Below are 72,089 nucleotides of genomic sequence, written 5' to 3'. Positions count from 1 at the left end.
CCATGGCGCGCGCGAACCGTACGAGACCGGCTCCCCGCACAACCGGCGGCGCCGCCGCGGCCGGGCTGCTGATCTTTCTCTTCTGCAACGCGGTCAGTATGACCGCGGTGGTCAGCAGGAGAGCTACGGTGGCGGCGACCCACGACATGGCGCCTCTGGCGATTGTGCTACTTGTTACATGATCCATGCTTGTTGCCAGTCCACTTGAGTGACCAGAGTTTAATTAGCCGTGTGCACAAACGAGGAGATGAATTAATTTGTGATGTAATTTAAAGGGGGAGGGTGTGCTTTGTGTTGCATAGGATGGATAAAGGATACACATTAATACACACATATATATGTGTGTTGTATATATATGTGTGTGTGTGTGAGAGAGAGAGAGAGTAACGAAATGAGCTTACCTTGAACAGGAAGGCTTTCGATCATGACCAGAGGAAGTGCGAACTCACTTAAAAATGTGATAGGAGAGATACATTTATATAGAGAATGAGATTTTGGAAGAGGCCAACAGGCTAGAAAAGTAGCAGGAGTATGTATGCACGTGTACTCAGATGCATTAATTGGAGTTTAATACTATACGATCAATCTCAAATGATAATAATAATAATCTTAGAAAAATCTGTAACTTCGACCTGGCAACAATTAAAACTCGCATATCTTCCGTCATTGTCGTGTGCCATGTTCAGATAGATGAGTTTAACTAATAAGATTTTTAGGATTAATCAGTCGAGACCCCTGCCACCTCTACACACATGGCCTTAAACACTAGCTTCATAGGAGTAGTTTTTACCATAGCTTCGTATTTTTTCTTAAAAAAAATAATCAGATCATTTTTACACTAGCCTGTATATTATAATTACACAAAAGATTCCACTAAAAATTATACTGTAATTACATTGTAGGTTCCAATATTTGTATTGTAACTTATATAACACAGAATGATATATAAGATAATTTGGATTAAAAGTAATTTTTTACTTACTGAAAAGAGTAGATAGGTAAGATATAACTATACTTATATATACGAGAGAGAGAGAGAGAGCAATCACACACACAGATATATTATGTTCATTGCTTCGCCCCACCAACTCCAGTTAGTTAGTGTCAATAGCTAAAAATAATGATGATGTGAGTGATTTCTTTGGTCTCTTCTTCTTAACATGGCAGCGGGAGCTTCTTGCAAAGAGAGACATGATACGAGAAAGTCAAGAAGAGAAACTAAAGAAAGCAATAGGCAGTGGGCAGAAAGATTTGTACTGGAACAGGACTAAACCAAGAGCAAACACTTCAAAGACCTGGAGACACTCGGTGGTGTTCCCATTATAAGACTCTTAAGAGTCTAAATAGGTTGTTTTCAATCTCATTTGTTATGGATGTGCTGAAATATGTGGAGAAGGAGGGCCCGAATATTGGCAAAAGACGTCAAGCCCGTGGGCTCATGGATTATCTTCAAGATTTTGATTTTGTGTTTCATTTGCACTTGATGTTGATGATCCTGGGGTATGCAAATGCTCTGTCACTTTGTTTACAAAGGAAAGATGGAGGTATATTGGAGGCCATGCTAGAGGTGAAATCAACTAAGGAAAAATTTCAGGCGATTAGAGATGATGGCTGGGAATCTTTATTGGAGAAAATGTATTCATTTTATGATGAGCATGGAATTCTTAGGCTAGATAGGAAGAGGAGTATATTGACCGTCATAAACCGAGGAAAAAGATAAATCACACTAATTACCAACAGTATAGATGGGACTGTTTGAACCCTGTTGTGGACTTGCTACTTATTGAGTTTAATGATCGCTTTACTGAAACAAATTCTAATTTGCTTACTTATATGGCTGCTTTCAATCCTAAGGATTCTTTTGCTGATTTCAAAATGAATAGCCTCATGCATGGAACTTGCAAAGCTTTATCCTGATGATTTTAGTTCAGTTCAATTGAAGGATCTTGCCCATGAACTTCAGTTATACATTGACAATGTACAATCCGATGAAAGATTTTCGAACTTGAAGACCATTACTGAACTTGCAAAATTGATTTTTTTTAGAAGTGTATTTTTTACCCTGCCTCTATATCCAACCAGATATATGCAGCCTTTTCAAATTAGGAACTTAACCTATCAAACATGGAATTTAGTCCTCAAATAACCCAATCTAAATTTCGCTCCTATGAAGATTTATACTCAGGACCTCGGGGGGCTACTCAGGTCACTGCAATCACTAGGCTACATGCCCTTTCACTTGCAAAATTGATGGTGGACAGAAAGAAACATCTTGCTTTTCCTTTGGTATATCATCTTTTGAAGCTTGTACTTGTTTTGCCTGTTGCCACCGCATCAGTTGAGAGATGCTTTTTAGCATTGAAAATTGTGAAGACGATACTACGTAATTGTATTGGCAATGAGATCATGAATGAATGCATCATTTGCTTTGTTGACCCAGACTTTCTAGCCACAATCCCAAATTATATTGTCATGCACCCTTCAGAATATGGAAGATCATAAACGTAAAATGCTTCTATGAGAGGTAACAAACAGTGCCAAAATTATTTTTACTTCTTCTTAGTACTAATATTAAATATAGTTTAATTATCATGACATATTGTATTTATCTTGTTGAATAGTCCCACATTGGTTGTGGAAGGGCAAAGGACCTAAAATATAAGTGGGGGAGCCCCTTACCTCAATGGCTAGCTTTTGGGGTGGGAAAGACCATTTACGATCCTACAATTGATATCAGAGCCAGGCTAGGTTAACATCTCTGGTCCGATGGACACGTGTGAAGGCCTGATGGACCGTGGGTGCCTGCGGGGCCCGTATACCTGATGGACCGTGGGCCGGTGGGGGCCCGGATACGGTGAAGGGGCGGTGAAGGACTGAGGGACATCAATGTGTGAAGGGGGAGATTGTTGAATAGTCCCACATTGGTTGTGGAAGGGCAAAGGACCTAAGATATAAGTGGGGGAGCCCATCACCTTAATGGCTAGCTTTTGGGGTGGGAAAGGTTACTCCATGTCTCCATGTTGAAGGATTGAAGCCATGTTCGAGTTTTTGTGTCAACTTTACAGCTTTTGAATCACAGTACTTTGATTATCCCTATTATGCTTAATTAATGATTGGATGTTTGGATTAACAAGCGAGTTATTGGTTCGCCTTCTTAACTTTGTTGATTATCCTTTCTTTATACGCTTTTCATATATATTAGTAGTTTAGTACAAGTCACTTCTTGGTAAGAGCTGGCTTTGCTGTGACACCATCAATCAAAAATCCTAGCTCCGCCCCGACCAAGAAGGTCACCTTGAACAGCCCCAACGGGGCGCTCGCCATGAACACGCTCCCCAGCTTCGCCAGCTGCTCGCGGATCACCTCTAGTGGCCCGTCCCTTGCCATGGCGCGCAAGAACCGTACAAGAGCGGTTCCCTGCACAATCGGCGGCGGCGCCACCGCGGCTGGGCAGGCTTCGCCACGCTTTCTCTTCTGCAGCGCTGTCCATATGACGACGGTGGTCAGCAGGAGAGCTACGGTGGTGAGCCACATGGTGTCACTGATGGTTGCTACTTGTTAGATGATCCATGCTTGCCAATCGACTTGAGTGACGAGAGTTAATTAGCTGTGTGGACACATGACAGGAGATAAATCAGGTACAGGTTGAGGTAATTTTAGGGGACATTTTCTAATCAGATAAGTAATCGGATTGTAGATAGATAAGTAATTACGGAGAAAATTTTACAACAAGAAAAACAAAAAGACTTGCATGATATAGTCAAAGAGATACTTAATTAGCTTGCATACTTGTAGTTAATTAGGGGTGCTTCTCTATTTAGATTGAATAGTACGTATGCACTATTTAGATCGGCGTTGCTAAAATTATGTCAACATATTTCTGGGCCAAATACAGTCAGTTTGTCTGCCATCTGATTTTCTTCACGATTCGTGCAAAGTGCATCTGATAATGATCGAATAACTTGCTCCTAAGTTGGCGACTCTTATTTTGCTTTGCATGACACGTGCTGGTCATCAACGAATGTAATTACTCTATTTGCACAGTAATTACACATGTGTAATTTAGGGACTTACATATGTAATTTTGGAATTTACATTGTAAATACACTAAAATTACATATATAATTTAGATACTTAGATATGTAATTTTGAAACTTACATTGTAAATACACTAAAATTACATACGTAATTTAGGAACTTGCAATGTAAATACAACGACTATTTTTTGGTGAAAAATATGGCGCCATAAATATAGCTACTCCTATTTAGATTTTGTCAATTAAAACTGTGTATGTCAATATGCATGTATTTCGCTTCCAAGCTTAGATGTGGATAATGTGTATGATCAACTTCATTTTCACTCTCGACCTGCGTTAATGCTCAGTGAACGTGAATATGACTCCGAATTTCTTTTCAAAAAGTATGACTCTGAATTTTGTGAACGTGTGCAATGCTGATAAGCATAGGAGCTGGATTTTTTCCATAATCCAACAACCCAGGTGGTTTTCACGACATAAGTCATAACCACCTGCCAAAATGGTTTTCATGGGCGGTTTCCTCTACAAATCCGCCTATAAAACATATTTGGCATGCATAAACTTAAAATATCCGTCTATGTAAATGTATTTTTACGGATAATATTATCGTGCGACTGTACAATTATTTCTACAAGCCTTCAGCTAGAGCCGAGGTGGGTCAAGAAACGCCTGTTAAAATGGTATATTAGCCACCTGAGAAAATATTGTCTGGCAATGTGGGGTGAAATAACATTTTCTTTAATTTTCAAATGATTATTCAAACATTTGTATATGGGTTTAGTACAAAGGATCAGAGTTTGATGTACACGGATCAAACAAGCATGCTATACATTGGCAAGGAATGTTTTGCAAAAGTTGTTGCGGAGCAGAAAGAGTTAAAAGCAGTTCCGTAACACAATACCAATCCGTGGTTACTTAATTTTAAGGGATTTCATGTGTTGAACCGGTAGTGATACTAACAACCAACAGTGATACAGTAGAGTATCATTCTTGGCAGCACCAGTGATAGCTCTAAATGTGATAGTGATGCTGGAAATGAACCAACTGGAATGCTTACTTCTGTAGTGGTGAGACATCCAACAGATGATGAGTACAACAAGGCCATTGCTTTATCATAATATAGTAATTTCAATTTGATTTCATTATTCCTGGACAGATTCAGAAAATTATGGAATTTTAGAATTAAAATGAACTAGCTAAATGCCCGTGCTTTGCTTCGGATAAAAGTTACCCTGTTTTCGCTATAGGGAATATTCATATTAATCTAATTTTCATGTGGCTATCCATTTAGATTTGACATTTTTTTAGTATTAAGAAGTTCAAGAGTAACTTGTAAAATTTATGAAAGGAGTAGGTGGGGTGGCAGATTCCTGCCACCATCATCACCTTCTTTTTAAGGACTATAGATTATGAATGATTGAAAAATTAAACTGGGATATAAAAATTACTTGACTTTTCCAATTAACTAGCTAGCACAACTATTTCCTATAAAAAGTTCATTTTATAAGTCTGAATTGGTACCACTACTATACGTTGGGCGATCTAACAAAATTGCAATGACATGTTTTTGAACGAAAATGATTCAAAGTTGTATGCAGATCATCTAGAGGGAAACATATGGGATTCATACTGGTCGTTGCTACAAAATGAGGACGATGAAGAAAAATTCTTAGCTCATGCAATTACCAATTAGCTTGGTTAGCGATGTCGATCACCCTGGTTGTGACAGATCAAAGTAGATAGGGTTTTCTTTTCATTGATATCGTCACGATAAAGGTAATTGTGGATTGGATACGGAGAATCAAGCCTGAATAGTAGACAATGAATTAATTATTTCTGCTTTTGATATCCTCACAGTACTATGAGAAGAAAGAAATACACTTGTACATTGCATTAATTGTATAGTCTGGAACATAACACCCTTATTGCAGTTGCTATCTTTAGTACTGTGTATAAATGATTGAGAGTACACTGTGTAGATGGCTGGCCTTTAATTTGCTTCTACTATTGGCTCTGTTACGGTTCATTTCTATAAAATAAAAATGATAGATTAAGTAGCAATCAAAATGGCAGTTGTACTGTTGTGATGACGATCATGGAAATATTTTCTACACATGAATGGAGATTTTGTATTATGATTTTGTGCTAGTTGCATTGATATCTCATAGATTTGTATTACAATGTTTATTATTTCATTCTATTTTTGCTCATCATTTCACAAATTAAGTTACAATTTTGTAATAATTTGAACAACTCAATAGCTTCTAAAGTGCGATAGCCGTCTTTACTATCCACTCCATGTGTGCCACAGTACTGCATGTAGTTACATGTTCTTCTAGTGCAAGCATCATATGCCAGAAAATGATGCAGTTGGTATAATAGAAGGTGACCAACATCAGATTTGTAAAACAATATTTACCAAATTACGCCCAACATCAAAGCACTAGTTCTATACATAAGTAAATTCATTTGAGAAAAAGATGATGGACAATCTCTTATTGTTAAACAAACAACACAGTTTGCTGCTTTTCTATTTCCGTTTTGCAAGGTTATCTTTTGTTGGTAGAGAAAAGTTAATTTTACTCTCCGAACTAATTCAATAGATCACTTAACCCCTGGATTATTTTTTAACTCATTTTACCCCTTAAACTCCTTATTTTTTAACTCATTTTGAGAAAAAGAGAAATAGTGTTTAGGCCGGGAGTGAACTGAATCATTTTCAATAGCTCAGGATGTAAATTTAGCTAAAAAATTGTTTAGGGGTTTAAGTGATCAGGTGGAATTGTTTCGGGGGATGAGGGCAAGCAAAATGGTGTTTTTTTCTTGTTATAATATGACTCTCTTTTTAAGAAATTACATGAAGACCTCCAAGTGGGGTCTTATATTTCCAAATCCTCTTATTAAGGGAATGACATACTCCATAATTCAAAAGAGAATCATACATGGAGTGAACAAAGAAGATAATATTACCTTGAAAGCCCTATATATCTAAAAGAGTGGTCATTGTCCATTGATATTTGATAGATACACGTTTGATAGGCTAGCCACCAATTCAACCCATAAATCTGTTTTCATATATGCCCATCATTTTCTAATTGAATTGAATTTAATACATAAATGTAATGAAAACAAATATGTATTGTCAAACCGAATTGCAATTCAAACCTGTTTTTTCAACCTGTTGCAATACCAAAGATGCAACCATCTAACTTAACTCCAAATTTATCAATCACCTTTGAAGCTACGAATACTGAAAAAAAAAATCGATCGAATTGGCGTATCAGAGAACATCTCATGTTCTACAGCTTCTGCTCATTGGTTGAGGGTTACGACTAACAGGCGAAGAAGGAAGCAAGCTGGTTCATCAAGCCTACCGTACCATTGCGCCCTAATAACTAACAGTAAGCTATCTTACCAATATACAAGCATTGCTGGCTACGAATTAGATAATTATTTTTGGAGATATATATATATATAACTAGAAATATTTATATTTTGAGACAAAGGGAGTAGCTTCTTTCCTCAGGTCAGTGCTTACAAACTGTATTGTAGGTGCTGATGCTAATCAAGATAGCTAGTTAGGCTGGTGGGGTACCTCTGGTTCAGTTTGGGGCTGCGCCTTTTCAAGCCCCTGGCAAATTACACAAGGGCAGGGTCGGAAGGTCATATCTAGTGATGATAACAAATAGAATGAGATGAATTCAAGCATAAAGGACAGCGCTTTGCGAAGTACTCCCTCCATCCTTAAATATAGGAGATTACGTTATTTTAGGAAGAATTAAGAAAGTGGAAGCGGGTCAAATCATAGTAAAAAATGGTGATTGAGTAAATAAATAAGTAAAAAAAAGTAAAGGTTGGAGAAATAAACTATAGTACATAAGTTGTTATATGGATTTAAACTAGTACATGAGTTGATGGATGAAAGATAAAATATTGTCTAGGGATCCAAAATCCCTTATATATATATATATATATATATATATATATATATTTGGATAAAGAATTATGACAATGTCACTTATATATTTGGACAGAGGGAGTATTTAGTAGTAGTTTGGCTGAGAAAGATTTTATATTGAAATACGTGTTCACTCGTCAGTGGAGACATTAATGTAGATGATCACACATAGCTCCTCATGAGATTAAGCTATACACCTTCAAATCTACCACATGCAGATGTGGTTCTCCTGATTAATGCTCTATTTGGCTGCACTTCCTTAATTGTAGATATTCAGCCTAACACCCTAGCTAGCAATGTCATCCAAGCTCACCCTGTACCTGTATATGTACATGTGTATAAATTAAGTTATCCTTTTTGTGTCATATATCTACTAGTAATATACCCGTGCTAAACGCTACGGTGTAATTCTATTTGTCTTTAATAATTTTTAAAATTTTCATGTTAGCAAAAAATATTACTATATGAACGATACATTTTAGCTTTAATTCAATTTATGTCGTGCATCAAATATATTTAACATAAAGTATAATAATATGATATGCCAATTCATGCACATATATAATGCATATATATGTTCCCCCATGTCATAATGCATATAATAATATGATATTAATAAGCATCTCCTTCTTACATTGAAGCTTAGTAGAAGTTGTACTTCCAGCTCTTGCATCTATGATTATCGAAAAACCAGCAGACAAGGTATATGAATATATGCGATGGGAGTATGTAGAGATCACAAAGAAAGTCCAAAATATATACATGTCACAACACCTGAAGAAATATTAGCTGTCTCGAAATGGGGCGCGTTCTTCAAACGCCGATCCATTTGGATCCATTCCTATCCGATAAAACATCAATCTACCTTAGTCCACAACAAACATATAATGTGATTTACAAACAAATCACATAACATTTCATCTAATCGAAAATTGCTAGTTGGATATCATGTCACATTTATTTCATTTAGGTACTTCAGCAATATTGTATTACCTAACAATAAAAATCATTTGTATAAAACAAATTTAAGAGTACAATATATCTACATAAAAAATAAATTGTGCATCACACTGATTTCGTGTAGGTAGTAACATAAATTTTAGGGCCCCGCAATGTTATATGGTTGGGAGTTAATGAAAAGTGCATATGCAAGGGAGAAATATCTATAAATGGATCAGCACTACAGAGTTGAATGGATCCCGCAATGTTATATGGTTGGGAGTTAATGAAAAGTGCATATGCAAGGGAGAAATATCTATAAATGGATCAGCACTACAGAGTTGAATGGATCAAAGAACCCACGTCATGTATGTACTGCCTAAATGAGCTATCTCATCTATTGAAATACAGAGTTCATTAAGGCATTTCACATATCTCATCTATCGAAATAGAGAGTTCATTAAGGCATTTCACATGGCTGACTATTTAGCCAGACTCTCATCTCTGTCAATTCTCAGAGTACCCGCTATCTTCACGATTGGTTTGATTCCTTATGAGTAAGCTTCCTGTTCACTGAAAGTACCTGAGCTGTAAATAGCAAATGTGAAATTCACTGAAAGCACCTTAATATTATCAACAATATACATGTTGTTACAAGCATTTCTCTTAGCAATTCAGTGTACCAACTGTAGTTCACATCCTTGTTCATTTCGTTATATCAAACAAATTAAGTAGGTGCGATAAGGATGCTGGTAACAAGTAGAAGATTTATTGATGCAACCAAAATTTAACATTGATACAGTCATGGGTAATGTCAGTAAAATTCAAATGGGGAAGCAATCTACAGGAATTACCAATGATTCAGTATACTTAATAAATGTTTGAACTTAAACTGTCTTATCAGCAGTTCAGTGTATGCATGTTTTTCTAGCTGTTCAGTCTATAGGGATACCAGCAGTTCAGCATAAACATGTTTTATTTCCAAATGATTCAACTAAATATTGTGCCTATTTACATTCTGAACTTTAAACTGAGTTATATACAAAATCTAAAATATAAATCATGTGCTGAATCTGAAATAAGTAACACCATCTTATTTTCAGTAAATATCTCCATTATTAGAAGCTTTAATTAGTTGCTATAGGATATGTAGTGGTCATTGATATATTAACAGCTTGTAAATTTGTCTGAATTTATATTGATTGCAAAGCAAGAAATCTGTGAACGAAAAAGGAAGTTAACGCTATTTTATAAATTCAGATAAATGACCGATTTGACATGTTCAGAGTAACAGTTTGCTCTAGTTTGATACACTTCATTGGAAAAAAAAAGATCCAATGATCATGAAGACAATAACCAATTTAAAATCTTACTGCTTGCACATAATTTTACAAGGAAAATAAGAGCAATTCTATATTATCAGGAAATGGATTGAATACCAATGGCATTAATATGACACATAAACTGTTGCAAGCTTCAGTTATGATGTCAGTAATAGAAGGAATGAACCTTCAGGATCAGGGCTTTCAGGATGAGCGAGGAAAAACACCGTCTAGGAAACCTTGTTCAAGCACTCCTTAATCTGCACGATCAACAAGTTGCATTTTTTTCTAAGACTTCAGTCCAATTGAGGATAAATCAAGAAGAGGAAGGAGCTCGCATTGTACCAGGGCAGAGAGGACTGCCGACGCTGATCTTGTAGGACTGACTGTGGCGCTCGGAATCATTTGTAATCCTAAGCAAATTAATAAGCTGCGTGGATGTAGTTCTTGTAATTTATTTGGAGAATCAGTTTAATTTAATCACAGACATATTGTGAAATTACACGTTTTTTGGATGCCCTATAGCAAATTTTGCTATCTAGAATAGAAACTGAATGACTGAGACGTGAATCCTAACAGCCCACACAACTCTCTTGTTACGAAGTATTCGGCACATGACATCAGCACAAAGAGAAATCTGCTTGTATGTCCAAGGTACTGTAGGTTCAAAGAAAGAAATTCTTCACTGGATGGCTACAATTTAACCCTTTGCATGGTGCAGTAGAAATGTTTATAGACCATTTAGCGAAGATTGATCCATGCAGGAGACATTTGCACTATTTGTAAGGGGTAATCATGATGGAAGGAAATTACCTTTACCAAACAGAAATTTAGTAGAATCAGCCAAAAAATCTCCTTGATTGTGCAGTAAACAATAGCAATTGGCATGGTGTCCGGTCAGCTTTGCTTCGACAATCTGAACTTTTTTTTCCTACATATTAAATAATTTGATATCAAAGGTTAAGTCAGTTTGCGAGATATAAGTTTTTTTTTTTTAAAAAAAAAAGAAGTGTATCATCACTTCAGAGACAACTGTGATAGTTAATCTACATACAAAATTAAGTTTCAGGGACACAGAACTGAGTATGAATGCTTAGCACTTCGATTAGACTCCACAACACACTATACACACTTATGTTGACAGAATTGCATCTCCTATAGGATATGCAGAAAAAACAGAGGAATGAATGTATACCACCTGCAGATTGGTGTATTCTCACATGATCCTACAGCTAAATCACAGGAGGCCTCTCATCTGCATGACAGAAGAGATAGATTGCTTTTAGTAAGTAAACTGAATAATAATTTTTTTAACACCACAAATTGCAAAATACAAGATTGGTCCAATCACTTGGATGGTCAACAAATGAGAAAACTGCATGCCAGATGGATACCTTGTTGATCTAACCACAATATAGAGCACTCAAGAAATCTAGAACGCTCAAGACGTGCTCGATGAAATGTGTATGTGCTGCCAACCAGACCTAGCAACTACTACTTACTTCTAGGTCGTCGGCGACGCGGGCGCGGGTGTTCCAGAGGTGGCACGGAGGAGATTGGTGGGGTGGCCCTCGCTGGCGACGCGGATGGGAGAGATCGGCGCGGGCGGAGCAGATTGGTGAGGGAGTACTGACGGTGGCACGGAGGAGATCGGCGAGGTGGCCGTCACTGCCGACGCGGACGGGAGAGATCGGCACGGGCGGAGCAAATCGGTGGAGAGATCGGCTCGGGCGAAGGAGATCGGAGGACGACGACCCTGGCAACTCCGGGCGATGGTGATGTAGCGGCGCGGAGGCGGGGCCCGGCGAAGATCGGGGGCGGCGCGTGGAGAGGGGTGGGGCTGCGCGATGTGTAGATGGGAGGGCGGGGTGATGTGCGGGCGTGACTGCTGGTGGTGGACTGTGGCCCGTGGGCATTACGCGGAAGAGGCCGCGGGAGGGGTGGACATAATCTGGTCCATTCAATTAGATGCGGATGATTTTGGATCGTTGGATTTGATGAATGAAGTATGAAGGATGTACGCCATAGTTGGTGAATTATAGGGTAGATTTGTCAGTATTAGAACATCTCTCTCCAACTTAATTTGGTTTTCTAGCTACTTACGGACTCTCACTCGGTTTATGATTTTCTTGTTATGACTATGTATGTTCAGAGGTAACCATCACCTTTAACTACCACATACAGTTGCGTCCGTTCCGTTCCACTAGAAGGGATACCATCATCTCAATCGGGCGGTAAACCCCATCTCAATTGGGCACGGCGTCCGTCACATATTAGAAGTCACAGATATGAAGAGTTATCTTAATCGGGCAAACGGCCGTCACGGATGAATCTATCTCAATCGGGCCCTAATTAAAGCCTGTCACCGATAGCTTTGACCCAGACGACCAGTCAAACTATAGCCCATCACAGATGACCTATCTCAATCGGGCCACAACTAGCGCCCGTCACGGATGACCCTTATATGTGACGGGCATTAACTATAGCCCATCACAGTGACTTGTCTGTGACGGGCATTAACTATGGCCCGTCACAGATGACCCTCATCTTAATCGGGCCTAAGTTAATGCCTGTCACAGATGAGTATAATAAAAAAATAAATTTTATTTTTTGGCTAGCCTCGGGCCTCTCCTAGGCCAGTCTTTTTTTGTCCTCACTCGTGTGCACCCACCCGAGAAGTTTAAACTTCCCGGTCGGTCACCCATCCTTCACAGATGAGTATAATAAAAAAAATAAATTTTATTTTTTGGCTAGCCTCAGGCCTCTCCTAGGCCAGTCTTTTTTTGTCCTCACTCGTGTGCACCCACCTGAGAAGTTTAAACTTCCCGGTCAGTCACCCATCCTAAAATTGCTCCAAGCCAAGCACGCTTAAGCTTGGCTTCCGAAAAAGTAGTTGTAACTTGTTGGTATAAATATTCTATTAATCTTATTAACCCCTAGGCCAAGATATCAAATTGGCGTTACTAAATTATTTCAAATGGAAAAGTCACCAAAACCAAAGTTGTAGAACTCATCAAGGTGCAAAATTTTTATTTTGGTCATTTCTCCATATGACTCAGTTTAAACAATTTGAAATTTGAAATTCAAAGTTTGAAAAGTTCAAATAGAATTTTAGATCAGTGAATGACTTCAACTGAAAAAGTCATCAACAACAAAGTTGTATAACTCATCAAGATCTATAACTTTTATTTTGGTCATTTTTCTATATAACATTTTTTTAACCGTTTGAATTTAAATTTGAAAATATGACAACTTCAAACAATATTTTCAAATACTAAATGATATCAACTGAAAAAGTCATCAACAACAAAGTTGAATAACTCTTCAAGATCTAAAACTTTTATTTTGGTTATTTCTTCATACGATAAAGTGATAGTAACATTATTTACAAAATTGACATATCTCTTATTTGTTTTTATAAACTTTAACATATATATGTAAAATTTGTGAATAATAGTACTAACATTTCGTCGGATGAAGAAATAACAAAAATAAAAGTTTTAGATCTTGATAAGTTATTCAACTTTGTTGTTGATGACTTTTTCAATTGAAATCATTTAGTATTTGAAAATATTGTTTGAAGTTGTCATATTTTCAAATTCAAAATCAAACTGTTAAAAAAAATGTTATATAGAAAAATGACCAAACTAAAAGTTGTAAATCTTGATAAGTTATACAACTTTGTTGTTGACATTTTTTTCATTTGAAATCATTTACTACTCGTAAAATTATTTTGACTCATAAAATGAATTATTATACTGCACTTAATTATTTTGCTATAGTTCAACTTACAAATATAAACATTTCATATTAAAAATAAAAAAATAGTCATCGGTGACGGGCTTTAGTTAATACCCGATAGAGATTAAGTATATAGCCCGTCACTGATGAGTCATCTGTGACGGGCCTAGTTGTTATCTCAAACGGGCCTCAAGTTGGTGCACGTCACTGATGATGGGCCACAACTTGAGGCCCGTTTGAGATATGGAATATTTTCTCAATCGGGCCTAAAGTTAGTGCCCGTCACAGATGATGGTCATCTGTGACGGGCCGCAATTTTAGTCCCGTTTGAGATATGGAATGTTATCTCAATCGGGTCTAAACTACGGCCCGTTACTGATAGGTGTCATCCGTGACGGGCTTAAGTTTTATGCCCATCTAACATGTCTGTGCGACCATATCTCAATCGGACACTTTTCAGCCCGATTGAGATGATTTCCTTGTGACGGCCCGTTATTTCTAGGCATATTAGAGCCTGTCACAGATAGAATGATATGTACTAGTGTTCGTACGCTCACTGATAGGAATGTGGCGGAATCATCAAATTATAAATTCATCACTCATCACAAATGCATATGATTTTAAATTGTGCCATTTTGTCTCGCAGCCATGCATGACTCTGAAATTTGGTACGCAAATATAATTTTCGGCCGCACGCCCACACGTCTGATGAGCGATCTTATCAATCAATCCGCTTTCATCACTGACTCAGAAACGGTGTCAACTCGGCCCGAAATCCTAGTGTGAACACCCAAAATTAACATCTAAACACGAAATAGAAAAACGTAGTCAAATTTGAAAAGCACAGGATTCCTTCACAGGGTTAATCTAATCGCTGCCAGTGTGCTAGTCAGACCGATATGGTGCGGTCAAACTGGTAGCATGTGACCGGTAAGACCGACTGAGTCCGATTACGAGTCGAATTTTATCGGGTCTCAAGTTTTCTTACTTGGGCTGAGGTTTTCCGTGTTCTCTCAAGTAAGACGTGGAGAAGGTCCTGTAGGAGGAAAAACCAACCTCTTTATAAGGGCTATGGCCGGTTCAATTGATCACATAATCTACTCCCAACATAATTAACTAATTGAATCGCTTTTTCAATATCACATCTACTTTTCGCCTAATTCTAGTCTAATTTATATCCATCTTGGTAGGTTCGCACTGAAAGCCGTCTGTCCTCACCGTGAGTGTGAATCCTCTTTATAGGCTTGTGGTGAAAACATTTCGATCCATTCCAACCACGAGATGAGTGTTTATCCCTATTTCATCTAAATCTAGTCGGTCTTGACTTACACGAGATTTGTCTAGATTAAGGTGGCTGGTGACTCCATATCACCGCAAAGCATTAGTGTCATCATGATTGGCCGCGTGACAAAAAAAGTTGCCAACACAATTTTTGCTTACTCCAATAGGTAACGACAACATCGATATCATGGTCAAGCACAATGTGTTATATCCCAGCAACATCATGCCCGTCACCATGGAGGATTTATCCGAGGAGCGGTGTTTCAAGAACTCCAGAAGCAAACAAATGAGTTGGGGGAGGCGGTCCTTGCAAGCTACATAAAGACATGCCAAGAGATTTCACGAAAGACCAGTCCTCTACCTCGAATCATCTCCGATGAGGTAAATACCGATAGCATACCCCTTTATATATATTTAGCAACCTGTAGCGAGTTTCCTAGATCAATCTATAATCACCGCTTTCAATAATAAGCTAGAGGCCGCTATGATTTCTTTTTTTTTATAGGAAGATAGAATCTATTATGAGTTCCAAATTCGATTCTCTCATGAATGATTTGCCGCTATAGAATTCTACCAAGTACTAGTAAAGCCCCTGTACACCAAATATATAGCAAAATCGATGCAGCCCAATTAGAGAGCAAGCCTCCGAACTTGATTTCTTGCCGGAGATCAAACTTAAGTGATGCAACCCTGCTCAAAAGAAAGAACCCATTGAAAGGTTGGCGATGCGCCGAAATATGATTGTATTGATCTATGGATGATGATTTCAAAGGACCTTGGGTGTATATATTTGTACCCTCAGGTTGGTACAAGTCTCTATTGTACACGAGATAGGATATCCTCACAAGAAAAGGAAAATAATTGATCATGCTTACTTAAGAGACATACTAAGAAAATATAAACCTATCCTACCATGGTCTTCACGATTCCACCTTGAATTCAGTCTTATCTATAGAAATTTCCATCTATCAATCGATTCGTTTCCTTAACTAAATCTACTAAAGAATCGTACCATTTTTTTTTTTAACACCAGGCACTGTGGATGGTCCATCTGTGACAGAGCCCTGTGTCCCATCATATATGCACTCACCTGTGATGGGCTATTATACGCCCCATTGAAGATATGGCCTCACGGCCGCACCCATCACCGATGACCCTGCATAATTGACGGGCAGGCAAATTTGCGGTGCAACACATGACATTTGTGAATTGTGATGGGCCACCACAAAACCTTAGTCACCGATGAGGGGTGATCAGTTACGGCTATGAGCTAACCATCCATTAAAGATGACTATAGTCAACATTGACAGGATCCTGTTCACTACCGTCACAGGTAGCTATGACTATATATACCCCAAACCTTGGGTAAAATGATTATCCCAATCCAGTGTACTATGACATTTGGGGTGGGAGGGCTAGGGAGACATAATTTTGCTCTTTACTTGAAGAAAAAAGTATAAAAATAGGCTTTATAGTTAATAATAAATATATATCACAACATAAAATTTTCTAGTATATATCACAAGAGACATTATATTTAATATTGTTCACAATTGACGATGCACCGAAGTTAGATGTATATAAGTGGTCGATTGAACCAAGAGTATAGAACTGTTGTTGCGGATTTCTTAAATATTGTGGAGGAGAAAAATAGAAGGAACAATTAATATATGGGTGTGGATGTTACGGTACCCAGTAGCCCACGGAAGACCTTTGGGCCGTGCGGCATAGAGTGGACCAAGAGCCCTAGGCCCATACAGCTATCTTGTAAGTAAAGAAAGAGAGATTCCTGAGAGAAAATGTAAATCTCTGAGATCATGCATTTCTTTTATAGATAGAATAGGGAGATCTAGTTGCAATCAACATACTTCCCTTATAACTCCACCCCTCATGCTATATAAGAGGGGGTAGGTAGAGGTCCCGAGGCAGCAATTAGCACCGAACTCCATACACATTTCCCACTTTATACCGGACACAGATCCAATCCATATTACCTCACATCGAGGGCCTGAACTAGTATAAATATCTGTGTCACCATCTCTTCTTATATTGCGCACCCTATATATTTTATTGGCGATCTTATAAATCGATAGTTGGCGCGTCAGTTAGGGGTGCGCTAGATCTTTTCCTCAAGGAGGAGATGGATCCAATCTTCGACTTCACAAGTTTGTTGTTCCAATCTATTATCATTAGATTGATTATTTTTTATGATAGATTGAATTGCACGGTTGCTTCTATGTGTTTTCGCATGTACCGACGGCAATTGATCAGGAGCCGCTCACTGGGAAGCCGATGCCCGCCTAGGAGCGAGCCTTGCGGCATCGTCAGTGCACGGCTCGTGCGAGGGCTTCTGGTCGATCGGTCTACCCTATTGTTTCGGTGCACCGATCAATCGAAGGCTTTGGAGCGCCGTCGGCATCTGTTAACTTGCACACGGGCATGCGTGGCCATCAAGCCGATTAATCACCCCATACATCGATATATATATATATATATATGTTTGCTAGCAGATTGATTTAATTTGTTCTTTTGATTGCGTATGTGCCGCTGGAGCTGTATATGCTGCCAACAACAGAGCCACGTGCTTGGACTTGGCCAGGTGCCGCGCGCGTGTACGACGGCCTGCAGCTACACAGTCCACGCATGAGAGCAATCTACATGCATGCATGTGTGCAACATGCCAAGACCACCAGGAGCAGGGAAACACTACATGCATGCTTCAATTTTTGCATCTGCGTATACACACGAGCGCAGCTCATTTGGACTCGGCTACGCCTCTTTTGGTTGTTTTCAACTCATGGAGTACCAAGCAAGCTAAGTCGCTTTTCATATGAATTTTCATTTGAGTAATTTACTTCGCTTTTGACTTCCCGTTTACTTTGTCACCTAACTAAGCAGAAAGTCAGGGGCTACACCTAAGAGTTGTTCATACTTCACGTTCGTTCGTTTCCTCCTCTTAACGGTTGCAAAAGTACCTGAGTAGCACAAACTCTGATCCGTGAAGCTCTGTTTCCTTCTAACGGCTCAAGCGGTCCCAGCCTGGCCCCACGTGGGTGGCCCAGCTTTATTGTCTTGGCCCTACAAGGGTGGCCCAACTTTCTCAGCCCGGCCCTAAAAGGGTGGCTCAATATTCACCGTATGACTAAAACAGAGTGTTTAAACGTAAGGAGTCAACTACTCAGAAAAATTCATCCAGATATGAGGAGGAATGAATGTTTGCATACATTTAAACATACTTATATTCTTCTCGAGTCGGTATTTTTCTATACAATATACTTCTCTTTTTTTTGTATGTTTTAATGCAGAGGCCTAGGTTTGGGTATCCGTACTCGGGACCTCGCGCCGTACCGCTGAAGGAGATGTGCTCTAGAGGGCCATCTTACTCGGCCACCACTTCGTCACCAGTTGGGGGCTTGCACCTCTAGGCCGGCCGCCTACGCCGCCACCAGGTGACATGCCCCCTGTGCGGGACGGCCACTTCATCACCGACTAGGGGTTAGCACCTCCAGGCTAGCCGCCTACCCCATCGCGGGGTGACATGGTCCATGTGCAGGACGGCTACTTCGTCACCGACTAGGGGCACGCACCTCCAGGCCAGCCGCCTACACCGTCACCGGGTGACATGGTCCCCGTGCAGGATAGCTACTTTGTCGCCAACTGGGGGCTCGCAACTCCAGGCCAGCCGCCTATACCATCGCGAGTGACATTGTCGTCGTGCAGGATGGCTACCTCGTCGCCGACTGGGGGCTTGCACCTCCGAGCCGAAACCTACGCCACCGCCGGGTGACATCATCCCCATGCAGGACGGCCACCTCGTCACCGACTAGGGTTTAAACCTCCAGGCTAGCCGTCTACTCCGCTGCCGGGTGACTTCGTCCCCGAGCAGGACAGCCACTTCGTCGTCGACTGGGGGCTTATAGCTCCAACTCGGCCGCCTTCGCCGCCTCCGGGTGACATCGTCCCCGTGCAGGACAGCCACTACCCCGTTGCTGACTAGAGGTTTATACCTCTAGGTTAGTCGTCTTCGCCGCTGCCGGGTGACATCGTCCCCGTGCAGGATGGCCATTTTGTCGCCAACTGGGAGCAGCTATATCTCCAAGCCAACTGCCTTCACCACCATGACGGATGCGATATTTCCTCAGCAAAACAATTGTTTGACTGATCAACCGGATAAGAACTGGGTTACATGATGTTTCCACTAGGTAATCTTAGGGCTAAGTACTTAGCTAGTCTTACCTCTTCAGGCTGACGTCATCAACCTCAGAGTCTTCATCAAGCTCAGTACTCGGGGGGGCTACTGTGGATGTTACGGTACCCAAGTAGTCCACAGAAGGCCTTTGGGCCGTGCGGCATAGGTTGGGCCAAGAGCCCTAGTCCTATGCGGCTATCCTATAAATAAAGAAAGAGAAATTCCGGGGATAAAATATAAATCTCGGGGATCATGCATATCTTTTATAGATAGAATAGGGAGATCTAGTTGCAATGAACTAGATACTTTCCTTATAACCCTCCCCGCTCATCCTATATAAGATGGGGTAGGGGTCCCGAGAACAGGAGGAGGGAAGCAATTAGAGTCGGACTCCATACACATTCTCCATTTTACACCGGACACATATCCAATCCACATACAACTGGACTAGGGTATTACCTCATATCGAGGGCCTGAACCAGTATAAACATCTGTGTCACCATATCTCCTTGATCTTGCGCACCCTATAAATTTTATTGTCGATCTTATAAATTGACAATCGGTTATGCATGCGTTGATTAAAAAATGAGAAGAGGTTTATCGAAAGAGTACAGATACACCCTCATTTGATACGTTGAGGATCTATGAAGGGTTATACATGTTGGACTAGGTATGAGGAGCAAAAGTTGCTGAATATTGTGGATGAAGTGAGCGGTAGATCGAATGACGAATAAGATGAAGATTACATGTTTTTTCTTCTCCGTTTGGTGGTGGTATGGTTGATATCTACAATGATAGTTTTAACCCAATGATGAATGGCGTTGAGGAGCTAGCTTATTACAAGAGATACTATAAGTTCACTAGGTTAGTGTTTGATTCAGAGACACCTCTATATGTTGAATGCAAGGCAAAACACACAAAGTTATTTGTTGTCTTGGATCTTGTGAAGCTTAAGGCAAGTAATGGATGGATAGACAAGAGTTTGATACAACTGATGGATTTGTTGAATGCCTTGTTTTTTGAGGAGAACTCGCTGCCCAAGACGACATATGAAGCAAAACATGATGAGGACACAACTAGCTCGAATATAACCATGACTACCTTATGTATTCATCAACCAAAGGTGCATATGTTCTATATTAGATTTACTTGTTATATATTTGAACAAATATTGCTACACAACGAGTTTCGTGTGTTCTCATTTATAGAGGTACTTACTTGGGTAAAGGAAAATAGACCGAGCGTAAGGAATGCATGGATGATCAAAGAAGTTGATTGCAGACCAAATCAAGACCTTCTAAAGTCTACTTGTACCTAACCACGCCATGTTTGGCCCATAGAAGATATGAGATAAAGTTCTACATGTTTTGGATTCGGATTCGGGCCTCCTGACAGCATTAACTTCAAACGGACCTTGTCGCTGACCTACAAGGAATTTCGGGGCCCATGAGTACTTGTTGGAAAGCTTATAGAGTCTACTTTTGGGAATCTGCAAAACAAGCCACGTACCTTATCCAATCCGAATCTGATTTGGGTCTTAGGCCTTGTAATTGTGTCATGGGCTTAGCCCAGGGGGTATGCGCGCTAGGGCAACCCTAGGAAGTCCCAAATCATATTTATTCAGTAGCTGTATTGTGTTGCAATATGTCTTGTTCTTGCTTGTGTTCTTTGATTCACATGCAGGGATTAGCCTTCTCAGTGAGGTCAACCGAGTAGTGCATGGTTGATAACCAAAGGAGACGTGGTGCTGCGATTGCAGGGTTCGGATCGTGTTGATCGGAAGCCGGATCGTGTGTGTCAAGTTTCACGTGGTGTTGCGATTGCAAGTTTCAGATCGTGTTGATCGGAAGCCGGACCATGTGTGTCAAGTTTCCACCAAATCAGGAGTTATCAATACCTATCGGAAGATCGGGATCTAGCATCCTCATCAGTTGGTGTCAGAGCACCAGATTGACCGTTAGGTAATTTATCTATCCATAACAAGAAAATTGCCACACAAAAATATTGCATCAATTACCTAGCCAATTTAAGCCGTTGCATTGTTCTATTACTTTCTGCATTGTTGAATTTTAGATTGCATCGTCGTGTCGAGTGCTGCTTTAGTTTCAGATTTAATTTTTAGTTTTGAGTATTTCAATTGTTCATCACTTTGGGTTACTTAAGTCCATCAATTTGGGTCTAGTTTTGCATCTCGTCGGTTGTTGTCGAGACGTTGAAAAATCGAATCTAATCATCGTCGGGTTTCCGTTTTTGTGATTTGGAGAAATTTGTGTCCAACGGTTTTGGAATTGCTCCATTTCTAGAGTTCCTATGTTGTGCTAGTCCGCGTGAGGGGAGAGGAGCGGATCAGATCAGATCTATGCCGTGACTGTCCCACCTCTTCGTCCGCATTTTGCTCTATCTAGTATTGTTGCACTAAAATCGTTAAGGAGCGGATTTGAGATATTTTTGTAAAAATGGAACCTACATGATATGAGCATTCCATTTTTTAGGTGATCCAGTTTTAGTCTTGAACTTTGCGTTTGAGTCCCTGGTCGAGGTCATTGATCGGTTCCTATTGAAAAAAATAATAAAAAAGAAAAGGCAGAAAGGTGCAATGAAAAGGAAAGAAAAAGCCGCACCTAAAAAAAAAGGCAGGAAGGTGCTTAAAAAAACCGCACCAAGAAAGAAAAAGAAAAACAAATCATTCATCTTTTGAGTACGTTTTGAGAGTGCAAAGTTGTGCATTGATTCATATCTAATCCTTAGTATTGTCGGGTGCTTGCTTGAGTTAGAGTTGAGTCTAGGCTAGGCCAGCACAATGACTAGTACTTTGAACTATTATTGAACTTATCATTTTCTGATTAGCACAATTGCGTTCCTTTGCTATACTATATATTATGCATCCCAAGCTCCACATACATATTTATGATCAGTATAATTTCGACCCATGCATTTGTTGGATAGCATTGCTGGTAAGACACTTGTAAGAACTTGGTAAGACGCTTCCATTTGCTAGCCTCCACTACAATACATGTTCTGTAGTTAATAGGGATAATACTATTCTCTTGTTCTCTGTTTTCTACAGACAATGGCAGGTTACATCTCTTGTGGATATGAGATAAAGTAGGATGGGAGACAAACCATAGTTGTTGTTGTCGGCTGTTAAGTGCCAAATTTGTACCGCCAACACCTGCATAATATTCAGATAACAAAACATCCAACATAGTGATAGGACTTATTTCTAATATATTCCACGAGTGTTGGTGTTTATTCGATGCAAGACATAAACCACCGAAGTTAGGAGGAAATCCAGACTAAAAGTGAAGGAGAAATCTATCCATGCAAGAATGGGCTTTTAAACTGCACAAGAAACATCCCAAAGTTACAAAAATTGGATAAGGCAGGACGAGGAGGAGGCCCATACTAGGTTTGGAGGCCATCTGGCCCAGTCGAGGTTCGGCGAACCCTGGTGATCGCCGTTGGATCCAGGTTTTGGTATGGACGCTCCGGATGTGCTCCTGATGACGGTTGAGGGGCAGTTCAGACAAGTCGCATCATTCCAACCGTCATATCTGTCCTATAAATAGACTTCACTCCTTCACTTCTTCACACACTTTCAAACTTGAGCTGAATTATAAGAGGCTCTATTGTACTATTTGTATACTAGAATTAGGAAGAGAGCAGAGTAGAAGAAGTCGGAAGAATTCCGGAGCTATCGGTAATATTCTCCTATATCTTTTATTCTGTTTATTACTCTGATATTAATAGAATTATCTTCTTGAGTAACTTAGATTTATCTTGTGAGAATTATTTCTTGGTCAGTTCCTAATCAGCGTACGGGATTATAGTTCACTATAATCAACTAAAATATAGTGATTGCTTTGATGAGTTATAAACACTAAAGTAGATATTAATTGCTTAGACGTGGTGTTTAGGTAATTATTATCCAGTAACCGATGTGTATCCCACGGTACGTTTGAGGCGGGTGTAGAGGTGGTGACAGCCCTTGATAGCACTTAAGTCATCCCTGTCTGGGTACGTAGTAGAGCGACATCTGGGAACAACGGGTTGCCAGTGCCTGAAGTATTGCGTTAGGATTAAAATTAAGCTTTCCATAGACACTGTTTCTCACCAGTAAATCCTCTCTATCCTAGCCTACCTTTGCTTGGTGTCCTTGGATGAACCGCAGGAAGAGTTAATCACACACGTTCCCTTGGATTCGATACCCTTGGAATACTCCGTAGTGAAAGTGCTACATCGGTATATCCGTGCGCTTGCGGATTCTATCTGTAATCGTAAGAAATACCAGCAGTTGCTACATCACCTTCCACATATGCATGTTATGTAAGTACTTTGGTGCAACAAGTGCTAAGTTCTCAAATGGAGAAAGCGGAGCAAAAGTAGTACCATGATTTATTTGAAACAAAGTTTGTGGTTAAGGATAGAGCATGTCGTGGCATAATCGATAGTGGGAGTTGCAGTAACATTGTGAGTTCAAATTTGGTTCAGAAGCTTCAGTTGCCAACACAACCGCATCGTAATCCATATTACATTAAAGAGTTCAACTCTTGTGGTAAGTTCAAGGTAAATAGAATTGTGAGAGTAAAATTTTCGATTGGAAGTTACTATGATACTACAAATTTTGATCTTGTGCCTATGCAAGCATGTTCTTTGTTGTTTGGTCAACCATGGTTATATGATAATGATGTTTTGCATAATGATCTTTCTAAAAAAATAAACATTTTGATATAATGGTCAAAAAATAAAATTGGTACCAATGAGTGTTGCTGAAATTTTCAAAGATAATCTTGAAAGGTTGAAGAATGGAATCAACGAGATTTTTATAGATATCTGGAATGATACTAATATTGCGATGCCTTCAACTAAATTTGAGTTATTACAAAATAAACATATTGTTGTGCCTCTTTCTTTGGATACTAATATTTTGCAGGTATCTAAGAGCAACCAAGCTAATGAGGAAGAGAAGAATGGCAGAGAGAAAATAGACCTATCCATAGCTCCATGCATACTTGACATTTTTAATTGACCAAGCACCTATAATTTCTGAAGATGAGAACAAAGAAGATAATAATGGTGCTACATCGACTCAAGGTACGCATAGTTATGATGTGTTAAATGTGTCCACTACTTGTGCTACATTAGAGCAACCCGTAGTGGAAATAATTGTTGAAATACATTTGTCACAAAAAAATTTGCTTGATATTTCTTATGATAAAGAACAGTTATGCGATGTTTCACTTATATCCATGCCACAACTAGTGAATGGACATGTTAGTTCTATGGTTGAGCCACCATATGTTGAGTTTAAACATGATATTCTCATTGCTAGTGACAATGAAGAGCTTAAATTGCTTTCTTCTTTAAATACTTGGGGATATATTCAATTTGATGATTTTTGTCCACTCATCTGTTTAGAGAAGAAATTATTTGCTGGATCTGAATTGCCACGTCCTTCTGATGTGATTTTTCATGTTATTAGCAATTATGATAGTAAAGGAGAATATAATGTGCATCGAGTATATATATTTGTTCGAATTTTATTATACCTCCTTTTCATGATGAAATCTATTGTCTAGAGGACCACATGCGTATAAGTAATTGAGTCACCATGTGTTGAGTTTAAACATGTTATTCACATTGCTAGTAAGAATAAAGAGCTTAAATTCCTATCTTCTTTAAATACTTGGGGTTATATTCAATTTGATGATATTTGTCCACTCAATTGTTTAAAAAAGAAATTATTTGCTAGATTTGAATTGCCATGACCTTTTGATGTGATTTTTCATGTTAATGGCAATTACGATAGTAAAGGAGAATATAATGTGCACCAAGTATATATTTGTTCGAATTTGGCTATACCTCTTTTTCCTGATGGGATGTATTGTCTAGAGAACCGCAAGTGTATAAGTAATTATCTATATATCTAGTTCCTCTAGTTGTTTAAATGAGTTACAGGTCGGTTTGCAAGAAGGGGAGTGTTGTGGTTTTCGACTACAAAGATTTCAAGATCCAACCATATGGCCATCAAGAAATATTACTCACCTGATGTTATGATAAATAAAAATAAGTTCAATAGGTTCAATGACAAGGTAAAACTGGGGACAGTTTCCAATCAAGAAGGGAAGGATGATGATGACACAACTAGCTCGGATATAACCATGACTACCTTATGTATTCATCAACCAAAGGTGCATAAGTTCTATATTAGATTTACTTGTTGTATATTTGAACAAACATTGCTACGGCAATGAGTTTCATGTGTTCTCATTTGCAGAGGTACTTACTTGGGTGAAGAAAAAGAGACCGAGCATAAGGAATGCATGGATGATCAAAGAAGTTGATTGGGGACCAAACCAAGACCTTCTCCAAGTCCACTACTACTTCACCACGTCACTTTGGGGCCATAGAAGACAAGAGATAAAGTTCTACATGTTTTGGATTCAGATTCGGGCCTGCTGACAGCATAAACTTCAAACGGAACTAGCCACTGATCTAGTAGGAATTTTAGCTTGTTGGAAAGCTTATGGAGCCTACTTTCAGGGGTTTTGGTCCCACGTCAAAATTCCCACCGAGCTATCGAGAATATGCAAACAAGCTAAGTACCTCATCCAGTCCGAATCTGATTTGTGTTTTTGGGCCTTGTAATTGTATCATGGGCTTGGCCCAATGGGGTGTGCGCCATTGGGCAACACTAGGACGTCCCAAATCATATTTATTCAGTAGCCGTCATAGTTTAGAGGCGGGTTTTGCTTAGATTATTTCTGCCACTGCAGTTTCGCCGCTAGATTGCTTTGTGGAACCCCAAATTCGAATGCTTAATCATTCATATGCAATTGTGTTGCAATCTATCTTGTTCTTAATTGTGTTATTCGATTCGCATGCAAGGATTAGCCTTCTCAGCGAGGTCAACTAGGTAGTGCACTGTTGCTAACCAGAGGATACGTGGTGCTGCGATTGCAGGGTTCGGATCGTGTTGATCGGAAGCCGGATGGTGTGTGTCAAGTTTCCAACAAATCGAGAGTTATCAATACCTATCGGAAGATCGAGACCTAACATCCTCATCAAAACATGTGCTATGCCAATTGGGTTTGGAGATTCCAATAATTCACGAATGTCCAAACAATTACATATTATACTATAAGGAATACGCTAACATAGATGCGTGTCATGTATGCAAGGCTTCTCAATACAAGCGAAAGAATAGTTATGATGAAGGGAAAAAAATCAAAGATGGGTGGTCCTATAAAGGCTGTGTTGTATCTCCCTAACGCCGATCGTTTCAATTGAACATTGGCAAATAACAACGAAGTTAATTTAGTTTTCTTGCATGCAATAAATCGAAATGCCAATGATAAACTAAGGCACCCTGCAGATTCGATGCTCTTGATCATAGTACTTATAGTCCAACTCAATTCACATTTTGTTTGTCAAAACGGGAAAACCGGTTACTAAACCTTTGAAAAACGAATACAAGGTGTTGGCGAGTTTGTGAAAACCCGTAATGCAAAGTGGTATCTTTGTGGTGATGCCAAGTAAGTACCTTTGTGGTGATGCTCTGTATTTGCATATAAGGACTGTTTCGAGAATTCCTTCCGAGCATCTCACAGTATGATCATATGGGTAGAATGAAACATCCCCATCCATGTAATTAGTGGACTTGAGATTAGTGAGGAAATCTTTGGACATTGAGTCGCCGAGGTGGCATTTGGGATGCACCCGCAGGATCCTAACTACGGGAAGTCTGGGACTTGCCCGATACTTGGTCTTGGACTTGTTCAGTTGTCGACCAGCTATCCTGTGAGTGCTTTGTAAAGGCCTTGTCATGAACTTTGCCCATCGATGGGTGTGGGACGCAAGCTCACGTTATTGTTAACGACCAAATTTGGTAAATTATGAACTAGGTTCAACATCAGAATCGAAGTGGATTCGGCAGAGAATCGTGTACAAAGAACAGAGTGCGCATCGGCTGCGAGGGCATCGGCTGAAGGCCGCGTCGGCTGAGATGGATTGGACAGAAGACAGCCGATGTAGCTAATTTCGTTGAGATGGTTATAGAACCGTCTCCGGGATCGATCAACGTGCTACGCAAGGATTGCCACTATGGAGATAAGCTCACGGATATGTAATTGTATCTATTAATTAGGATATTTTAAATAGTTTCTTTAGAGATATATTTCGGCAAGAGTCTGTTGTAAAGACTTGTTCATATCTTAGAGTTTGTTAGAGATAAGAGTCGTGTCCGGCAAGGACCAGTCATGAATATCGGGTATAAATATAACCCGATCCCATGTAATTTACAACGACAGTTCAATAACACTTTCAGCGCATCGCCACCCTTTTTCTACTTTCATTATTTTGATGAGTTCTTGCTTTTGGGTTGAGCTGCATCTATTTTGATCTTCAACAAGAGGTGAACTTGTCATGGCGGCTTGTTGTTGACGTTTGTTATTGATCAGTTTCGACAGTCAATATTATCAAAATAGAGGAGAACTAGTGATGTTTGCAATGCATATATCTGTTAGAATAATAATATTCCACTAGTATTAGGTATACTAACCTTTTGCAGAGAATGACAATAAAGTGGAGGAGAATCGACATCAACTCAGACGATAAATCAATCGGACGATGTCGAGAACCAGACATATGTATGAATAGGCCAAGAACTTAGAATTGACATGAGGAATTGGGCCAAAATTCACAAGTCTGTGGAGTGGAGAAGTTCAGGAGGCCACCTGCCGATTTCGGGCCAGGATGGGCCGACTCCTGGTTCGGCCGAACCTCCCCTGGCGCCGTTGGATCCAGGTTTTGGCTGGACGGCATGGATCACTCCCCAATGATGGTTGGAGGGCAATTCTGACCATTCCAACTACCACAACCGTCATTGGCAGACTATATAAGGATTTCACCTTCTCACTTCACTCACACACCTCAAGCAATAGCTCTCTCATTTCTCTCAAGTTTAGTTTAGTAGTATCTAGCTGGTGGAATAGGAATAGATTAGAAATCAGGAGTCCGGAAGCCTTCGGAAGAGTTCAGGTATGGCTCTAGTAGCTTTTCTCTTCTCTTTTGTAAGCTTTGTACTTTCATTAGAATACTCTTCTAAATACATTTATGGTATTGAAATACTTTCCGAGTATATGAGTACCTACTTTACATTATGTTCGTGTTATATTGAATATACGGCTAGCTTATCTGGGAGATGCTTTGGTGCAGGTATAATGTTTGCTTATGCAATTACTCTATGTCATGACGATGATATTAGAGTAGTATCTGGTAGTTTAGGTGTGGTGTCTAGATTACGGGATATCATTATTTGGGGTTATATATTGCGGATGAGAGGTGGGTCGCTGATGGTGATAGCTCAGTACGGGTATTCCTCTGCACCGGTATATAATCCTAAGTTAATTCCCTGGGGAGGGTATTCCTCCATATTTAGCCCTGGTTGTATGGTCATGACGGGCTGTCGTAAGGAACTCGGCAGTCAGGGGTGGCTTCTTGAAGTACCAGGAGGGCATCGGATAGAGGGTATTAGCTAGTATATCAGTTAACTAGAATGTATGTATACTATGTATATTAGAAGTATAGGAATAGATTTTCTTTCTCTTTTCTTTTCCACCTAGCTTAGATGATATATTATGAGAATGAGTAGTTAATGCTTGTGTGTCACTCTATCCTTGGATTATCTTAACCCCTGCTTAGAATATGATTATCACAAGTAATATATAAATTATTAGTTGAGTTCTCTCTACATGATCTTCCCACGGGATAAAATAAATACGATACCCTTCGAATACTCTCAGTGAAATGCTACAATGGTATATCCATGCGCTTGCGGATGAACTCTGTAACCGTAATATACCAGAACTATTTATGCGCCATTGCTGGGAATTATATTTCTAGTAATGTCGTTAAGAAATACCAACACTTGTGTTCTCGGGATTAGTGCTTCCATCATTATGATACTCTAATCTTATTTATGTAAATCGTTGAGTTATCATATATGCTTCATAATCTTAATTAATTTCACAATCTAACCTGTAGTCGGTTGATATCTATCATTGGAGAGTAGCCAATATAGTTAGATTTTGCTGTTAATTTAGATTATAGGGCATATCTACCATCTCTTAGAGGTTTTCATCATCTTGTCCAGATCTTGTATTTATTCTTATGCTTAATGCTGCATCAGTTGAGTTCGATCTATTAAGTAATATTCATAACTGCAATATCTAACTCGTTTTATGACTACCAATAGAGATAGTATCGGGGTTTCAGCCGATCTTACTTGATTTAGCTATTTTATACCTTATATGCTTGCTTGATACGCTAAATCTGCCCTTTGTATTAAGATCTTATTACATTAAAGTATATTAAGCCCTCTGTTTGATATATTTTGTCTGTTTTGATATCTTAATATAGAGTGGTATCGGAGTATTAGCCGATACATGTTAGATTTATTTGATCGGCTATGCTATAAACGTATGTATAATCGTTATCTTAAAGTACTTTTAAGCATAAGTGATTTATACTGTCTCGACTTACTGTTCGATCTATCCCAATTACTTAGTTTAAATATATTTCGAGAAAAGGATTATATATCGTTGATTTCTACAGCCGATCGTGTAGACCTAACTTCATATTGCTTTATTCTCAATCGCCGATCTAATGCCAATAACATCGGCTCAACGATTGATGATATGTCATCGGCTCCTAACCGATCAGCTATCGTTTATGGATTTAACCTCGGTTTTCTTGTCTTTCTTTCTTGTTGATTGCAGGATCAAATCAACTGGCACGCCTTTGAACCCAAGAGCAAGATTTAGGACCTGCACTGGAGTTAAGCAGATCTCCCAGGGCAGTGTGTTTTTTTCGCATCAACAGTTATGTAGGAAAAACCGTGCACCCTCTGCCCACCCTCAAGATGGTGCTCATGTTGGGGCCTATCCTAGCGCTGCCCAACTTTACCATGTTGTAAGTCATCTAGTGTGCCATGTCGGGCTCGGTCTTTGGGGCAATCCTCCATCAAGGTGTTGGGCTTGTCGTCTTCTTCAGCTGGTCAATCTCATCACGACACCAGGGGTTGGCGGCATACAAGTGCGAACTCATCGGCTTGGTGCAGGCAGTTCGGCACTAGCAGCCATACTTGTGGGAACGGATGTTCGTGGTGAAAATGGTCCACCACAACCTTAATTCCTCCTTGATTAATGCCTCGCCACAATCCCATAGCACCATTGGGTGAGTAAACTTCTCAGATTTGATTTTATAGTGAAGTACAAGCTAGGTCGCCTCTATGTCGCCGTCGTCGCCCTGTCACGCCACGCACACAACGATGACATGCCAGCCCTCCATGGCGTGTCCCCACAAAGCTTCGACCTCGTCAACGAGCTCCAAGTGGAGATGAACTCCGACCCAGTGCTTTACGCTCTCATGGATGAACTATTGGCTAGCTCTCTCGCCGCACCGTGGGCGCTAGTTGACGGCCTTGTCACATTCTGATGCTGGCTATATGTGCCATCCTCGTCGCCCCTCCTAGTGTCGATTGTGGACGGTATTCATGTAGACAGGGATGAGGGCATCAAGAAGATGTTGCACCAATTCAACCAGAACTTCCACACACCGCAAGCTCGCTGGGTGATTCAGGATGAAATCGCTGTGTGCCTCCCATATAAATGCAATAAGACAAATCAACTACACCCAGCTGGTCGACTGCTACCATTGCCAGTTCCCACTGGCTGGCCTACTACTGTTGCCATGATTTCGTTGAGGGGTTACCAAAGGTGGCGGGCAAGTCTGTGATCCTCATGTTTGTCGACAAGTTCTCCAAGTATGCCCACTTCATCCTGAAGTTGCACCTATACTATGCCAATCGAGTCTGTCACCACGTCATTCTTCAACGACATCATTCATCTACACAGCATCCCTATCTCTATCGTCTGCGACCATGACCCCGTCTCCACCTCAACATTCTAGAGGACGTTGTTCTCAGCAGCTGGCACCAAGATACGCATGAGCACAGCGTTCCATCCACAAACATGCTGCCAATCTGAGAAGGTGAACAAAGTTATCATGGTGTACCTTCACTAGACCGGCTGCGACACTGGCTTCGGTCACACCCTTTGTTAGAATACATGTACAACATCTCCTACTGGACGGCTCTTAAGGAAACGCCATTCAAGATCGTCTACTATCGTGATCCGCCGACCATCCTTTCGTATGAGGCCGTGGACACCAAGGTGGCTGTGGCGGCATACAGCAAGGCTGCACGTGATGAACTCCTGGCCGACGTCCGCAGCAGACTTGAACATGCACATATGGTGGCCAAGAAGGCATACGATCGTGGCCATCGGCCCCTGCGCCATTTTCTGTTGGTGATTGGGCATGGCCATGCCTGCGCCACCACATGCCAACATCACTCACCGAAGGCCAGAAGGGGAAACTAAAGCCCAGGTTCTATGAACCCTACAAGAAGGGGAAACTCAATAAGGTCACGGTACATCTTCATCTGCCACCTCGAGCGTGCATGCATGATGTGTTCCATGTGGGTGTCCTGAAGCCATTTGTCGGATCGTCACCAGAGTTGCCACCAATGTTGCCCTTGATACACAATGGCGCGGTCGCATCGGCGCCTAAGAAACCCTTACTCTAGTGCGGCTCTTTTTTTTTGACTGGGAATACTGCCAGGGCTTTGCCCAGCAGTGTTAATTTTATAAAACTCAAAAAATATTTACAGAGTTACAGAGAAACAATCGAATAGAAAGAATTTACAAGGTTTGTAACCAGTCATAAATATTTACCGGTGTGACTCTTGAAGGGTGCATTTCAAGTATTGATCCAGTGGAATGTTTTTCTAAGTAAGATGGTCATATTTGTAGTCTCAATGCATTCAATACTTAACAAACAAAAAGATTATATTTTCGTTTTTTAGTGCTAGATTAAATTATTGATCTGAGCAGCCATGTTAATACTTGTTGGTTTCATGCATGCATACAACTCTTTGGTTGTTGTTACATGAAGGATGAGTTAATTTCTCCTTAGTCCTGGTGACAAGTGAAATACACCTATAACTTTTGAATGGAGGGAGTATATGACAAATTTAGAGTGACGTTGATATATATTATTGAAGTAGGGTGAAAATAATATTGCATCGAAGGTGTCAATGAGCAAGAGGTATTAAGTAATAATGCATGTTCCATCCATAGCTCAAATGATCAATTTTGGATTTACATGAGCACGGTTTCTTGTATTGTCATTCTCAAATCACAAAGTAATTCACATGGTGAACGTAGATCAGTTCAATTCCCATATCCTTGCAATTTGTTTAATTAGTTGTGCCTTCTTAATTAGTTACCAAGGTTGGAAGGACCATGATGGTCTTGAGGGTCCTGGGTGTGACAAATCAAAGGCCATATATAATAGATGAAAGGTGTTCTGAAGTTTGAGGGTCATGGGAGTAAAAGAGGTGATGAGAAAAGGGGAATTATTTCATTTATTTTGTAGACCAGTACAATTAGGACCATTGTAGTTACAACTTTAGTAGTGCTGTTTATACATAATATGGAGATTACGTTATATAAATAAGCGTCGCTTGAACTATTATGAATTCTCTTTATTTACTAGTGACGGCTGCTTAAAACAATTACCTACGCTCTTATTTACTATTTAGGTGCCGTACGTCTCCTGTAGCTAACCATCACTTTTCCCTTAGGCTCTGGAATAACCGTGCTCCATTCTGTCTCAGGGAAAGGGGATACCATCTTGATCTCAATGTTGCTAAGCAAATAGCTCCATAACACCTTAATCTGCGTGTACGAAAAGGATTCACCTGCACACGCATGCCTCCCAGCACTGAAGGAGAGGAAAGAGAAGCGGCCAGCAACCTTGTCTTCCTCCCTACCAGGCGCAAACCTTTGAGGGTCAAACACATGAGGGTCCTTGTAGATGTGGGGCAAGTAGTGGTTCACCAAGATCGTGCTAACCACCATGTGCCCTCCTGGGATCATGTACTCTTTACCTTCCTTGGTCTGCACAGTGAAGTGCTTGTAAGCTTGACGCGCCTCCTTGACGCAGCAGTGCAGAGATCTCATCTCCTGCACTGTGTCGTAGTCGAGGCGATGATAGTCATCGGTTCTTCCAGGACACGAAGCCATCAACCTATCCTGCTCAGCGACGACGGCAGCGAGGTGGTTTGGGTTAGAGAGCAGGTGGACACCGGTCCAGATGCTTACACCGGAGCTCGTGTGCTTCCCCGCGAACATGAGCGCCACGACCAGACCGGCAATCTCCGCATCCGTCATGGCGCACCCGTCCTTGTATCTGGAGTTGATGAGGCATTACAACATATCATCGTTGTTCTCGTCAGTGCCAGCAGCACCACGGCTGGAGTTCCTGCGTAACCTGATCACCTCGGTTATTATCTCCCCAAGCCTCTGGCATGCCCTGTCACGACGACGGTGCGCCGGGATCGGGAGGTATGGGAGCAGACCGCTGATGAGATGCAAGCCATTGTCAAGCTCACCGAAGAGCTCGCATAGTTTGCCTGGCACGCTCTCTCGCAACTCCTTTCCCAGCAGGCACCGACTCGCGGTCAGCATCAGTTCGACCGTACCCTGATCTCCCCATCTTGAGAAGTAGTTCTACAATAATAAAGAACAGTCATTCATCCAAAGATGAAAGAGGACGAAATGATATAACCCAATCAAGAAAATAAGTTTTATTAATTTTACATCAAGAGTTACTCCAGTTTAAAAGTTGACATGCACTAACTCCCGAATGACTTATAAAACAATGTTAAGGGACACGGTGTTGACTTCGGAGTTTACCTCGAGTCACACGTTGGTTAATATGTTGAAGGTGAAAACTAATTAAAAATTAAATTACCTCGACCTCCTCAGCCATGGCACCTACACTGGCCTTGAGGCTACGTGGCTTGAGAATGTCCCAGTTGAAGCGTATCTGCTCTTTTCTGGTTTCCAGGTCCACGCCATAGAGGACCCCGGGCCGAAAGATGGGCACGGTGAACTCGTACAATCTGCCCATGCTGATCTCCGAGTCCGGCGCCACGTAGAAGTGGCTCGACAAAGTGGCTCGACACCTCCGACCCGATGAGGAAGGTCACCTTGAAGAGGCCCAACGGTGCGCTCGCCGTGAACACGCTCCCCAGCTTCGCCTGCTGTTCGCGGATCGCCTCCAGTGGCCCGTCCCTCGCCATGGCGCGCACGAACCGTATAAGACCGACTCCCTGCACAAAGGGCGGCGGCGGCGCCGCCGCCGCCGCGGCCGGGCTGCTCTTTCTCTTCTGCAACGCTCTCAGTATGACCGTGTTGATCAGCAGGAAAGCTACGGCGGTGGTGAGCCAGAACACGGTGCTACTTGTAAGCTGATCCATGCTTGCCAATGGAATTGAGCGTCGAGTTAGCTGTGTATTGCACAAATGAAGATGAATTAGGTCTAGGTTATTTGGTTTAAATTTAGTTTGGGGAGGGCGGGGGGGGGGGGGGGGGGGGGGGGTATATCTTAAAATGGGCAAATTGTTGGGAACTTGGAAATGTTGTTTCGGTTTTGGTAACTGGCTTTATGGACTTGATTTTGGAAAATGTTGCAACGATTGAAATTGTTGCTGCAACATTTTGCTTCCAATAGCAAATCATTCAGATGTTCAATACTAGTTGAAACATTTACAAAAACACAAATAGGCATGTCAGGAGGGTGCATTATGCATTATACTCATTCCTAGTTTAAAATATATGATCTGTATGTGCGGCCTCCAGAGTTTAAATTTCCGATGCTTACAAATTTGTGACAATGCACAATTCTAGTTAGTGCAGACGTAGGAGGTTGTACTTCCGATAAAAAGAAAAAAAAATGTTCTGTGTCGCACAGGATGGATAGAGCACGCACATTGATATATAATTAATTGAAGAACCCACCAACTGAGCTTACCTTGATCAGGAAGTGTCTCATGACTAGAGGAAGCGCGAACTCACTTATAACGGGATAAGAGAAATACGCATATATATAGGGGATATTGGAACAGGCCGGCCAACAAGCCTGGAAATGATTGACAGGGTAGCTGGAATATGCATGCACGTTTACCACATGAATTGGAGCTTTAATTTGTACAAATCTCAGATAGTACCTTGTTCCGCTAGCCAAACTAAACAATTATAGCATATCTTATGTCGTTGTCGTGAGCCATGCCAAGCTAGACTGGTGCGTTATTATTAAGCTTTTCAGAATGGCTAATTACTACTTTCTTCATCTCAAAATATTGCTATATGGAATAGGATTCAACTCATTTTAGGACAACGAATCTGCACAGGGCATCTGTTCAGATTCATTATGAGTCAAATCTCATTGAGGGGAAAAATGACCCAGAAACTTTCACCGTCACAACATGACTTGAACAACTAAATAGTTATGTTTAGCGTTCGATCTTTAGGAGAAGATAAGGATAAAAATTCACTCGTTTTCCTTGCTGATGCTTTCATATTATTTTCCAAATATTTCATATAGAAAAGTTAATTGAAAAAATATTATTAATCTATTTTTTTAATTTTATAATAATTAATACTCAGGGCCTCATCGGTTGGCTTTTTCCGTAATAAGCTCAAACGGCTTATTAGAGAATAAAAATGAATTTGTAGGTAAAACTTTTATATATATGTTCTCGGTGACTTAAAATTAAAGCAAATGCTGAAAAAGAAACTACGTTGAAAATATCTCAAAATCAATGTCAAAATTAAGTTTAAAAATTCAAATTTTGGCTTTTTCTTCAGCTGAATAGGCCATCCGATGGGAGCTTCAATTAATCATATGCTGGTTCACCTCGTTTTTCTTATCTTCCATAAGATGGTTACACTAAACAGAGTGCGAAAATAAAAATTATGTTTCATATTGATAGAGCAGTAAAAAATATAGGTCCACAGCCCTATAAGGCTATAGCCAAGAAAAGGAAAAAAACAGCCACCACGTATCTAAGGCCTAAACCCGCCACTGAAGATCAAAGCAGAACACGACATCGGAAAGGATCTTCTGAGTGACACCTCCACGAAAGATGCAATATCGAGAGTGCTACCGCCACTCGCCTTGAGGTGCCAGGACGTGGTTTTCCCCTGAAGAAATCCATCTAAGAGGGCAGGAAAGTTCACGTAAACAATGCCCCAAGAGGAAAGGGATGCCCACATGCGTCGTCATTGCTGGCCCAAAGGGTTGGGCTTTCGCCCGTAATCTTTTTGCCCTCCCTTGTTGAGGTTGCTTCCCAGAAACAGTGACCACGACCAAATACACACCTTCGGTGTGCGGCCACCATGCTAGTGCCACATCGCTAGGAGCTCGCAATCCGGTGCGCTCCAAATCCATCCAAGCAATTGGTTGGAGAAGGAGAGGGTGAGAGAGAAGAATGGATCGCCTCTCCCTCGTACTAGCCCACCTAACTTTACCATCTTGTGGTGGCAAAGTGAAGCCACAAGAGGACTATCATCTAAATCAGAGCCCGCTGCAGGCCTGCAATGCCCACCTCATGGCGCCATCATCATCGCCACCGACGCCAGACTGCCGCATCATCGCCGCCTCTGGCCGCCCGTCTGGATCGCCATCACTGTCGCCTCACCCCGTTGCTCCCTGACTCCATTGGAACTCCTACCAGAGCACTGTCTGAGCCATTCCATCCTCTTGCCCATGCCATGGCAACTCTTGCCTCGCGTCACTAGCTCCCGTGCCACGCCTGGCTCCCACCAGTGGACACATGTGACCTGCACTCCCGCTGCACCAACCTCTGTGTCATGTGACCTCCAGTTGCCACTGGCAGTGCCAGTCACACCGCTACCAGCCGTGCCACCCAGATTACAACCCTGGCCAGATCTGAGCCAAGGAGACCGGATCTAGTGGCTTCAGCGCCGTATCGACGACCACCCTCTACTGGGGCGTGTCGCCGCTGTTTTAGCTTAACTCATTCTGCCCCGCACTAGAGACTAAGCATCGTCGGGTTATGACCCCACCCCTGCCATTCTAGCATGTTGCCCGATTTCTGGCGGTGTGCTCCATCAGAAAAATGGGGCGGCTAGGGATTTTCCCATGTCGCCCGCGCGTGGACAACGCGGGGGGAGGGGGTGAGTACTGACTATCAACTCCATAAAATGTTTACGTGTTATCATCTCGTATTGTTTTGTTAGAATTTTGTTTAGCTAGCGACAAAAGGTACGAAAGGGCTAATGAGGGATCGGCAAGCGCTTCTGGTTTTGGGAAGCGGGCAAGTTTCGGTTCAGTTAAGTTGATGCTAAGGTTATTCCCAACCCAATGGCTAGGATAGTGTCCATAGCATTAAATAAGCTGCACCTAGGATGAAAAATGATGTGGCAAGTGAATAAATGATAAAAGAGAAAGAAACCATGTCTATCTAAGACATCATGTGAGATAAATAGCATTAAATTTAAGGATTGAATAGTGGTGTTTGTATTGGAAGAGTGGTGTCTAGTACTAGTTTCTTGATGATATGGAGTTTATGAAAACTATATCTAGTGTCTTGGGTTGAGAATGGCCTAATTATAGGAAAGAAGGGGTTGTGGCTGTGGGTTTAGGCATTGTGCGACTGTACACCTTATCGTGTCCTATTGCTTAGCGTACGTGGCTAGTTTGTTGATTGGTTTTTTGTTGGAACAGTTGGACCACTTAAAAAAAAATTGTCCATCCCTTCTTAAGTTTAGACTAGTGTCTCCTCGATTTCTAGGAAAAAGCTGTAGGCTCAATAATCTGGGGACAGCCAATATATACTCCCTGGAGGAGCTTATGTTTAAATAGCTTAATTAATTGTTTATTGTTTAAGTAGCTTTGTTGTTAAGACTAGTATTGGGCATATCCCTAAATCTAGTATATTTATGTTTCTATTATAAAAACATTTTAAGTTTTGAATAGGTTTATGTATGGATCGATATATGTATTTTATATATGTGTCCAAATTCATACGGATGTTCATAAAATCTAAATTATGCAATAAGTAGACATCCATCCGCGGGAGGGGTTCATATCCTCTACCATAATGGTACTTCCATTACAGGCACTGATGTGTGTGTAATAGGAGGGTTGGACCCATATATAAGTAACTACAAAGGTAGTGGCATTATGGTAGAGAATCTCACTCCTCACACGGACGAATGTCTATGAAGTGCATAATTTAAATTCTATAAACATCCGTATGAATTTGGACACATATAAATTACATATATTGATCCATACATAAATCTATTAAAAACTCAAAATGTCTTATAATACCAACATAAATATACTAGATTTAGGCATATGCCAATTACTAGTCTTAACAACTATGATATTTAAACAATTAATTAAGCTATTTAAACAGAAGCTCCTCCAGCGAGTATTGGCTGCCGCCTGATTGAGCCTATAGCTTTTTACTAGAAGAAATCGAGGAAACTTGCCTAAACTTAAGGGATGGAGAATAGATTTTTTTTTTTAGAACTATGGAGAATAGATTGGATCGGCAATTCAATGTGACAACTAGCCAACCCATACGTAGCTCTCTTTCTCGATCTCCCTTCCTATCCACTCACTAACTCCCCAAATATGTATGACGACGGCTGGTGGTGATGTGGTGAAGCACACAACACAAGGTATGAAAGTACATCGTGGTTTTAGATGTATGACAATGTAAAAGAAATAAAGGGAAGACACTCTCAAAACACTAAGGTATTTACTGACAAATACTGTATCCATTAAAATATTTATTTTTGTTGAACGGGACAGAGAAATCGTGTAAAATATAAAAAATATCCATGGACCCACATATCAGCTCTCCCATCTCTCTTTTCTCTATCCCCTTTGTCCAAATTGCTCTAGCATGGTGCACTATGTACCAGTTTTTAAAATAAACCGATATTTATAAGAAGATATAGTTGTCGGTTTTTAATTTTAAACAGGCACCGATGAGGATGTAGCCGAGCCAATGATCCGAGCGAGCCTCCTCTCTCGATCTTGTCTCTTCTCATTCGCCTCCTCTCTCCTTACACGTGCCGCCCCTCTCTTGCCTCACTCCATCGAGCGTCGCTGCCACTGAGGCTCTCTCCCAAGCCAGTGAGCGTCGCCGCCACCATGGCCTATCTCTTATAACATCCTAAATAATTTAAATTTAAAATCTAGAAACAAATTTTCGGAATAATCAAATCCCTTTTCTAACTTGCATCATGCTGGTATTTATTGGATTTTTAAAACATCCTATTCTCCTGTTTGTGCCAGTACCAAAAATTAAAATAAATCAAATTCAATTATGAAATTCATGCAGCCACCAACCACTTACACTCCATCAACAAGTTCCCAAAAAAATGAGTTCCCCCTTGCCGGGAACGCATTTTGATGTGCTCACTTAGCCGAGATCCTCACCGGAGATCACCGGCCCTTTCCCTCTTTCCTCTAAGGCCAAGACCCTAGTGCTCTTATTTCGGCCGCAATCATCATCCTCCTTGTCGATTGCCACCTCCCACGGGAGTGTCATCCTATGGGACGCACCCTACCGCTGCCACAATTGTCATTTGGCTGCCGGAGCATCGCCGCCTAAACCCATCACATCTTTCACTCGGTATTGAGCTGGAGCATGAAGGAGAATAGGAAGAAGGACAGTTCCCAACGGATATCCCTAGGGGGCATATTTGTACTTTCCGCGGTGTTTCTTTATTAATTTGCATGGATATAATAAAATAATGTCTCCAGTATCCAGCAACTAATTACCTACTCCCTCTGTTTCACAATGTAAGTCATTCTACCATTTCTCATATTCATATTGATGTTAATGAATCTAGATGGATATATATATATATATTCATTAACATACATATGAATGTGGTAAATGGTAGAATGACTTACATTGTGAAACGGAGGAAGTAGTTTTCATGGTGTCCAATAGTACATATTATGATGTCCTGCAAACAAAGTCCATTATTACTCCGGTATCCAGCAGCAAATTTTATTCGCCTAGGCAGGTTATCCTTTGTTGTACCAACTAGCTCCTTTCCTGGTGTATGATTTCACTAAAAAAAAGTATTATTATGTGCAGTACTATGGCACATATGGATCGGATAGGATGGTAAAGCACTATCTTGGTGCATATTGTTTAAAAAAAATATGTAAACATTATACTGATCATCAATCTCTTTTCTTTATGCATAATCCTGTAGTGTATTGATTTGATTATTTTCCCAAAATATAATTGTTGCTAAAAATCTCTAGATCTGCTTTCGGTGAATGGTAACTAGAGGTTACTTACATCTAAAACAAAGCTACTTCTATATAAAATTAACAAGTTACTCCCTCCGTCCCAAAATATAACAACTTTTAGCTCTTTGGATTTGTCCCAAATATAACAACTTCTCCACCAACATTCTCTTCCCAACCAATTATAACCCTCCACCATTTACTTTTCCCACCTACCTCTACTACTCATTCAATTACAACCCTCCACCACTCACTTCTACCTACTTTTTAATAACTATGTCAAACTCTAAAACTTTTTTAATAACTATGTCAAACTCTAAAACTTTTTTAATAACTATGTCAAACTCTAAAACTTCTTATATTCTGGGACGAAGGGAGTATAAACTTGCTTTTATTATTTATGATCAAAGTTACTTCTATTACTAATTGATACCCTACGCTTTTGCCGCGGGACATGTGGATGAATGTATGTTATACAGAAATGATATATGTACATGTTTAAATAATTGAAAAATGATGTGGAGATAATAATTTGACATAAATTGCATATTGAGTTCTAAAAATATAAAAAAAATGTAAATGATATGTCATATTTATATGATATTTAAAATTAATTGCTACTACCTCTGTCCCAAAATATAGTCAAGTGTCCAGATTCATAGCTAAAAATGCTTACTTTTTAGGACGGAGGGAGTAATAAGTGATGATGTGAGATACTTGCATGTTGAGCTTTAGAAGTTAATAGGCATCAGCTTTATAGTAAGATATGATAACATAAAGTTGTTATCTAAAACCAAAGTTACTTTTACTATGAAAACACAAAGCTGGATAACTCTAACAAAGGTAAGTAGGTAACTAGGAGTACATGATATCGAGGAATCATCCCAGAAGTTTATCTGGGAAATAAAATTAATAAAGTATAGAAGTAATTCATATAAATTTTGGAAGTACCTTTGTATAGGACAGCATCCGAGGGACGCAACAGAATCATTATTAATCTTGGTGTTCTATTTTTTCAGTAGGCATCACGAAAAAAGAGCACGAGGTGCAATGAGTTTTTAGTAATGGTGCTGCAATATGATATTATGTATTCATGTAGATCAAATCAATTCACGTGCAGCCTTTTTTTTGCTTACGTGTGATAGCAACAACGAGGTATTTGACCGAAGTGGGTATTAGGATCAGAATCATTTTTCAGATATAGTAGTAGTTGTAACCATATTGCACAATGTATAATGTATATAGAGAAATATAGGCGGAATCCACAAATTAAATATTCATCAGTCACCCTCTCGTGAGCTACTGCTCCATTCCAGAAAAAAAAAATCCTAGCCACGAACTTGGACACACATATGTTTAGGTTCATAGTAAGGATTGGATTTCTTTTTTGGAAGGAGAGGTAGATGCTTCCAAGCCTCGGTCTTTTCTCTCTCTCAATTATGAAAATAGCTTTGTTTATTTCACTATCGTCCATAGCAAGTCTATTATTATCCAATAGTATTTATTTACTAGTTTTAGAATAGTTACTATATTAGATAATAGAGGAACACTTAATGCTTACTACCTAATCGTTACATTGTGGATGCTCTCGTAGTTTAAAGCTATAGCGTGCGGCACGTTCAATCAATGTGTTTTTGTCCGGCTCGCACGAAACAGTGCTTGGATCTCACTAGACTGGCCGCGCGATTAGATTAAATAGAGCGCACGCACTGTTTGGATAACTCTAAATCATTTGAGCGTGATTAAATTAGTCAGATCTGTTTTGTGCCATACAGACTTTCGCTTCAAAGAGACAACAAATCTGTTTTGTGCCATACAGATTCTCGCCCAATGGAAGCAAGTCTGACAATGTGACAATAGAACTGTTACATCGTTTCCTTTGGGTATGGCCATGATACTGCTTGCTTGACACGGAGGTGGTCAAAGGGAAGTATAGTGACAATACAACAGTTACATAATGTAGTCTATTCTTTACTACACAGAACAACTCAAATGACCACTCCCTCCGTCAGTAAATAAACCAATCTTGTACCGAATGTGATGATATATTCTACTACAACAAATCTGAACATCATCATAATTCATCAGCAATTGTATTATTGGTCTTGCATTATTATCTAACCTCTGTACTCATGATAACTTCACGGGAAATCCGACGGAAATAACGCTTGTTCCTTTCCAAAAGGAAAAGAGGTGTTATTTCTTTTGGATCTTCTGTAACAGATCAGGTAAATACAACGTAAACAAAATATTGCTGGCCATCCCAGGACAATAGGGGAAACTGCGGTTCCAGAACACAACATTGATTTTGTGAGCACACCTATTGAGACCTTCGGTGTTTTGAGTGTAAACTTTGATACATGTGGTTTTCGTAATTCATGTACATGTGTTTCGTAAACCTATCACCGTATATTATGTCAGATGATGTAAAATATGGTCGAGAGAGCTCGTCGGCAACGTCTTTCGGGAAACAGAAATTTTCTGAAGTTGCTTACTCAAATGCGAGCCTCTGTGTACCAACAAGTGACGCATATCGGCCACCGCTAGCAACCAGTTCAGCATGAGTCCCAAGTTCTGCTATCTTGCCATCTGAGCAGACAGCGATTTGATGCGCATTTTGCACGGTGCTCAATCTGTGCGCGATCACCAGAGAAGTCCTTCCCTTCATCAAGTGATTGAGAGCTTCCTGTACAAGCCGTTCACTGGTCGTATCAAGTGCACTGGTAGCCTGTAAAACATCGCAAGTTCCTTCAATGAGTACAAAATGAACACTGACAGACCAAAAACGAGGGATAAAAAGCTAATGCATAACATGCAATTAGACCTATCCAAAAACATTGGACAAAAACAACACAATAATGCATGCCATTAGCTTCTGAATTTAAAAATATTGGGATGCACAAAAACAAAGTTCATCAATATTGGTCAGTTTGTCTCCGTCCCCACTGTTCTAGTACAACTACAAACACAGTCACATTAACCCATAGTTTCATGTCCAAAACTAAAACTAGAGGCTCGCAGGTAGCAAGGGCCTCAGCCCAAGAATAATTTTGAACTTGAAACTTGATGCCAGCTTAAATTGACCAGCAGCTTACCTGAATCTTGGCCTTAACACATGTTTTGAATGTTCTCTGAGTTTCCCTAGTCACAAACATATAACCAAACCTAAGAAATTTGCCGCAGATGAAGCATTGCAGGCATTAACTGTTCCTGTAAGTATATTTTTTTATTTTAATGCAAGGTGATATACATTTTAGCATGCGTTGTGGTCTGGGTGACTAAGTAGTCAACACCAAATTAATCATTAATCTCAAAAGGGCAGTTTTTGTTAATTTCTTTGGTATGTTTGATGCAACTTACCATTGATTTGCTTGGCTAAACAAAAATAACCAAACTTGCTGAACATCAGTTGAAGGCAAACCATTGAAGGCACTGATGGCATCCCATGATTATACTTCAATGGCCAGGGCCCAGAAATGACCTAATGGGCGACCGCTAGCCAGACTGGTCAAGGGTGTGCACCGTGTGCTACTGTTGGACCAGCGGAAGAAAGAATAGTCCATAGCCTAATGAGGATATTCCGATTAATCAGTTGTGGTTGCACTACAACCTTGCCCAACTAGACTAGTGTAACGTGAGCCGCAGCATTTTATAAGCTCAAAACATTTATTTTGTGATTTCATATAATTTTCAAGGTGTTTTTGTATGTTCTATTTTTTTAGTCCAGACAAGCAGAATTGGCTACTCCAATAGAGCATATAACAGTGGCTGTGCGAGCTGACAAAGCCCATGAACTTCATTGTACTGTGCCTTCGCCGAAGGATGACCTTGGTGGCTAGCGCGACTTGGCCCACTTAATTAAGCGCGTGAATCAGACCGTGGCCAAATGTGCTATGCCTGAGTTCCCATTTCGAAAGGCCTGTCAATGGCACTATACAAAAAAAAATTAAGGTTTGCCTCCTATTGAGATAAAATGCTCTATAATTATGTAGGGTATAAGACATCACGGTAAAAAGAATGCACTTAGGTCCTATTTGTTTCAGCTTAAGATTATTGTAATCTAGATTATTAAATCAGATTACTCTAAGCTGGATTATAATAAGCTAACATAAAATAAGTTGCGAGTTGTTTGTTTCTCTGGATTATTGAAGGCATCTGAGGGTAGTGGGTCTTTAGCCACCCAATAATCTGGAAAAAGCTCCTTCAAAGGAGATTATTAGATTATAGTAATCTGGTTTACAGATTATAATAATCTATCATAAAAATCTACTTGTTTGTTTCAGCTTACTACTAATAATTTAGATTATAATAATCCTAAGCTGAATCAAACATGGCCTTAATTAAGTGGGTTAATCAGGCCGTGCCCAAATGTGCTATGCCTGGGTTCCCATTTTGCAAGGCCTGTCAATGGTACTACACAAAAATTAAAGCTTGCCTCCTATCAAGATAAAATGTTGTATAGCTATGTAGGGTATAAGACATCACAGTAAAAAGTAGGTATGATATAAGACACGTTGAACAGTAACTAACAACAAAATTGCGAACTTTTTGTAGGACATACCTCATCAAGTATTAGAATAGGAGAGTTTTTCAGAAGAGCACGAGCAATAGCAATTCTCTGCAAAACAACAAAATAATTGTAAAGTAGTAATGATAACAAACAATGAATGTATTTTCTAAAACAAATCCAACAATACTGTTTTTGTATTGTGAGTTTATATATTTTAACATATACCCAGGGGCAATATTTTGAAACCTTGAGCATATGGACCCCGAGTGAACATATATGATCAAAGAGAGTGTTTACATGTTAAGGTATCCTCAAGTCACAAAGTGAGTGATATTTGGGACACTGACATAGTGCCCAAGAAAACTACAAACTTCCACTGTTATATATCTACATAGAGTAATAAATTTACAGTATTATAAAAGAGATTTTCAGAACAATCCACATGTATCACTTTCAACGGTCCAGTCCAAGATATTGATAGCCAAGTTTAGAAAGTACAACAGATCTTGTTCCTATACCAATGTGTCCAATTGGAGGGAGTAGCAAATTACCTGTCTCTGTCCCCCACTTAGGAGGCTGCCACGTTCACCAACAAGTGTGTCATAGCCCTAAATCCCAAACAAATTATGAGAATCAAACTACTGTCATATCTCATATCATTTGGACACCAGGAAACTACAACTAAAATGTATGACAAATATTGTTTCAACCTGTGGAAGAGAGACAATGAATTCATGAGCATTGGCAGCTTTAGCGGCTTTTATTATCTCATCCTTGGAAACAACATCATCCGGAAGACCATAAGCGATGTTTTCTCCGACAGAAACTGAGAATAGGACAGGGTCCTGAAATTGTCATACCAAAATAATATAATTAAAGAAAAGTGGAATCATCTTTCATTCCATGATAAATTTTGCATCAAAATGAATAAAAGATCAAGCACCCAAGTTCTAAATAAAAGGACTGAAACCTATATGCTAGAGATGACAGTCCCACACATCGCACTAACAGAGCTGTTCTCTATACCTAATCAGAATAATTAATGGCAAACCAAAAGACTGGGTACAATATATTGTGTTCCCCCTTCTCACATGAACTTACAACCACATAATGAATATCACCAGAACAAAATACTATTCCAAATGCTACTTTACCAGAGAAACTAAAACTTGTGTACCTCAATTAATATGTAGGACAGGAGGATGATACGTGGTGTAAAAAGACAGATAATGTACCACTATACCTGATTCACTAAGGATACAACTCGAGACCATTCTCTTTTATCAAATACACGGATGTCTTCCCCAGCCACAGTGATGTGACCATGAGTTGGCTGCGGGAAATGAATAAAAACTGAGATGTTGATCTAATTATGAAACATTGTAACATTAATGTGGATACACAGAAGTACCTCATAGTACCGTGCAAGAAGTTGCACCACTGTGCTTTTTCCAGCACCACTAGGTCCAACAAGTGCTGTAATTTTTCCACACTCAATTGTAAGATCAAGCCCATTTAAGATCTCCACATCAGATCTCAGTGGGTAAGAAAAGTGGACACCTGCCAAAATATAGATGAGCATCAGTTGCATGCCAATGGTCCAAGAATAATCTAGTTAATCATATTTTCTGTTTTTTTAGTAAATAGAGTTCATAACTACACACTTTATTATTCATTGAAGTACATCTTGGAAACATCTATATAAGTTAGAGATTTACACAAAAAGGCCAATGTTCATAAGTGTGCACTTCATTATTCATTTAAGTATCTCTTGGAAACACCTCTTATGTTAGGCTTTCACACAAAAAAGGCAAAACACAAGGAAAATGGACACAAAAAAAGTACGGATACATTCAAAGATGAAATTATATCTTAAGACATAATAATCTCCACACTGATATACATCCCTCTTTTCTATCTACACCTCACTTGTTGCCTCATCCTGTTACAGTGCATGTCTCGAGCCATCATTTGCAAAATTGCTTGGCTTCAGCAACTTTGAGCTACACCACATGAAGGTGTTGACAAATTTCTGTCTTTGATAATAAAGATGTGGACTTTTATGCTTCATACAGCTCAATTTGTTTTCGTTCTTGCTTTTCATGGAGTTTTCTTCTTACTTAGATATTAGGCACTGGAGGAGCTTGTTTCCACGCTAAACAACCTGTTGCCTGGACGTTTACAATTCAGAAATACTAGCTAGTTCTCATTGGACATAGCAAGGCTACCTACTTTGTGCCCCTTCTGCACAAACATTAGAGCTTCAGTGCGACTGCTTGATGTCCTTGCGTTATGCTCTATAGCTCAAAACTACCAGCCACCACAACCCCATACTACCCTGCCCCTGTGACATGTACATGAGTGGAGTTGTCTTGAGGCTCACAGACTAGACCTGCCTACTCTGGTTGCTCTGTCATGGCACTACGCATTTGCATGAATCAATATTCAAGGAAGATGAAAGCTTCATGAATAGAAAAATCAAACAGGGGCAACTGACACAAAAGAGTTCAGTGGCTGATTTGGCTTTTCAAGTGCAGAGCTAACTGGGTGTAGGCAGTACCAAAGTAAAGCCCCATGAGTTTTGGCTGAGATAGCTGACAGCCAGAGCTATTTTATATCATTGAGCTTTGCTGAGTTATTTGTCTACATGGATGCCACATCGACATAAACTTATCCATGTAAATGCTACATAAGCTAAAACAAATGTAGTTTAGGCAAGCAAGTGATATGACTCCAGCAACATTTGAAGAGGAGAGTGTCCCCTTTGTTGTCTTAATCTAGTAGTTTTTATGATACAAAAGGAAATTAACCTATTATGTGAGATGCAAATTGGCTCTTTTTGGCATCCCAGTTCTGAACTTCTTCATCTTGCCTAGTGGAACTAGAGACAAATTACTTAAGAAAAATTATTGTATAGAAGATTATAGTATGAAAGAAATATGCATATGCATAAAAATATTTTGAAATGGAAAAAGAACTGCATGTATAAAACAAATATGAATAGTGGCGAGCAGACCTTCTAGGTGAATGTCACCAGACCAGGCAAGATTACTACAGCTGCTTGATGATTTTAGTGCTGACATGTAATGTTTGTTAGCAGTGCCATTTTCGTGCACTGCACCATTTGAATCTTCTAGTTCTTTGGCTAAACCATATGCAAGTGAATCATCAATGTCCTCTGCTGATAGAATAGAATTTATTCTTTCTACAGAAGCAAATGTCCCACGTAGATCACCAAGAGTATTAACAGCTCCTTGAACCTAAAATGCATGTTCTGACAAGTAAGATGACCAAAATACAATAAACACATCAAGCTACAAAAAGTCATGCAATAAGTAAAATCTGATACTTACAGCGAATGTCAGTGTGAATGTGTAACCAATAAAAGATGCCATGGTTCCAACAGACAATTTTCCCTGAAATACATGTGTATCATATTTTCAGATTTCAATGACAAGACAAATGATTATTAAATATCTAAATGACCATACAGGTTAGTAAAATTGACATGGTTGCATGCATGTGGTCTTTTGATAGGCATAAAATGTGTTTCCAACAGTTAAAATTGAGGTCCTAAATAAAATGAGAACTTCTATAGATATTCAACTCGAGAGCACCGGCGCATACAAGAGAATCAAATTTTAGTATTGATACTGAAATATTTGGATGATGTATCTGATGTGAATTGGTTTACTTGTAGATACTGAATATCAATGGTACAAATTGAGGGTAATTCTTGTATAACACATGCTAGATCTAAAAGCTGAAGTGGTTTTATTATTTTCTTAAACAAAAGTTACGGGCAAAAAGGAAGAGAAGCTTTAGGCAGGTCCTTAATCCTACAGCTGTGGTTATGTTTGCTGCCAGAAGTGTTAACAATATTTTATTCAATACATATAGCACAAATTCACATGGTAAAGGGCTTCCGGGCTGCAGCTGACCTAGTGTTGCGCATAGGGAGAAACTAGAGGGCACCTAAGTTCCATGGAATTGGCCAGAACCCAGAAGCAACAAAATATCTATGCAAATTTCAGCATTGGATAGCCATTGTCCAGGGGTTCAGTGCTGTTGTATGAGTCACACTTGTACATCTAAAGAACTGTTCATGCATCTTTTAAGATTTCCATGTATGGTGGGATGGGACATCTATCAAAGTGTAGATCATTCTACATTGTACAAGGAAATACTTCAGGACACTTCACACGGCCATTATGCTTTATAGAATAGCTTTACTATTCAGAAAAACCACCAGAAATCTAGCGCAACCCCCCCCCCCGCCCCCCCCCCCCCGGTTTTGTACTTGTAAAAACTATCAGGATGTTTTACAGGATAACATGGAACTTATTCTATGGCAGAACCAAACTACATGAAATGTGTTGCAGCTTTAGAAAATGAGGTTACACGTAAATATCACACTCCAAGCAATTCAGAGGCTTACCGCATTAACCTTGCTTCCACCAAGAACATAAAGTGCCATTAGGGAAACATAGACTACCACCCGAGTCAATGACTCATTGGCAGATTTCAGCACGCCTAGTTTTGTGCCACTATTCTGGAAAGCAAGTGCCTGCCAAACAAAAACTTGAATTAACAAGATATCGAAGGCAATGTAGAAGCTACAAATATTACCTTCTTTTCCTTCAAAATATAATGCTCCCACTTTTTTACAAAACTCAAATGATTAACATAGCTTTAAGTGTTAAGAGGTGGGGTGAAAGTTTGGTTACTACTTACCACCATTTTAGAGCATGGGTTCATACAATTATATATATAAGAAAGAGCTCTCACAGGGTAAGATCACATCCACAAAGGCATGAACCTTTGTAATATAGTTGTTTTACCTTATCTTGTCTAACAGGATTTGATAGACAAGATGCATTAAATTTTTATGGCATTAAATCTAGAGTTTCAAGATCCTTTTATAGTAAGCACAAATTGGCAGCGGCACGCATTACCATGGTCAGACAACACAGCTAGCAAGCACTTAGCAACCATGCCAAGTTATGCCACATCATGCCTTACTGGATCGTGGTGCGGCACTACAGCTTGTGCATCGATTCATGGGTGTAGTAAGTGCAGGTCATGACTGATAAGTATCATCAAATTTTTATTACTTTTTGTACTTTTTTTGAATGTAATTGTCAAAACCCTCTTGAAACTTATTTCCAGACTGAACCTTATGGCCACATAAAATGCCAAGGATTAAAAAACAATGGCTTGGCAAGGATTTGGGCACAGCACTTACGTTGGTGTGGCAAGTCACTGTTGCCACACCATGGTTCATAGCATGTAAACATTTGCTAGCAAAGCTGCCAAAAGATTTATTTTTAATAAGAGGTATTTGAAGAGTTTGTTTAAAAATTTGAAGAAAATATGTTGAAAAAACATAAAAAGAAACTATTATCAAGCTTGTGGATATGTGACTATGCATGGAGAGCAAACCAAACAGGTTTAGAGAATTTAGAGCCACCCATCATAACTCTACTCAAATACATAAAGTAGTCTGATTTTGTTGTAAACTATTTGACTTTTTGGTATAGGTTAGTATTATTAGCTGAGCAAAACATGGAATTCATTATTATTAATCTAACATGAAATATGCATAGTTATAATTTGGGCTCACAACAAAAGACGATGTAAATCTTTCTCTTTTCCACCAATTGATATAAAAAAATTTAGCCCTCAAGAACAAATGTGTAACCCTTTCTTGTATTGTGTCTATAACATATATAGTAGACTAAATTGTAGGAAAGAAAATAACATAGTTAGCTACTTTACAAATGCTTTTCTATTAGTGTATGTTAGACATGTGGCCTTCATTCCAGAATCTGCCAAATCCAAATCAGATAAAGACTTGGACATTTTTCAACACATTATATGGGGATCAGTACAATACTACAATAACACATAAGTCAAATTAACGCTTCATGATGTCTGTGCAATAACTTGGATGGATATGATGTTCTCTCTCTCTCTTTTTCCAATTAATGTGGGCATATCTACCCTTTTATTTTACATAGTGGGGATTTATCATCGTTTTACCTCCTAGGATTAATGTGGAGTTTTACAAATCTCCAGTTAATATAAATAACCATTGGTAGAATGACACATTTCCTTCTACGTAATAGAGAAATGAACAATGAGAGTAATATTCTAATGGATGGCCCGAGAAGTGCATAGGTGAAAGGCCATAAGACTTACCAAATTGTCAAACATAGAAATTTGTCGTTTTTCACCCCCAAATGACCTAACCTGCAAATGTATTTTTGACTAAAATAAGGATAACCCCCAAGTATGTGGACTGGTATTTAACAGAATAAAGGAGATAAAATCTATTAATGCAAGTATTTCAAGGAAGTATACAATTCTGACAAAAAAATACTCACAGTACGAATAGCTGAAAATGTTTCTGATGCAGTGTCTGATATACGTGCTTGGACAATTCCATAAGATTTAAATGTGGGAACAGTTGACCTCTTGAAAAGAGCTGATTTAATAAAAATAGCTTGTCAGATCATAAATGCTTTTGAAAATTGACATACAACTGCCAACACTACTTCAGTAAATAATATCTTTTTAGAAGGCCACACTATGTTAATCCTTCAAGACAAAAATATATTTGGAAGACAAATCACTCAATGAAATTGTAAAATACTATAATCAAACAACATCGAACATATATAAGTTCAAGAATAACATGAAGGAAATATCCGCGGCAATGATCTAAGAAAAGAAATAAAAGCAGAGCAAAAGGTGAAACTTTACGAGCCAGTAAAAATGGTATTATTTCTTATTTGCAAAGTTCTGTATCATCTCAAATATGTCTAATCAATTACTTCAAACTAAAAAATAACATTATGGACATTTGCATCAAAAGCTCCCAAATCAATAATTCAATATCATTCCGCTCATGCAAATTCCTAAATAGGACTTCTATTTTGCATTAGCAAAATACCAGGGATGGTTCAGCATAGCACCCATATATTTCACAGAGAAATAAAAAATCAAGTATGATGATTAAATTTAGGCCCAATTCATTATCAACAGCTAACTAGAAACGTATAAGACATGAGGGACCAGCTTCCACGGTAAGGACCTGACAAAACTAATGTGTGATATTTACCACAAATCAGCTTGTTTCTAGAACATATGATGGACCTCAGGATGATGAAAGATTGAAAGTCATTCTACGCTTAAAGACATGTGATATAGAGAATAATGAATAGTAAATGGCATCAGTCATCATTTGGATAATTACCAACTAGCACGGAGACAGAGACCATTAGGAGTCCTAGTACAGGAGCTAGCTCAGTGGATAATGTGAAAAGTATACAAAGTGTACCGGTGATCTGGAGAAAAAGAAAAGAGGAAAAACTGCTTTAGAAGATGCTGAGATAATTGACCTTACAGGTAATGGCATGATTTCCAAATAATCAAGTATATGATATAAATGGACTAACTGGTCAATAATGCTTCGAGATGTCAGTATTTTTGAAAGCATTGCTAATAGCACAGAGAGAATATGTGATTCAGTGATTGTATAGCGCAAATTCTAGGCCATTAGCAGTATCAAGCTTACATTCTCATAGTGTAAAGTTTCTTGCCTCAGAGAGTGCCCTTAGCCCACGATCCCTTGATATGTTGTCACTTACGACACTCTTCAAAGTACCCAAATCAGATGTCAACAAACCAGTCAACTCGCCAACCTGCCATCAAATGATAGTAAGGTTCTTTTATTCGTAAAAGTTTTGAAGCAACATAGAACACACGCAAGGAATAATCAGCAGTGTATCCTTTCATTTGCATAATTTTCAGAAAAAAATGTACTTTGGTATGAAAGAAAATTCTCTATAACTTGTATAACAGACCAAGCTAAACAATGACTGCTTTACTAATTCAGATAATGCATAATACACTGATCATAGCCACCATTTTTCTTGGTAAATTGAATTAGATCTAGTTATTTTTTAACCTAGAAGTAAATCTTTCACTGTTATCACTATCCACACACCCTAACCCAACATTTTTTTTTTGCATAACCCTAACCCAACATTAATTACATGACTTCCATAATGGAAGAAGGAAAAAGTGGCTTACCAAGCTACCTATCTACATTGCTCAACTATATTTTTCACAAAGCAATATCCGTGTTGGATGATTTGAAAACTTGAATACAGACACTGAACATAAAAATACAAAGATTTTCAATTTAGTAGGAACAATATCTTACAAATGAAGTTATCTTTCTCTAACTAATTGTGACAATTTAATATGAATGTGGTATACTGGTAGTCGGTACCTTGTGACGATCAAAGAATACCATCTGCAAACAACCAAACAGAATAAATCATTCATTATCAACATAAACTATGAAATGACTAATGAAAACTGATATAACCATGTTGGTGAATGCCAAATTGCTAAGATGAAGAAGCAGTGCATTATCGCCCCTCAAGGCTACACAATCATGCACAATAAAAAAAAATATTTTCACGATGCATTAGTACTACCTACGTTAACTCCACACAGTATGTCCCTAGTCCTTCATATTTCATTAATGTACAATGTGCAAAGCATAGGAGACCTCAACGAACAACTTCACCCTAGTAAAACCTACTAAGTGTTGATGCAACCTGGTAATAGAATGGGATGAATAATTTCATAATGGTATTAAAACTAATGTGGGCATAATTTGTAAACAATCCAAAAACAAGCATATGAACTAAGTTGCTACCCACTTAGCAGCTTTTAACTTATTCATCATACAAATGATACAGTAGTAGCAAAGGACTCGTGTATAAGCGCAACCATGCCTAAAATTAGTTATTTGGACATGATTGAAGCAGCTGCATACCCAATGAGCAAACAGAACTTAGGCGATCATATGGAATAACCCAACATCTTTTTACCCCAAGTCTGGCAATTGTAATTGCTACTGTAAATACTTGTAGGTGCAATGCAACCGTTACACAGCTAATGAGCTAAAGCAAAATTACCTTCTGGATTAGAATCCTGCGAAATATTTGGCTCCGGAGCCTCGCCATCACCTTCTCCCAGATCACGGTCATGTTGATCACGAATACGATTGTAAATATGGGCTCCAGCGTATACAGCACGGCGATTTTGGATAGCAGCCTCCACAGGGGTTCGGAGCCCCTTCCTATCAGCGTCTCGAAGAACCTCCCTGCCATCCAAACCAAGCCACACGCCCACATCACATCACATCACATCACACATCTCACAACCAAACCAGCATCAGCGCGCAAGAGGCGTGTGTGTGCCCTGAACCAACCACCCCAACCTAACCAACCTGAGAAGAGCGGCATGGAGAGGGTGCAGGTGGTGCACGCGAGGAGCGCCGCGAGGGAGACCGCGATGCGGGCCCTGTGCGGCGACAGGAGGGCCCAGACCCCCGCCCACGTGACGGCGTCCGAGGAGGCGATGGCCGCGGCGACGTCCGCCGCCGCCGCCGCGGCGTCGAGGGCCGGGGACGGGTAGGCGTCGGGGCCGGACGCCGGCGCGGAGATGTAGGCGCGGGGAGCCTGGCGGCCGGGGCCGCGGCGGAGGGCGTGGACGCCGCCGCGGGTGGAGCCGGAGATGGGGGAGGGGAAGGCGAGGCGGCGGGTAGGGTTAGGTCTATGGCTCGAGGCGGAGGCGGAGGGGGAGAGGAGGAGGCGCGTGCTCCATGTGGGGATCGCCATTTGCGAGCTTTGTGTGGAGAAGGCGAGAGTGCGTGGGAGAGAGAGAGGGGGGAAAGGTGAGGCGGAGAAGAGATAACGGTCAGTTTTTGTAAGTTCAGTTCAGTTCAGCCACTGAGGCTCGAACACCGAATCTCCTTTTTCTTAAAGTAATTCTGTTTTTTCATTAAATTAAACAAAAGTGAACTTCCATTAGCCAGTTTTATAAAAGAAAGAAATATTGTACACCTTGTCAGCCGCTTCGGTTTTAAAAACTGATTGCCGTATAAAAATAGCGACATTTAACTATTTGCCACTTTTAAAATGTGTCAATTAAGAATTTGTCACTCGCTATATATAACATGTGAGCCTTGATAGGTGGGTCCAGTGGCAAATTTCATAAAAATAACAGTGTAACCAAAAGTAATTTATATTTTGTATGTGAAGTTTTTTAAATAATTTATGAGAAAATCCAAGAAATATCATTGATAAGCGCTCCAATTTAGAAATGTTATCCCCAACTTCCTAGAAATGCAATCGTACAAGCGTTTTTATTCTAGAAATGACATCGCCATTAAGTTTCCGTTAGCATCCCTTCGCTAAGTGCTATAAAAAGATCATTTTACCCATATGAATTGTTAAAAGTTGACTAAAACTTTTACTCTTTCCATTAGCTTATACTAATTTGTAGTTTGCTCTTTAAACTAAATTATTGTACATTGTCAGAAAGAGTAAAAGTTGTAATCATCTTTCAACAATTTGTAGGGGTAAAATGATATTTTATAGCACTTAACAGAGGTCTACTAATGGAAACTTAACAGCGACGGTATTTCTGGGACACAAGCGCTTGTACGATGGTATTTCTAGGAAGTTGGGTTTGTCGATGGCATTTCATGGATTGGGACGCTTGTCAATGTCATTTCTCGGATTTTTATCATAATTTATTTGTAGGGTAAATTGTGTTCACCATATGTGAACTTGAACATGATGCAAACCGTAGCTCGGGGCTCGTGCGCAAAATCTAGGGCATACAATACTCTCTATCCTACTTGTACCGACTCCTATCACTTTTAAGTGAGAAAGCCTATTCCGCGCAGATGCGTTGCCAACGTCTCTCATTGGAACATATGGGCCGGGCCATACTAAAAAGAAACTTACATATCTGTTGACAAAAAATTCCACCTTCTATCTTTCAAATTTTGGACCATTAGATATGCTTTAAGATTCGTGCAAACCCCTTAACCCTAATTCATCTCCTCCTCCCCTGTCCAAATCAAAGACATATACAAATGTTGTAGATCTCAGACTCAGAATTGAAGCAACACCTCCAAGTGCTCGCAACTCAGATAAAAGCTAAAAATGGAAGAATCAGGGTGAAACCAAGCTATTGACTATGACAAAAATCGACACGAGTACTAGAGAAACATAGAACGGAAAAGGAACGCATGATTCAGTATTGAAAGATTACGTGATTCACTATTGAAGGATCTGGTTAGATCATTCAAGATAAAAGTGGAAGCTGTTCAAAGAATGAGAAGGCAAATCAAAGACTTTCCGAACCCACCTTCTTTCTAACCCTTCGAATCTCGAGGGCGAGATTCTTGTAGGGGGTGAATTTGTCACGCCCTGATAAATCCATCCTAAATTAAAAATCATTCTCTAAAAGGAATAATAAAATTAATTAAAATTCAAAGTTAAATAGGCAAACATTAAAATGCATACAAGAAAAATCTGAATATGGCTTGGAGTATTTTTCTTAAATCCTCCATGCTCTAAATTGGTCCCTCAATTTTTTACTTGAATTTTCAGAGCACAAAAAATAATTTAAATGCAACAAAAACCAAGTTAAGAGTTAATTAAAAATGAAAAGCTAAAATTAATTCTCTCCTTCTCTTTGGGCCATTTTCGGCCCCAAATCCTCCTCTCCCTCCCTCCTGGGCCTTTTTCCTTCTCCTTGGCCCATCTCCTCCCCTCCCTTGCTCGGCCCAACTCTCCTTCCTCTCCCTCGGACAAAGTCCATTCCTCTTCCCCCTGTGGCCCAGCTGGCCCAGCAGCCGGTCGTCTTCCTCCTCCAGCTGACCGCCGCCTGTTCTTCTCCCAGCCAAAGAACAGAAGCGCCGCGGCCCCTCTTGATCTCCCTCCCCACTCGTTCTCCTCTACCAAAAATCGGTTCCTCTCCTCCTCATCATCAATGCCCCCACGTTCTCCCCTCTTAATTCGGCCTTGATTCGCCGAATTTACCCTCCGATGAACTGCAGTCATTTTTTTTTTGAAAAGAAGGCAAGAAATTTGCCTTATATATTGATAGAGAAGGGAGTACATAACAATATATACATTATGGGAGTTTAGGTCATTCCCCGACCGAAAGCAGTGTTTTTATTCTCCCAATAGTTGTATCTCCGTCAAGCATTTCGCCCCCGCTGTCACCCACATTTTAGCCTCCTCCTTAATCTTTGCAATGATATTGGTCGGGGTATTTGCCAAGTGGTTGAAAATTCTGGAGTTCCTCTCCTTCCAAAGTTCCCAGGAAACAAGAATGACAAGGGATTTTTGGGCTTTCCTCGAGCTGCTTGGAATTGTTAGTAGGAAGGACCACCAGTCGTGCACAGTGAGGAAGTTGATCCATTCAGAGAGGAAGTTGGTCCATTCAGAGAGGTGGAGATCAAACTGCAGCCAGGCTTCAATTGAACTCCAAATTCTCTTCGACAACCTACAGTGGGCTAGTAGGTGGATTGCCGTTTCTGGCACAGAGCGGCATAAAGGGCACAGGAGTTGGTTTGGCCACTGTCTCGCTTGGAGTCTATCTGCAGTCCACACCCTGTTTTGGATAATCAACCAAGAGTAAAATTTGTGGCCGTCATTGATGACCGGCCAGCGAGCTCCCCGGTCTTTCCCCTCCTCTCCCGGCCATCCCCCTCCTCCACCCCGGCGTATAAAAGGGAGCCCTGACCGCCTCCTCTCTCCCCACACACCGCAGCCCTCCCCCTCCTCTCTCCCTGGCCGCTGTGCTGCCTTCTTCCCATGCCGCCGCTGTTGTGCAACTCCGGCCACCCCTCGCCGGCGGTCGGGACCTCATCGGAGCCCGGCGTCGCCACCATCGGCTTCGCAGCGGCCTCCTCTTCCCCGGTCTCACCTCCGTTTCTCCTGGAGACCGCCGGAAACTCGTCCTCGCTGGTGAGCAGTGGTGACGTAGCCTTCATCCTTGCTCTCTGGGAGCCCTCCCTCCTCGTCGGAGCATTGCCTCACTGCGCCGTCGCTGCTATCAGCTTCATCTCGTCACCTTCATCATCAACCACGTCTCCTCGCTGCCCGAAGACTCTTGGAACGCCGCCCCATCGCCTCGCCTCCCTCCGGTCGTCGTTCCTGTCAAGATGAAGTGCTGCCCGTCTTCATCGTCGTCAAGTCCGCAGCGCCAAGCCCGTTGTCCTCCGCCTCTGTGCCAAGCCTGAAGACCGTCGGAGCCATCCCCTTGTCGTCGACCCGTTCATCTTTGTCGCCCTCCTCCGTTCGTCGTCACCACGCCAAGGTTGTCGCTGGTCGCCGTCGTTGTTCCCTTGCCGCGTCATGCCCGTGGTGAGAACCTCTTCCCTCGCTGCCCTATCCTCGTCCTCACCGTGTGGTCGACGTGTGGATTGCCCACGTATACAGTTCACGTGGTAGTCCCGGCTGCCTGTCGCTTGATCCTTTCTTTCTACGAGCGATGTTTCATTGCACATAATTTAATGGTATAATAATAATAATTAAACAACTCTGAAATATCCATTTTAATTGCACTTAAAATTCGGTTGATCGTTTCTCGGCCATACGAGCTCCTAATTGACCCGTTCAAATTGTTTAATTTTTGTTATAACTTAAGGAACCGGTGTTTGATGTTGTTATGTATTGTTATCGTTTCTTTCTTAGTTTTGTAGCCCTGTTTTTTTTCGTGTAGCTGTCGTCGTTTCGGAAGTTCCCGAAGTGCAGGTCAAGTTGTCAGAAGACCTTCTCTTCGAGCAAGGCAAGTCATACCATATTCCTTGAACATATTGAATCCCATTTTTGCAAAAAAACTATGTTGTTTTACTTCTATATGCATCACTTTTATAAATTTTATAACGTTCACTATTATTTATTTAATAGTTAATATTCCTGTGATCCTCGTTATATAGCCATGTTATTGAATTGCTACCCATGCTCTTGTCAACCTTAGTAAAATGATAAAATGACTAGTATGGTTCCCTATATGATGGACTTACTAGTTGCTCTAGGTTGGGCTTATCTATGCTTAGATCTAACATAGAATCCCTTTCTATAAATTAGACTGTGGGTAACAACTAAAATATGTAAGAATGATGATTAGGTGACTGGTTGAGCTTGGACATGGTGGAATCTCATTCAAAACTCCCTAAACCTATTTTTTTTGGTGGGGCGCGAGGTGCATGGTTTTGTTAGAAGCACCTCAGTCACTATAAGGACCAGTCTTCGGGCCTCTGTTGCGAAACATAACAGTGCAACCACAAGTCTAATTGGTAAGGCCTGACTAGAAGTCTAGATCATCTCAAAACAAAGGCCATTGGTATGATAGGTCTGGGGCCAGGGGAGGCCGACTTTGACCTGGCGCAAGAGGGGGCCTGTCTCGTCCCGGGGGATCCGGCAACCTTTACCTTGTCGGGGACCGGCGGGTGGCGAAACCTTAGCAGGTCCTTCTGTTTTGGGTTGAGGTAGGTGGATAGTCTTGTCACAATCTTGACTTTTCGAGTACCTTTGAGGTATCACGATTCATGGCTGACATGAAGTCAAGTATTGTGTCTTGTGGGTAAAGATGTACACCTCTGATCAGAGTAAAACTATCCGAATAGCCGCGCCCTCGGTTATGGGCAAGCCTAGCAATGTACTCAAGTTAGTGTTTTTCTTCTAAGCGATGGATGGAATTCATGACACTTTGGACAGGTGGTTAACGTGAGTTTAAGGCTGGTATGCGTGGGTTCACAACCGTGATAATATTGCTTAGATATAGGACCGAGTTTAAAACTATGCTTTAAAAACATTAAAATATTGCAACTTTGGCTTTACGCAAAAATGAACCCTATTATGCCAACTCTTTGTTCCCCTTTGCATTATAATTCATTTCTCAGCATGGTTTGCTGAGTACGGTGGTTATATTCTTGCTCAATTTTCCCCCCTCCATTCAGAGAAGTTGTTTGAAGAAGAAGTCTTAGGTGGAGTCCTAGCTTATACCCCAGATAAGCGCCTGTGAAGATGGAGCCGTAGGCCCGCTAGTCCGCTGTTGTTTTTCTTTTGTTGTCAGGCGTAATGTGCCTTTGTAATAATGTAAATATTATCGTGATAATTAATAAAGATGTGTCTTCTGTATCAAGTTTGTTGTGGTGTACCCCGGCTTCTCCTGGGACGGGGATTAATACACTAGCGTTCGGGAAAGGTATTTTCCGGGCGTGACAAGTTGGTATCAATGCCATCTCGACTGTAGGATAAGCCAAACGGACAAACCCTAAGGACTTATTTTGTAAAAGACTTTGCAAAATCCCTTTCTGCTTCTTCCCATATGCTATTTGCAAAGTGTTCATATCTCCCTCCCTTGCTTGGATTCAACACATAATAGTTGAACGAGGTGGCAAGAAAGCAAAGGAAGCAGTGGAGCCAGTTGTGAAGAAGGAACCTGCCTCCAAAGTTTCCCCTCCAAGTGCCAAGAAGGAGTGAAGATCCCGAAGAACCCTCAAGTTGAACCTACGCTACCAAGAGTTCCGTTGTTTTCTTTTAGGTGTTTGTTTCTTGCTTGTGTGTGTAGCGCGTGGTTTACATCGATGGGTTGTGATGTAACCATGATAGGTTGCTTGCTTAATCAACTTGCAGAATTAATGTACTAACATCACATCAGTAAAAGATTAGATCTTTTAAGGTCTTATCCTTAGTTATGATCTATCTGTCCCCAATTTTTTTCCCTCTCTCCCTCTCCAAACCCTCCAGCACATCGTCAGCGGCGGCGTGCACCCGGAGCGTGACATGCCCTAGCTCGGTGCGGCCAATCAGGCACCTGGCGACGCAGGCGGTATCCCTTATCATGGCGTGCAGGTGGAACGGCCGCGTCTCGAGCGGCAAGCGCTCGCGGCTGTCGACCGACATCTCCATGACGTCGTTGATGAGCGTGGAGACAACGTTGGCCGTGCGCGCCTTGGTGTCGATGACGAGCCTCTGCTCTGGCACCAGGATCTCCTCCTACACCATGGACACGAGGCCGAGGATGGAGTGGATCGAGCGACGCAGCCCCTGGCTATGAGCGCGTCCCGCTTCGCCTACAGCAGCTCGCAGTTCTGCTCTGCCAGCTGGACACGCATCGCCCGCGACCCCTCCAGCAGAGTCGCGTGCGACAGTGCGACGGCGACTTGGCCAGCGACCACCTCGACGATCTCCATCTCGTGCTGTCCCCAGCTCTTGCCGCTTGGGGGCACGAGCACCAGCACAGCGTAGCTCGTCTGGATCACCTCTAGCGTCCACCCTTGAAGTCGGCCACCTTCAGCATCGGCATCCGGATCGCTGCCACCGTGCCAGAGCCCTGATCCTTGCCACCGCTCGCCGAGGCTAGCACTGAGTCTGGCCCGAGCAGCTTGACGCCATCACTCCCCCGCACCTCGACGATGTTCGCGTTGTCGACGCCGCCGACCTCAACGCCATCGTCACTGCCGCCCCGCCGGAGCTCGTGCGTCAAGCACATTTCGCCGGCGGCGGGCATCCAGATGGCGCAGTTGGTGAGGCCGAGCACCCTGGAGAGCTCGATGAGGGTGGTTGTTAGTATTTCTTAGCGACACTACTGGAAATATAATTCCGAGCAATAGCACTAGAAATAATCCTGGTATACTATGGTTACAGATGTGATCCACAAGCGCACGGATATACCATTGCAGCATTTCACCCGAGAGTATTGCAAGGTATCATATTTATTTTATCCCAAGGGAAGATATGGTAAGAGAGTACTATGCTAATAGTTTATATATTACTTATATACGTCAAAGTCTATGCAAGGGTTAATTCAGTTCAAAGGGTAGGGTGACACACAGAAGACAGAACTAAGAACTACTCTTACTAAAATATAGTCTAAGCTAAGTGGAGAAAGAATAAGAAAAGTATCATTCCTGTACTTCTAGTATACATACATCTTTAGTCTATACTTGCTATTATACAGTCATGCAACCAATACCCCGTACCTAGTGTCCTCCTGGTGTTTCGAGAAGCCACCCCTGACTGCCGAGTTCCTTACGACAGCCCGTCATGACCATACAATCGGGGCTAAATACGTAGGAATACCCTCCCCAGGGAATTAACTTAGGATTATATACCGGCACGGAGGAATACCCGTACTGAGCTGTCACCATCAGCGGCCCACCTCTCATCCGCAATATATAACCCCAATTAATGGTATCTAATAATCTAAGCACTGTGCTTACATTACTAAATACTACTCTACATCCTTGCAACCGACATAGAGCAACCGAATAATCGGACACTAAACCCACACCAATACACCTATCTGGAAAGCTAGTTACACGACTAAATTGATTCAAGTATAAAGTAAAGTCGGCACTCAAGTAATATGAATGGAATAAATTACCGAAAGTGTATAAAGAAGAATATTCTATTAATTCAATAAGTCTTACAAAAGAAGAGAGAAAAGCTACTAGAGCCATACCCGAATTCTCCTGAAGACTCGAGGACTATGAAGACTATTCTATTTCCTACTCCACTAATATTAGAACTACTAAACAATACTTCAGAGAGCTCTTGATCTTCTTCTTGAGGTGTTTGAGGGAATGAATGAGAGGAGGGGTATTTATAGGCCATGAGGTGCCTTGGGAGAGTGGAGATGCTCCAAGCATCCTATGAGCATCTTTGCTCTCATCATGACAAGTGGCATGGTCAAGCATCCAAAGGGCATATTTCATCTCCTCTTGCCATGTGTCCATGACGGTTTCTTCAGGTAGAATTAGCTCCAACCGTCATAGGATGCTGGTAGTAACTGCCTGGCCGAAGATGGGCTGGATTAGGCCAGCTGGTGGTTCGGCCGAACTAGGGGGTTCGGCCGAACCCTGGCTGGCTCCCCTGGCCCACAACCTTCTTCAGGATGTTGTCATGTGGGCCCCACTTTATGGTACACAATGTTTTGGGTCAAAATGATAGCTCATTTCTGAGTTCTTAGCCCATCCATCCATAAGTCTGATTCTCGACAGCGTCTGTTTGATTGATCGATTGTTGTACTGTCGATTCTCCTCCATTTTGATAGCTTCTCCTGCATGGTTAGTTTTCCAAGCATATAGTGGAATATAATATTTTATTTATGGAATAATGCATTGCAAGCATAGCTAGTCTTCATATATTGGGTAGTATTGATGGTCGAAACTGGTCGATAACGACCGTCAACAGTGGTGTAGAGCACGGTGTGGCGATCGAGCGACTTGCGGATCTCGTGGGTGAGCTGCGGGATGAGGGTGAGTAGCGTGATGGCGGTGAGGAAGAATACGAGCGCCGTCAAGAACTTGGCCGAGGTGAGGTGGAGCACCACCATGAACTCGCTCCGAGCTCCCTCCGCCACCCTGTGCTCCCACCGCCCCGAGCTCCATCCTCCGCCTCCCCTCCTCTAGCTGCCCTGAGCTCTGTCCTCCCCGGCGGCGAGGCAAGCATGGTGGCAGAGGAGGCGAGCGTGGCGGCGAGGCGGTTGGCGGGAGGGGGAGGGGGGCGACGTCGCCGCCTCGCGCCGCCAGTCGCCACCCAGCCGCGCCTGCCGCTGCCGCCTCGCCTCGCCTCCTCCGCCGTTGATGGAGAAGAGAGAGAGAGAGAGTGAAAGATTGGGAAAGAGATAGAAGAGACAGAGAGAGAAACTGACAGGTGGGGCCCACCTATTTTTTTTTATAAATGAATTGCTGACTAGACTACCACGTAGGATTAAAACCACCGCGGATTGAGCCGGGGGGGGGAGGGTTATTTGTCCGGTTTACAAAGTTGGAGGTGAACAATGTCCGGTTTTGTGGTTCAGGGGGGGTAATTCGGTCGACCACGATAGTTTGGGGGGAGGTAATTCGTACTTTTTTCTAAAAGCAAATCTACGCGAATTGGACATGCCGCTTTTATGCCCAACTAGTGTAGCCGCGCCACCTACTTTCCATTCCCCATTGCATAACATTGGATCATCAATTGTCTCCCTTGCCACTCATTATTCCCTTACCATTTTGTAACAATTGTCGACCAGGGTTTCCCAAACTGTCTGTGGGGAGGTTGTCACCCCCTCCCCCTCCCCACAATAACACAGTTACCATAGTAACCACTGAAAACCACATGAATTTTATCTTCAAAATGAATTCAAAAATTTTAAATCCCATGGTAAGGTCACAGTAATCTCGTGGTAAGGCACAATAACCGTTGTCTTTGACTTGAAAATAAAGAAAATCATAAAAAAAACATAACACAACAATAGAAATACCATAATATAATGTCCAATACTACCAAAATAATGCCCACGACTATCAAAACCTTGATTTCAAAGTAATGCCACCTTATAGTCCAGCCAACACATGGAGTTAGCTTAGTATTTTTCACAAAATTTTATCACCGGATATCATTACAAATCATACACTACTTCTAGGAATTTTTGGGGGGATTTTTTCCTCATTTTTTTTTCTAAAATTTGTGGTCAAATTTTTTTCTTTGTCAAACCCTAGCACCAGTAACCCTCACCGTACCCCCACTTTATGTGCGGTTACTAGTGGTTTGGGAGCCTTGCTGTCGACTGATCCATCTTCTAAAACAGCTGCAGAGGATGACGAAGCCAATTATCACCAAACCTCCTACTTTCATTTTTACTAGTTACATGTTCATGCGTTGTAACGGGTCAAGCTTATATAATTAGGGATAGATTGGAAGTTTGTATGTTAACGAGTCAGGCCCATATAATTAGAGAGATGATATTGGTTATTTTTCGTGTACACATATATATTGGGAGGGGACCCATATAATTAGAGAGATGATATTGGTTATTTTTCGTGTACACATATATATTGGGAGGGGAGGATGGAAGGAGGACTACTCTTACAGAAATTAGGTCACCTTATCAACCTCGTCGAGGACATTGCCGGTTCCTATGACTACGAATTTGTGCGCCAACCATTCATATAGAATATCTGTTGTTATCTGCACTACATGTCGGGGCATGTCATTGGCACACCGGCTGTATACAGGTAGTTTAAAAGATGACGATGTTGTTTCCAGTAGCAACTTGAAATTAGGAAGAGTAAATAAGCACATCACAAGCAGAACATAAGAGGGTAGCTGTTTGTGGGAAACATGGTGCATCGTTCACTTGGCATAAGTACAATGAAAACTGCAGAGGAAAATGATAAGGTAAGTAGACATGGTGGTTCAGGTGTAGTATTTACAGGAAAATGCAGCGCACATAGCTTAGCACATAAAGGGTAAAAGCAATAAGTATAGCAGTGGTCTTCTCGTGGAGCCTGGCATTGCACTTTGATGGCAAAGATGGATGGTTATGGCACAAGGCATCGAAATAACCTTCACAGAAGATATATTGTTGCCTGCAATCGATCTGTTTTGTAGAAGTGGAAGATACATATCGTCTGTAGTTGTATGTTATTGGTTGCTGCAAAATGTGTCCATCCTGCTGTGAGGTTGTAGCGACCATTTATTGGTTTGTGAAGAAGCATGGCGGTTGAGGGGCCTCCTGCATGCAGTTTGTACTTGAATGCTCTCTGTCTTGCTTTGCACAAGATTTTGTTATGTATTTTGTCGAAACTAGATTTCAGCAATATTGAAAGGGGGTGGTGAACAAGCTATATGAAAGTGGATGGGTTATGAGAGAAAGGGTTTATATAGGTTTAGGCCTTCTCGATGAGAAGTAATACCCTACTCTTGTCTGGGGAAATATTCCGTCGATTGTGGTATTGATCTGACGATCTCAAGTGTGATTATGTGTTCGTGCCTTGGAGGGGGCTTCCTGCCTGCCTTATATAGGTTGGGGGGCAGGGTTACGAAGTAGCAACCTAGCTGGAAACGACATCAGTTTTCTAATCTATTACATGGTAGTACCTGTCGGGGCTCTATACCCTGCCTTAAGGTACAAGATAACATAGCAACCGAGTTCTACTCTATTACATAATATATGAATCTGGCCCACCTCCTATCTCTAGTCGAATATGGAGGCCGTGTGGGTATCCGGTACCCATATTCTCCACATATTTCTTCGAAAATTCTTTTATGAAGTACTGTCAAGAAAATTGAATGTTAGGTGTTTATTGTGGCTATAAATAGATTAGTAGTAGGTGAAGGATTTGACCACTCTATCTTGTTTCATGAATGTGTTGTTCATAGCGACAATATAGAATTTGCTTGAGTGGTGCAGGAATTCTGCAATATCTTTGACATAGTTTTTCAACTCAACCGATAGCTTGACGTTCTTGCTACAAAAGCACATATCCTTTAGGCTGTGCTTGTTTTTTGCTTTCTAAAAAAGGTGAATAAGTATTTTTAGTGTGCATGAAAGGAAATATGGATGCATATCTGTTGACGCAAAAAACACACACTGGCCTGGGAGATCTGTTTAACTCCAGTGCAGGTCCAAAGTTTGGTGAGATGCAGGCATGCCAGTCAGTTTGATCTTGCAACTGACAAGATATGCAAATAGCAGATCAATGAGCCGATCGGCTGACAAGCCGATGGAGCAATTCCAGCCGATGCCGATACCAGCCGATAGCAATAGGGTTTTGAGCTATCGGCTATATGTCCAATGTAGATAATGATATAAAGGCGATCGGCTGATGATGATAAATAACAATAGTATAGCAAGATAATCCAGTAGAAACCAATCGGCTAGCAGTATGATATAATAGAAGAAGTTTTGATCCAAAGGTTAAAGCATACATCGGCTGAAGATCCGATGTCATAAAATCCACAAGATTAGATAGATCAATGAAACCTTTGTTGTCATCGGCTAAATCCAACTTATATGTATATGCAATCCTTATAAGCCGATGTAACGTCCAGATAACTTATCGGCTAGCACCCCGATAAAACACTAGCATGAACCTATCAGCTTAACAAGATTTATATTATCAACAACAATCTAATAGATCGGACCTAACCGATGCAGCACGAGATTATATGTGGTAATCTAATACTCGATGAGCCAATAGATCTGTCTAATGTGATGGATATAGCAAATCTATTTATAACAGCATTGTGATTGTAGAGATATATCGGCTAAGACAGAAGATCGGACCTAACTGAGACAATTCCAACAAAACCGATGCGTCTCTAAACACAATGCAATTAGAGATAGAATTGAGATATCAGGTAGGCAAATATATCGACCAAACCAGAGCGATCCAAGAGATCGAAGCGATGCAACCTTGAACAACACCAATGTAGCCGATAGATTCACCGGGGCTGGCGGAATGTAGGACTTACCCCTTCGCCGGAGATCGAACTGAACCGATGCAGCCCCGCGTCAGGTGCCAAATTCCGCCGGTTGATAAGTAAAACCTCGGGAAAGAGGGTGGCGGTGCACCGAGAGCAGTTGTATTGATCGAGAGATATTTTACAATGACCCCGGGTGTACATATTTATACCCATGGGTAGATACTAGTCCTTGTAGGAGAAGAAAGAAACTTTCCTAAAGATAAAAGGAAAACATAAAGTCCTTATAGGACACTAAACGCACTTTCCTAAATATAAAAGGAAACTAACAAACTATTCCTAATTAATAGATAACTTGACATGCCGCATCCTCCTTGAACTCGGTCACTTCTGGATAAGATTCCTTTGATAGATTAATTTCCTTAACCGAATATAGCAGGACTCTGACTATTGGCGATGTGATAATTCTCCTAGGGGCTTACCAAATTTTGGCGTTAACAATATCATCAAAAACAGTAATTGAAGTACCTGGATTTATAGGAGCTGATTCAATATTGTGTTTTGTCTTGTGCGGATGTGGTGGTGCATGCGCGGTTTAATCTGCAGGTTGTATCTGTAAGCGAAACAATGATGAACGGATAATGAAAGTTATAGGTGAAGTGAATAAATTTGAAAATGTAAGATGTTTACCTATGTCACTGTCTAGTGAGATACGAGATGTGCCTCTTTCGATAGAATCAGGGGTGGAGCTAGAATGGAATGGAGAAGGGTGCTACTCGTTTCCTTTACTCTACTTTAGATCAAATTTAGGCTGATATGAGTGCTCGAAATTGGATTGAGAGGGGTGCACATATGGTGAAAATAGATGAACTATAGCTAAAAATTTTCTTGACCAGATTCTTGGGCACCCTGGCCCCCCTCTCCTACCTAGCTCCGCCCCTGGACAGAATGATTTGTTCTAGGAACTAATCCCTTCTTCACCGGCGGTGGGCTGTTGGGGTAACCTGTGACTGGACACCTAGTGGGTTCTTTTTTTGTTAAGTATCATAACATGCAGCTTTGACTATGATAACAGTCTGAAAACAACCTTTTCTCCGATTTTTAATCCAGTTGCCTTATGAATTGCTTCCATCCTGTTGTCATGTAGAGCATGTTGGATGCTTCTCTCACTTTGGTTTTTATCTTCAAGCCATGTGATGTGACTAAGCTTAGAATGTGTGCATGCCTATAGGTGACATGTTCTAATTGTAAGAGGCACCGGCTGTACAAACCGAGTAGTGTATTATTATGGGTGTTTGGCAGGAGACTGTACAGGGTGATAAGGTATTTGGACCTAAATTTACCAGATAGTCTTGATTTGTTGCGTCCAACATGATCACATAGAATATTGGTGAATCCATGATTGTATCTGCAGAACGTATGGTTGTAGTTAGATATAGAACATAAACAGATCAGTAAGGAAGATTTAGCGAGTCCTTGGAATAATTGTCAAAAAAAGATATGGTTCTGAAAGATCTGAAATGATCTTCAGTATTCGATTTTAGGCATGCAGATTCAGTAAATGCTATGGTAGAGTAAGTTGAGCTATCTATAAGAACTAATAATGTATAGATGTGGGAGAGGATAAGGGATAAAAGTAAGGTGGAATCGAAGAGTATCATAAGTAATTATACGGGGGTCTATCGGTGCATCAACGCTAGGTCATGCGCACGGTCCCTAGGGCGTGACGACAAGCACCGGTTAGGCCGGTTAGGGGTGTGGTTTAGGGTTAGGGTTAGGTTTATAGTTTTGGGGGTAGGGTGGGGGAGGAGTCGACAGCGAGCGGTGTGCTATTGTTGGTGACATAGACAAAGCAAGATGAATGGGAGAGTGAGGAGATTGACCGCGTGGGGTGGTAGCACTACATTAATGCCTTTCGTCATTGGCGAGGTGTTGTGGCGGTACGGTGGTGGGTGGGAGGAATAACTGACCACTAGTTTTAGAGCGAGCTTGGCAGGGGAGGACGAGGGGATTCGCTGGAGAGTGTCCCTCAGCGTTGGCGGTGTTGGAGGAGAGCTTTCATTGTTGATGAGGACACCACTAGCTAGCTCAGATATGATCATGACTACCTTATGTATGCATCGACCAAAGGTGCATGCTTTCTATGTGAGATTTACGTGCTATATATTTGAACAAACATTATTGCACTATGAGTTTTGCATCTTCTCGTTCGCAGAAATAATTGCATGGGTCAAGGAATGAACAACAGACTCACGAAGTGCTCGGATGATCAATAAAGTTGATTGGGGACCAATACAAGACCTTCTCCAAGTCTACCCCATCATTACCATGTCACTTTTGGTCCATACAAGGCAAAAGATGAAGTTCAACACGTTTTTTATTCAGATTCGGATATCCTAACAACATCAAATTCAAACGGACCGTCTTTGATTTAGAAGGAATTTCAGGGCTCATGAGTACTTGTTGGAAAACTGATGTAGTCTACTTTTTGATGCTTTTGGTCCCACGTTAAAATTCCATCTCAACTATTGGGAATCTGTAAAACAAGCCACGTATCACATCCAGTCCGAGTCTGATTTAGGCCTTGGACTTTGTAATTGTGTTGTGGGCTAAACCCAATAGCTGGACGTCCTAGGGCTAACCCTAGAACACCCCTAATCATATTTACTCAGTAGTCATCATAATTTAGAGTTGGGTTTTGCTTAGATTATTTATGTAATTGCAGTTTCACCATTAGTTCGGTTTGTGGAACCCCAATTGTGAGATCTTAATCATTCATCTGCAAATTGAGTTATAGTCTACCTTGTTCTTGTTTGTGTTCTTCAATTCGCATGCAGGGGTTAGCCTTCTCGGCAAGGTCAACTGGACAATGCACGATTGGTAACCAGAGGAGACGTGGTGCATGCACCATGCTGGACCTTCCACATGTGATCAATTCCATCGCGTCTGATCATAGCGACGTTGCTCAGTTTGTTGCAGGTGATATGATGGATTTCAACCTCAAAGCAGATGCCGTCCTGCTTAAGGTCAGTTATATATATCCAATATATATAATGTAGTGTTGTTAACAAATTTTTGTGTATTGGATAGCAAGCTAAGCTAGTACAAAATTTAACACATTTTACATGATAACATTAATTCTTGATGATTATAGTCTGTGCTACATGATTGGAGTGATGAGGACTGCATAAAGATACTAAAATGTTGCAAGGAAGCAATTATTCCTTCTAAAGATGCAGGAGGAAAGATCATCATTATAGATGTTGTAGTTGGATCTTCTTCTGAAGCAATATGCCAAGGAACCCAACATTTGGTTGATCTGAATATTTCGGTTCTAACACCAGGGAAGGAAAGGGACGAGGAAGAGTGGTTCAAGATGTTCACTAAGTACAAGATTAGCCCAGTGTTAGGTTTTCGATCCATTATCAAAGTATTTCCATAGGTTTCCCAGTATATGGGAATCAAATACCCCAGTTTCGATTTTCGCAGTCTTGGGTATGATTGTCTTCTTTTATCATTGTCTTGTGCTTCATGTATGCACTATATATCGCTCTTTTCTCTATAATATATATGCGAGGATGTCCTTTCTGCTTTTTTTACAAAGAAATATATAATGTTACTAGCTAAGTACCTGTGTTTTGCTACGGATTAAAATAAATTATGCGTGTGCTAATATTGTTTGGAACAAATTAATTGTGATGTTTTTGCACAATTTTGTCCTTGTTAATGTCTTTGTATAATAAACTTGTATTATAGGAATAATTGTGAAGAAATTTTTTGTAATATTAAAGCACATGAAGTAGTAATTGGTAAAAAACATGAAGGAGTAGTTGGTTAAAAAAACTCTATACAAAAGTTAGTGGGGTGGCAGATTCACTGTCACCACCATTGCCCTCTTTTAAAAGGAGTATAGATATTGGCAATGAAGTGATGTGAATTTCAAGAATGTAGAGTTGCTGGTACTGTAAGATCAATGTGTGTTTTGATTCTTATTCGGTGATGAACAATTGGTATCTGTGATTATTGGTTTTGATATTTGGAGATTACTGTTGAAGTGGTTTTGGAGATAATTGATTTTCAGGTGTGTCAGGACCGAGCAGACCGGGCGGTGGTTGCCGGTCAGACCAGCTTGTGTTGAGCGGTCAGACCGGCCGGCCCACGGTCTGACCGGCCGACGCTGTGTCGGTTTCGGTTTCGGATTGTTTCTTTGGATATCCGTGGTTGTTTCATGGTTATGGCTTCTAGATGGATACTATACATATGTAATACTGTTGTTTGCTAACAATGAGTCAAGTTGGTGATAGCTTGGTCTCGGAATATGGTTTCTTTGTTTGTTTCATGTGTAGGTGACTCGATGCCTCGGGAGAGTATTTGCGGTGATGGACCGGGAGTCGGCTTGGTGGTAAGACGATGTCCGTGGTGGTCAGATATCATGCGGGATACTAAGGCTAGAGTTGATGCACGTGGTTGATGGAGATTCCATATGGCATACGATGGAGGTATTGTGTGCGTATGGGATGCAAAGTCGAATTTGGAAGGAGTCCAAATTTAGTATGATTGGTTATGTAGAGTTTGTTTCTTGTACTAGGAGGTTTCCTATGGGGATTAGGACTCTTAGTATGAGTTCGGTTCGTGGCTTTAGGCTGCCTACCTCATGTATAAATAGAGGGGGAGCGTGAGGCTTCTCGGTATCGCTTTTGTATCGTTTTTTAGAGCAACTGAGTTGCTAGTTTAGTTAGGGTTTCGAGTTTAGTCGAGATTTTTGTAAGGAGTGCTGTTGTTGCACTTTGTAAACACAGAGAGAAGTA

The 72,089-nt window shown here is 40.8% G+C and overlaps 2 protein-coding genes, 1 long non-coding RNA gene and 2 pseudogenes across 9 annotated transcripts; 1 reads left to right on the top strand and 4 right to left on the bottom strand.

The window, feature by feature from the left end:
* The window catches only part of LOC127780618 (obtusifoliol 14-alpha demethylase-like), a 4,045-nt pseudogene extending 3,613 nt beyond the window's left edge, over nt 1-432 (bottom strand).
* A 7,634-nt stretch (nt 433-8,066) lies between these two features.
* LOC127779966 (uncharacterized) lies at nt 8,067-12,193 on the bottom strand. 6 transcript variants are annotated; one of them, XR_008018755.1, is made up of 7 exons: nt 11,759-12,191; nt 11,455-11,511; nt 11,070-11,187; nt 10,602-10,913; nt 8,770-10,516; nt 8,630-8,668; nt 8,067-8,315 (listed from the first exon to the last, which is right to left on the bottom strand). It is a non-coding gene; the product is annotated as an uncharacterized LOC127779966 (long non-coding RNA). The 6 variants fall into 6 exon arrangements; XR_008018752.1 differs by having other exon boundaries at nt 8,770-9,522; nt 10,374-10,516; nt 10,602-11,187; nt 11,759-12,188; XR_008018756.1 differs by having other exon boundaries at nt 10,602-10,669; nt 11,759-12,188.
* A 20,929-nt stretch (nt 12,194-33,122) lies between these two features.
* Nucleotides 33,123-34,852, bottom strand: LOC127780221 (obtusifoliol 14-alpha demethylase-like; annotated as a pseudogene).
* Nucleotides 34,853-42,823: 7,971 nt separating this feature from the next.
* LOC127779639 (ABC transporter B family member 28) lies at nt 42,824-54,947 on the bottom strand. 2 transcript variants are annotated; one of them, XM_052306473.1, is made up of 16 exons: nt 54,504-54,947; nt 54,190-54,377; nt 53,493-53,516; nt 52,798-52,899; nt 52,452-52,542; nt 51,580-51,680; nt 51,395-51,445; nt 49,632-49,760; nt 48,547-48,609; nt 48,210-48,453; nt 46,605-46,753; nt 46,437-46,526; nt 45,904-46,038; nt 45,745-45,801; nt 45,245-45,301; nt 42,824-43,411 (listed from the first exon to the last, which is right to left on the bottom strand). In XM_052306473.1, the coding sequence occupies exons 1-16, from the start codon at nt 54,892-54,894 to the stop codon at nt 43,175-43,177; spliced, it is 2,109 nt and encodes a 702-aa protein (XP_052162433.1). In that variant the 5' UTR covers nt 54,895-54,947; the 3' UTR covers nt 42,824-43,174. The 2 variants fall into 2 exon arrangements, with proteins under 2 accessions (XP_052162433.1, XP_052162434.1); XM_052306474.1 differs by lacking the exon at nt 42,824-43,411 and adding an exon at nt 43,418-44,614.
* A 10,249-nt stretch (nt 54,948-65,196) lies between these two features.
* LOC127780220 (5-pentadecatrienyl resorcinol O-methyltransferase-like) lies at nt 65,197-70,723 on the top strand. Its single transcript, XM_052307156.1, has 3 exons — nt 65,197-65,253; nt 70,119-70,307; nt 70,436-70,723. The coding sequence occupies exons 1-3, from the start codon at nt 65,197-65,199 to the stop codon at nt 70,721-70,723; spliced, it is 534 nt and encodes a 177-aa protein (XP_052163116.1).
* The last annotated feature ends 1,366 nt before the right edge of the window (nt 70,724-72,089 follow it).

The sequence above is a fragment of the Oryza glaberrima genome, chromosome 7 (genome assembly GCF_000147395.1).
Source record: "Oryza glaberrima chromosome 7, OglaRS2, whole genome shotgun sequence".
In the NCBI taxonomy this organism is placed as follows: Eukaryota; Viridiplantae; Streptophyta; class Magnoliopsida; order Poales; family Poaceae; genus Oryza; species Oryza glaberrima.
The sequence above is the reverse complement of the archived record's forward strand: the minus strand, read 5'-3'. Positions and strand labels throughout refer to the sequence as shown.

Bases quoted from the DNA above. Each gene is read 5' to 3' on its own strand.
- LOC127779639 (XM_052306473.1), bottom strand. From the start codon at position 54,894: ATGGCGATCCCCACATGGAGCACGCGCCTCCTCCTCTCCCCCTCCGCC. The intron at 49,761-51,394 runs GTAAGTCTTATG...TTTGTTTGGCAG, and splicing joins TTTCTATGTTTGACAATTTG to GCACTTGCTTTCCAGAATAG. The intron at 46,039-46,436 runs GTATAGTGGTAC...TGACAATTTCAG, and splicing joins TTGTATCCTTAGTGAATCAG to GACCCTGTCCTATTCTCAGT.
- LOC127780220 (XM_052307156.1), top strand. From the start codon at position 65,197: ATGGTGCATCGTTCACTTGGCATAAGTACAATGAAAACTGCAGAGGAA. The intron at 65,254-70,118 runs GTAAGTAGACAT...ATTCGCATGCAG, and splicing joins CTGCAGAGGAAAATGATAAG to GGGTTAGCCTTCTCGGCAAG. The intron at 70,308-70,435 runs GTCAGTTATATA...TGATGATTATAG, and splicing joins CAGATGCCGTCCTGCTTAAG to TCTGTGCTACATGATTGGAG.